The 72089-nt window shown below is 45.7% G+C and overlaps 1 long non-coding RNA gene across 1 annotated transcript; it reads right to left on the bottom strand.

Moving 5' to 3' along the window:
- Positions 1 to 17144: 17144 nt before the first annotated feature.
- On the bottom strand, positions 17145 to 48262 carry LOC102152007. Its single transcript, XR_005386085.1, has 6 exons — positions 47820 to 48262; positions 29106 to 29249; positions 28176 to 28681; positions 26746 to 27028; positions 26219 to 26319; positions 17145 to 17468 (listed from the first exon to the last, which is right to left on the bottom strand). It is a non-coding gene; the product is annotated as an uncharacterized LOC102152007 (long non-coding RNA).
- Between the last annotated feature and the right edge of the window lie 23827 nt (positions 48263 to 72089).

Raw genomic sequence — 72089 nt, 5'->3', positions numbered from 1 at the left:
AATTGCCCTGTTTAACATCTCCACATCCATGTCCTTTGCGATTAGCTTACAACTCAGAGCACTTTGCAAAAAGCCGTGCTTTGTTTCCAGAGGTGTGTTTTTATAAAGCAGGTCAGCATTGTTATGACTGTGAACTAGGTAAGGATTAATTATAATGATTTGGTGAAAATGCACATAATTCCATGGTATAAATTGTGGCAAAATAAAAGAACATGCTCTGCGTTCAGACCTGATCCACAAACCCACTCAGAGCTCACCTTGTAGTCCTCTCTTTCTCCTGACTATAGACCTGGACCAGGTCTTGTGACTTGCTTCGGCCAATGTGACATAAGCCAACGTTTGAGAAGGCACTTCTGCTTCCTCTCTTTGACCCCAATCACTGCCATAAGAACGAGCACAGGCTAGCCCGTTGGAAGATCCCAGCTGAAGTCGTTCTATGCTAGCTGGCCCATGACCTAGACTGCCGTCTGACCACAAATTCAGGATGGACCCCAGTCGGGAACGGACAGTTCATTCTAGATCAGAAGTACTTCCTAGCTGATGCAGACATGTGACAAATAATAAGTGGCTGTTGTTTCAAGCCACCAAATTATGGCAGTGCTTTGTTATACAGCAGTAGCTAACTGATACACTCCATTCCCTCATTTGTGAAATGAACATTAAAATACCTTCTGCTTATGGGTATTGTGAGAAGTGAATGTACACGAAGAGCCTTGTAATTATCTGGGACACTCAAGGTATGCAAGTGGTAACTGAATTTAAGGATGATAATGCAGAAAGACTGGGATCTTTTTGTGTCATGTAGAAGTGAGATTCTGATTAAAGCAGAACATATTTTTTAATGTAAGAATTCTTGTTTTCTCCTTGGTCATACTCTATTTGAATTTTAGATATTATGATAATTCTTTTAAGAGTTTGAATTCAGGCAAAAATATTTTTTGCCTCTTTCTTTTTTTGTGTGGGGGGAGGGTAGAGGGAGCAGCTTTAAAATCATCTCTGTTTCATATCTTTCCACTATAATTCCTTGGTCTTAAAAAATAGATTTGCATCATCAAATGTCAACACCCGACTATCTGCCTTTGAGAAAGTAAAGGCATATAAGTGACATTGTCATGATTTCTGCGAGAGACATTGAGCTTTTATCAAAATTTATATCCTATTTAAATGATGCCTCTGAAATCATTAATTTTACTGTTTAGCAAAGAACCTTTGCAATTAGCTATTTAGAATTCAGATCTTTTAAAGCCTTCATGAAATGTGGCCACTGAGCTTCCTGTACAGCATTTTTATAGTTTTAGGTCAGCATGACTGGACTTTAGATTGTTTATGACCCTGAACTAGGAAAAGATTAAATTAAAATTATTTGGTGAAACCAGACATGATCCCTTGGTATAAATTAAGTGTGGCAGAGCGGAAAAAATGTACACTGGTCTCCAAACCAGCTCAGGCGGTTCTTCTCTTTGAACTCCCATTTCCTCATCCATAAGGTGACTCACTCCCCTGATGGTTATTAAAAGGGTAAGAAATAATGTATGTAAGATGCTCAGTAATGCCTGGGACGTGGCAGGCATTCAGTAGGTGGTAACATTTTGTTAATACAAACCAGAATTTTGTGGACATGCTTTTGCTTGTAACTGAAGAGATCGTTTAAGATGCCAAAGCCAAAGTCAAAGCATGAAGACAGTAACAATAGAAGGGAGGGTGGTGTTTGGTGGAGGATTTAACTGAAAGGGAAGGGAGAGTGAGCACAGGTAGTTGAGGGATCTACGGGCACCTAGGTGGCTCAGTCGGTTAAGTGTCTGACTCTTGATTTCGGCTCAGGTCAAGAGCTCAGGGTTGTGAGGTGGAGCTCCACGTTCAACGTGGAGTCTGCTTGAAGTTCTCTCTATCCTTCTCTCTTTCCCTCCTCCCCCTACTTACTCCATCTCAAAAATAAATAAAATAAAATAAAATAAAATAAAATGAAATGAAATGAAATGAAATGAAATGAAATGAAATGAAATGAAATGAAATGAAATAAAATAAAATAAATAAAATAAAATAAAATAAAATAAAATAAAATAATTTAAAAAATGATAGTAGAGGGATCCCACAGCCATTGATCTGAGTTTACCTGCATCACAGCCTTAGGAAATTTGAAAAAGACCTCAGAGCAATGCTTTTAAAAAAAAAGAATCTCTGATGTTTCATGGACCTAGACTTTTGTAAGCCAAAATGAAGTATGAGGAAAGATGAAGTAAAAAGACCTACAAAATACCAGCTCACTGTCTCATTATTAGAGTCCACAGAGAGACATTGACTGTATCAAGTTACTATATACATTTCAACATGCTGACTCTCCATCTCTGTACTTAGCCTGCTGGGAATGGCAGCCATCCATGGACCACATGTCGGGGCTCACTGTCCTAAAGACATCTGACTGAACCTCCTTCACAATCAGTGCTTCCTTGTATTGTATTCTTCATGGCTTTTTGCACCACCATTATTTCTAGGGAAAGATGGCTTGTGGTTTCATGAGTTGGTTTCTTCTATTTTGGGAAAGCTTCAGTTTATCTTTCCAAGACCTCCATGGGTGCCTGGAAAGGACAGGAGCCAGTGGCTGGGTTGAAAAAATACAATCCTTCCTTCCTGCTGGGATGCTCCAAAGCAGAACTTAGGCAAATCCAAGTGGGTGGATCACGATGGTTTTACCAGCTACCAGGAGACTGGAACATTGGTTTGCAAACTAGAGCATGCAGTTAGGGAGTGAAAGGGCCCAAGTAGTGGACTGTAAATGCGAGAGGTTGTCACCAGAAAACAAAATTAGAGCTTTTTGTGCTAGTCAAGGTATGGGTAGCTGGTGTTCTTGCCTCCAGCCCCATCCTCCTGTGGTCCATTCTCCATGTTGTAGTTATAGTGATTTCCCAATGTTCAAGCCCGATCATATCAATCCTCAGCTTCACACTTCTCGATATCGCTGTTCATTTACATATGAGCGTTCTGTTGACCATTCCTTGTATGTGTCATGTTCCATATACTTTCTGCTTGTTAGGGAGTAGGGATGCCTGATGGAGTGAAGATCTGCCCTTCTATCACTCTTCCATTTCTCCTCCTAGCCACAGACTTTATTATATTTGGTCTTTAAGAATATTTGTTCTTTTAGACTTAGGTCAAAAGTTACCCACTTGAGGAGTCTTTTCTGGCCCCCAGCACTAACATATCTCCTCTTGTGTGTTCTTATAGGATCATGTGTTTAAACTATTTTGTCACATAGCTTCTTTCCCCTTTAGACTGGGAAACCCTAGATGGCAGAGTCTTTGTTGTATCTCTGGGAAAAGTAAGTTCTCTAGAGTAAGCAGCGTGATAGCTAGCCAAAAATATCTGCACCCAGAGTTCCAAAAACCTGTGACTATATCCTATTACATCTAAACAGGGACTAGGGTAGACAATGGAATTGAGGTTCCTAACATGCTGACATTAAAATAGGGAGGTTATTTTAGACTCTCCAGTGGGACCCTATAAGTTGAAAAAATGGAGGCAGAACCAAGACACGGCGCTATGAAAAAGGCAACCGCCATTTTTGGCATTGAGGATGGAAAGCTGGCCATGAGCATAGGAAGGCAGATTCCCTGTAAAATCTGGAAGTGGCCATCAGTGGGTTCACCCCTGGGCTCCTAGAAAGGAACAGTCTGTGACACCTCCACGAGATCCCTTGTGAATGGCTGACCTCTAGAACTAGCAGATTAAAGATGTGTGCTGTTGTGTGCTCATTGGGTAATCTGCAATGGGAAACTAATACAGCCACTTATGAACATGTGGTACTTCTTGAATATTTGTTTGGACAAATGAATGCTGAGTTCACCCAGAGACGAGATTACTTTGATATGAAGCAAGTGAAACTCTCATCCAGAATCCCTTTCATGAGCAATATTGAGCTTAGGACCGCGTTGAGTTTGCATGGGAGACATTCCCATCAAGTGGAGATTTACAGGGTCGGGGCAAACCAATCTTCCTTTGACAGTGTTCTCCCACAGATCTTCAACTTTTCAGTACTGAAACTCTGTCTTCCTCAACATGGTCATGACTTTTTTAGATACAGACAAAACACTGTAGCTTCTGGATGCTACAGGTACAAAAAGATGATTGTATTTGTGATTTTTTGCAAATAACCATGAAACTTAGTGGTCAAGAACGACTAAACAGACCTTTTTGTTTGTTTTTGCCTTATGATTTTTGTAGAGTCTGAAATTCTGGAGCAGCTTAACTGAGTGATCCTAATTTGGGGTCTCTTGGGAGGTTTTTTAAAAAAGATTTTAATTATTTATTCATGAGAGAGAGAGAGAGAGTGGCAGAGACACAGGCAGAGGGAGCAATCAGGTTCCCCACAAGGAGCCCGATGCGGGACTCGATCCTGGTTCCCAGAATCATGACCTGAGTCAAAGGCAGATGCTCAACCGCTGAGCCACCCAGGCGTCCCTCTCAGTTTATAAACCACTTACACACAGACGAGTATGGAAGACATTGTGAAGTGCTTAGACCCAGTGTCACACTCCTCAGATAAGTGGGCAAAAATGACGTGACCTTTACTTAACGGTCCAAAGCCAACAATGGTAAAAGCTATGGAAAAGGGGTTCTTATAAAAGTTGCCACCCACACGTAGTGAAGTCATTTCACGTTGTTTAGATGAGCACTAGCTATTAAGAGATGCCAGTGTTTGGTAATCTTACTCCATGTTCAATTCCATTTATGCACATACCTTACTGGATGTATTTTCACAATAAATATAACCATATATAACTTCTGAATGTACCTTTTCCGACCTGAGTTCATGGTGTGGAGCCAATGCCAGTGATGGGACTATTTCGATGGTCAGTACACAACAGTTGTTCTTGTTTTAGTAACTTTGTGGCTATAGAAATTCTATTAGTTCAGTGCTACTCAGACACAGACCCGCCTTATGTGTCCTGAGTCATGTTTGTACTGATCCGAGTACATACAATTCGATACCATAAAGTGGCAACGTTACGCTTACAACTGCAGGTCAAGAGCCAGCAGGAGAGTCATAATAGATATTTGCTTCTGATGGAGAAAAAAAAGACATTTTTGAGGATTTTAAAAGAGATTGGACAAATAGACAGTAAAATGGTTTATATTTAAATATACATACAAATATACAGACGTACCTATCTGTATGAAATGTTTCCTAGTATTACTCTGTACATTTGGAAAGTGTTTCTTCCCCCAAAATAAAATTAAACTGACAGAGAAACTCATTTATCCTTCCATATTCATTTTAGCAATAGAAGAATAGGAGCATTTGAGAGATCTTATGAGCTATTTGTGTCGAAACAAATGGTCTATCATGTCTGTTTCAAGATTCTTCCATTGAAGAAATTTGCAAAGTGCACACTTGCACACACAGCTCATACACACGCACTTGGTGTATTCTGGCCTTTTTTTTTTCTTTGAAGAAATATAGTTGTGTAGTACTTTTTGGTTATCTCTAATAGCTTCCTTAACATGCAACGCACACATGTATTCACAGTGTCGGATTTGATTTTAATTTGCTCTTGAAATGGTCCAGGATTTAATGCTGCTTTTTTTTTTTGTTTTTGTTATTTTTTTTAATGCTGCTTATTTCTACAAAATGTCTTTGTGGGTACATGCACTTCTACATTACACGAGGCATGAAGCCATTATTTATTGGAAAACTCGTACGGGTCAGGCGCATGACAAGTCATCGTCAGCTGCTGTCTACAGGAACTAGACTGAATATACATTAGTGTCTCTGCTTTATGGGTAGGGAAACTAAGGCTCTGAGAGTCAGATGGTTTACATAATTTTCTTAGTTCCTGAGCCTCAGGTTGGTGAAGAATTCCAGAGTCCAGATAGAGGTAGACGAGTACCTGGATGTCTGTCAGATTGTCTTTTTGTCCATTATTTCTGTGCACCTTATCTCACTCTGTCTCTATCATCTATCTATCTATCTATCTATCTATCTATCTATCTATCTCCCTATATATTCTTTTTTTTAAAGATTTTATTGATTTATTCATGAGAGAAAGAGAGAGAGAGAGAGAGGCAGAGACACAGGCAGAGGGAGAAGCAGGCTCCATGCAGGGAGCCCGACGCAGGACTCGATCCTGGGTCTCCAGAATCACGCCCTGAGCCAAAGGCAGGTGCCAAACTGCTGAGCCACTCAGGGATCCCTCTCCCTATCTATTCTATCTATCTACCAATCTATCTATCCACCCATCCATCATCTATCTCCCTATCTATCTATCCATCTATTTATCATCCATCTATCTCTATATATATATCTATCATCTATCTCCCTGCCTATCTATCTATCTATCTATCTATCTATCCATCGTCTACTTTACAATTTTTAAAAGGTTTTATTTATTTGAGAGAGAGGGAGCTGGAGACCGAGCACGAGCAGGGGTAGGGGCAGAGGGAGAGGCACAAGCAGACTGCCCACTGAACAAGGAGCCTGACACAGGGCTCAGTCCCAGGACCCCAGTATCATGACCTGAGCCAAAAGCAGATGCTTCACTGACTGAGCCACCCAGGTGCCCCTACAATTTTTATATATACGCATGTTATAGACATGCCTCTTACATGAAATTGGCGTTGTAAAAACATACTTTTGTGGTTCTCTTCACCCTAACTTCCTACTCATATTGGTTTTACATGGTTATAAATGGCCACATTTAATAGTTATCTCAAGACACCTGTGATTGTGTGTGTGAGAGTGTGTGTGTCTAGCACGATGTCCAGGGCACCCACAGCCTAGTCTAAGGCAGGTCCTGCTCCAGCGGGGGTTGGTACTCACATGAGTCAACAGTAGGAAACGCATAACAGGGGCCTGGGGGTGTGGAGGGCTGACACCCCCCCCCCCAAGCAGGTTCAGGACGTGGGCAGCACCTGAGGGACCCAATTCTGGCCCCACCGCGGGGTTCGCTTCTTCTCCGGGTGGTCTTCACCACTGCCGTTCTGCAGCTCTGCAAATGCTCTCAATACCCTGGTCCGCGTCTCTTGCATGGTTAGGTCTTGCCTCCAGATGCAGGATTCGCAGCCCCGTATCCTCTTCCTTTACCCTAACCCTGGGAGCGGGAGACTGCTGGCCGCAGCCCTGCCCCGTGGAGAACTGGTGTCAGTGGTGCTCTTGGACTTGTCTGGACGATCCTCTGTGTATTTCCTACAAAATTCCACCTGGGTCTCAGGAGTTGGGGTGTGAGCTGTTCTGGGGGCCTCTTGAATTTAGGCCGATTTGCTCTACAGGATTTCCATGGGGGGGGGGGAGCGCCCTCGTGGTGTCCGCAACTGTTTCTCCTTCCCCTTTTGTGTTTCCTTCTGTGATTTTGGTCAGGTTCTCTAGGTTTGCTTATCGAGAAGCACAGGGGCAAGGGAGCTGTACTTAGGCTGTTATTTCCCCCCAAAATGTTTGGATTTGGGTTTATTTAGCCCAATCTGGGAGACTCTGTGTGTTTACATGAGAGTTTAACCTTTTCTCTGTTCCAGCCACGGGTGACAATACATGTGTGATTGGCTCCAGTCGTCTCCTTGCTGGTGAGGGGTTTTAAGGCTTTCTGGCCATTTCCTTTGTTTTACGTTCTTTTGTGCTATGATTGTGTCTCATTTGTTCACATCTTTTCCAAAGATTAGAAGGGCACATTCTGCTTTTGGAAATACTCTCTTGTGCCTCCCTCTTGGCTTTTCAAGAACCTGATTGCTACAGCCTGAATATTTCCCCGATTTCGTATGGAAGCCTAACCCCAACGGGTTGGTGTTTGGGGACGTTTCTTTGGGAGGTGCCCCGGTCATGAGAGTGAAACCCCATGAGTGGGATCAGTGCCCTTCTATGAGAGACCCCAGACAGACGTGAGGACACAGGCAGGAGATGCTGTCTATGAACCGGGAAGCGGGTTCTCCCTAGACACCACGTCTGCTGGCTCCTTGGTCTTGGGCTTCCAGCCCAGAGAAATATGAGAAATAACAGTCTGCTGCTTGGAACCTGCAAAATCTATGGTGTTTTATTACAATTGCCCAAACACACTAAGACAATTACTGACCCCATACTATGAATCTACATGAGGGACGCCTGAGTGGCTCAGTGCTTGAGCACCTGCCTTTGGCTCAGGGTGTGATCCTGGAGTCCTAGGATCGAGTCCCACGTCGGGCTCCCTGCATGGAGCCTGTTTCTCCCTCTCCCTGTGTCTCTGCCATTCTCTCTCTCTGTCTTTCATGAATAAATGAAATATTAAAAACAAATGCCGAGAACAACAGCTGGTCTATAATAAGTGTCTCAAAAATATGAGTTACTTTCATTATTATTGATACTTACATTGTTCAGCATCATGAATGAAGTCATTATCTTTAAACTCCCACCATGTCCAATGAGGACGACTTATATTTTATTGACTCATATTTTCATATCCTTTCCTAACAGAATCTCGGATTTTAAAGCCAAATTATTTTTGTTAGACATGTTACAACTAATACACCCTTTTCAACAGCTTTTGACATTTAGTTTCTTTGGATAGCCATATTTGCCACTTTGTTTTTGTAGGAAACACTATGCATCTCTGGTGTTAGTTTGTAAGAAACACTATGCATGTCTGGTGATTTTGTTTCCAAACCTGCTTAGAATTAAATTAAAATGAGACCCATAATTTCTCCATTCTCGAGTTCTCATTTCTGTTTCATCTCTTTGTGAATTAAAGTGGATTTTAATTTTGAGAATATTTGGATTATAAACAAATGGAATCCTTTAATATTTGCTCTTACATGAGACAGACCTCTTGGGCAGATATAAACCTCTTTGGGTAACAATTTTTCTACTTTCAGAAGAAAAAGACATCTCTAATTCAGGCTTCCATAGATGTCTGAGCACCCCATGATTTTGACTTCTTGTGGGGAGCTTGTTTTTATTTCAGATTTTTATTGCATTTAGTGTCCCTGACTGAATGCTTTTGAAAAACTCTTTCCCTTTAACTTAAAATCTCAGGAAAATAAAAATTCCAGGTAACATTTTTTGTGTGAGTGGCTCCGCCTTAGTCTTTAGGTTGATATTATGTTTTATTTATTTATTTATTTATTTATTTATTTATTTATTTATTGCCATTGATCCATGTCCATTTTCACTCCTCTTTAGGTCTTTTTTTTTCCCTTTCTTTCTTTTTAGGTCTTTGAATGCTGCAAACTGATTTGTGCAAACGGGCTGGGTCTGTGGCTTCTCTTTTGCTCTTCTGTTTGCCACCTTATTTCGGGAGGAGGGTTTTTTTGTTTGTTGTTTGGTTAAGATTTTATTTATTTATTTATTTTAAAAGATTTTATTTAATTAAATGTTAAAGTTGTAACCTGAACAACTATACAATAATCCATTTGTTCTTGTAAGTCACTCTGTGGTACTCTGTTACAGCAGCAGCATCAGGAAACATACGTATACGTGTGTATAGGTATATTGATAGAAAATCCTGTTAATAGATAGTTTTAAAGCACAGACCTGGGGCACCCGGGTGGCTCAGCAGTTGAGCGTCTGCCTTCAGCTGAGGCATGACCCCGGGGTCCTGGGATGGAGGCCCTCATCAGGCTTCCCTGCACGGAGCCTGCCTCTCCCTCTGCCTGTGTCTCTGCCTCTCTCTCTGTGTCTTTCATGAATAAATAAAATATTAAAAAAAATAAGGCACAGGGCTCAGAGCAGAAACACTGCCCTCCGTGGCTTCCAACACTGCCTGCACCCCCACACTGCCCCTACTAAGCATGCGTGTGTCGCTCTCGGTGACAGTGAGACCAATGTGTTGGGCCTGCAGGACCCCAGCAGTACTATTGCACAAGCACCTCGTGGACCTTCCTGGGAGCCATGAATCAGGGGACAGACTGTACCGCACGTGACGATGCTCTGGCCGCCCCAAGTATTCAATTCATTTAGCAAGGATGTGGAACGTGGTCGACTGGGGGCAGCTTCATGAGCTGAGGGCAGGTGCTTCTTGGAGAGGCTTTCAGCTGCCCCATCTCCCTTCTGGAGCACACGTGCGTGCGGGACGTTTCTGCGCAGCGAGCCGTTTCCCGCAGTTAAGAGGTGGCATCCTTGCCGTGCTCTTGTGCTTCATGCCCGTGGGCACCGTTGCACAAGAATGTACCGATAGACCCTGAGGACCATGCCAGGGATTGGAATACATGCGGGATGCCTCGATGACTGAGCCACACGCATCCTCTTATTCTTGCTTCAGAGCAGAAGACGAAGCCAGTGCTCAGGAGTCCCCAGAAACGTTTTGTGCTTCCACGTTCTTGCTGTTTCCGAGAGGGCATCCCATCCTGCCTGACCATGGCCCAGGCAGAGCCAGACACACACCCAGCCCCACCCACAAGGCTCCCAATGACAACAGGACCCTGCGGGAGCTTCCTCTCCCATCCACTACATCTAGTACACTCCCTTCCTCCCCTGCAACCCGTCTTTATTGCAAATGTATGGTAAGGACCTGGAGCTGAATGCTCAGTGTGCTCAGAGCGGGCAGGCGGGCTGCAAACGGCTCCCCTCAGCTGTGTCTCTCTGTCCTAATTCTCTCCTTGCACTAAGAAGCTGCTCTCCTGCAAGCTGATGTATGGCTCTTCTTTTTCTGTGATCGGCAAACCTGGTTAGTGTTTCCTTGAGTGCTTTGAAGAGCAGTGTGGAAGCATCTCATGGAGGAAGTTGAACGCATATATATAAATATATTTTTTTTCACTGTATGTGGTCCTAAGACATTGCATGCAGGAGCAACAGTGCCGCCTGCACCTTCTCACGGGTCCCTGCTCCTACGCCCCGGGGCCCACACCCCATACCTGTCTCCCACCACTTCCTTCTCCTTTGGGAGTCACCTCACCATCTTTCACTCAGATGCTCCTCAAAGCAGCAGACGTGTTGGCTTCCAAACCTTGGGATTTTCTTTTTTAGAGAGATTTTAACATCTAATATCTTAAATTTTGATTTTTTACTGTGACTGTCCACTACATAGACAATTTTTTATAGAAAAGTATAAATGTAATTAATTGTACGCTTGCTTTCCATGTATGGGGAGAAGGTGACCTCAACCGTTAGATCCCCAGTCCAGCTCCATAGAAGACCACCCAGCTCTGTCTAGAACCCCACCTTCACCCTTGTGGATGTCTCTCCAGTGCTCACATAATCCCAGGCTCTGTGGCCATGCAGACCCACACCTCGTAACAATACAACCATGAGCCCCGCGTCACGATGTCCTGCTGGTGGACAGTGTGAATCTTTCACGCTGGAGGCCCTTCTCGTCATCTAAGATAATCTCCTGTATTGTGTCTCCCCTTTCAAAATATTGTGCAGGACACAAAGGTGCCAAGTACGGCGCGCTGCTCGTTGTCGATGGCAAAACATAAATATCCGCTGAGAAAAGAAATAAGAAAAGTGAGGAGACTCCAGAATCACCTGTCAGAACTTTGCAGTTGGGAATGGAGACAAATTACTGCACCTGAGGGCCCGGTTAAAAAAAATAGCATGAATCCATGAAGGCTTTTTTCAAATCTGATTTTGAGTGAATCACTCAAAAATCACTGCTTCATGCGTCCTGTGGAATAAAGAGGGAGAGACTGCAAGTATCATTTACTAATGCAAATCTTCACGCTACCGGTGCTGTGCCTGCATGTACGCAGTCTCTCTGCGGACCACCCTTGCATGCAAGAACAGCAAATGCATGTTGCGTGCGTACCTTAGTACGCGTGAAATAGTACCATATCTTCGTGGGGGAAATACTTTTAAAATTCTGGCGAGAGAGACAGAGTCAGTCTGTGTGTTGTATGACATTTAAGTAAGATCCAGGGTGAAAACACCAATGATGGTGGGATGGGACCCTCATGGAAAGCTATGAGCAGCCTTCAGAATCCTATTCTCCTCTTGGACAGAAAAGCCCATCTTCACGTTGTTGACTTATGTCACAATTTCACCAAAATACTTCATTTTCCACTCGTACCTAAGTATTGACCTTGTAGGGGATCTAAGTACATCTTATGAAATATTACCAGCAACAGGTGCATCTTTCCAGAAGGAATTTCTTAGCGAGCTCTAGGAATAACGAGGACAAGGAATGAACAACTCTTACGTACATTGTGTTAACCATTTCATTAAACCTTTTGAATTATCACCACTACCATCATCACGAATGGGATTATTCACATTTCTTCAATAATAAAAACAATAGGCTCAGAGAGAATCACTTATTTGTACACAATTTCTCAAGTGGTTTAATTAAACTCAGCTGTATACCCAAATCTGTATGCCTGAAAATCACATGAATTCTTTTTTTTTTTCCACCACACTATATGGATATTCTGTTTCACGTGTGGTAGGTGATACAAGCCAAAGGAAGAAAGCAAGTAGGTGCTTCCCCGATCCTATGTGCTTGCTCTGTTCTGAGCTTGTTCCCAAGGTAGATTCGCTGTACTGACACACCCAACGTAAATCCTGTTTGGACTCAGCAATACAAATGCCAGTGACTATTCTGAAGGTGGGGTGCAGCTTGGCTGCTCACATGGTGTTGTGCATTTTGAAGACACAAAATCTAGTATGTGCAGAAAACAGAGACGCCAAGGGTTTGTTCTGTGTTGCTAGGAGTGCAGCACATTCAAGACTCCACTCCCTTTGAGCCAGGATGCTACGGCTGGCAGACGGACCGAGTTATGCCATCTTGCGGAAGGCGTTTGGCCATGCTCTTACGATGGTAGTCACACACCGAAGGAGAGTGTGGTCTTTCTCAGTCCCATTGAGAGTCGCTCGGCATGTGTGTTTCAAACTGCTGAGACTTGAAACAAACAGTTCAAAATACCCCAAAGGAGACCACTTGTTGCAGGAAGGGGTGGGGTGCGGTGTGTGCCATGACAGTTTCCACGTGCAGCTCAGCCTTCCCTGCTATTGGCTAACAAAGATTTCCCAGCTTGAGTGATGACACTTCGTCTATAGCACAGGTTTGGAGACACCAAGCAGAAACTAGAAGAGAACTATAGTGGGACAGTGGGTGTCACAAGCACATGTTCGCACATCCGGACTTCTAAGTCGTTGGGTTATGGATGTGTCCAAAAAATATCCGGGGTGCTACAGCCAGATTGAAATGAAATGTCGTAAAAGAAGATGATGACGGATGACTGGAACTTGGGAAGAAGGAGAGACCTACAGAGAGCCTTCTTGTCTTCATTTTGGAATGAGATGGTTGGAGAACGATGGCCAAAAGGTCCAAGAGGTGCAGAGAATGAAGAAATGCAAACATGGGTTTTATGAGAGATTATCAAGTGCGACAGGGATCTGGAGAAAAGGGAACTCAGCACCACATGTGTGGGTGGCAGCCTGCTGAAATGGCTCCCAAAATTCCAACCTCCTGACACTCACACCCCTGTGTCTGTCTGCATCTCCATCTCTTCTGTACAGGATGCCTGTTGACTCCTTGATGATGAATAGAGATGAAGTGATCTGAGATTACGATACACTCTCCATCGGCTCCGGCTGCCATAGCAAAACAGCGTAGACTGAGTGGCTCAAAAACCACACATCTATTTCTCACGGTCCTGGAGGCTAGAAGTCTGGGATCACGGGGCCACTGCATCGGGTTCTGTGACGATCCTCTCTACCTGACTTGCACATGTCGGCTTTCTCCCTGGGTCCTCAAGCTGTGATGTCTCTTCCTCCTTATCCCACCACAGGGACTCACACTCATCAACTCCTCTAATCCCACCACGGGGTCTCACCCTGACCTCCTCAGACAGCAGCATGCGACCAAAGCACCTTCCATCCATCCTGAGGAGCTGAATCCTCTCAGCAACCACATCCATGAGCTTGGGACAGGTCTTTTCCAGTGCATTCTGGAGATGTGGCCCATAGCTCTGTCCGACAGTTAGGTTTTTAGATTGTGAGAGATCTTCCTGTCTAGAGAACCCAGCTAAGCCCAGAGCCTTGATCTGCAGAAATTGCAATAAATGTTGCTGTTTCATGTCACTAAATTTGAGATAATTTGATGATCGCATAGACAGCCATCATCAATACAATATGGTAGCCTGTTTCAAATATGGAAAGGGCTTTAAAAGCTGGAAAGGTTTAGATTTCTTCTGTTGATTCTGTAAGTGCCAACGAACCAAACTGAAAGTGGAGGGGGGGATGGTTTGCTGTAGTTAATTTAAAATGAAGACTTTCTAACCATTTGAGATTTCTAAAAATGGAACCAGCTTCTATAAAAAGCAGTTAAGTCGAATCATTTTCAATTGGAGACCAAATGGCCGTATCTCCAAAATGCCACGGGGCTAGTAAGCTGTTGTATCAAGGATGGACAGGATCCCTGGTTCTCGAACCTGGCTACCTATCAGAATTCCATGGGGGCATTTTAAAAAATGCCAAGTTCTGAGCCTCAGCACCCAGGATTCTGATCTAACCAGTTGGCAGTGATTCTACAAGTTTCATATTCTTTGACAAATTCCTCACTTCTCTTTGATGCAGGAAGTCCAAGGACTAATGTTGGGAATTCACTTGCCTAGAAGACATCTGGATACCCAATCTTTGGATTTTAGCTTTTCAATTTAAAATAACTAATATAGTTAATGCTCTCTGTTTCCAGATTCTTTCGAGGCTCCGTGTACATCTTCTCTGCCGTTTAGAACAAAGGAGGCAAGGGTAGATGTTGGAATGATCATCTCTTCCCTGAGAGGAATGTGGTGATACACGGGGCATATGTGGGGGCAGGTTATTCTCATCACCTCAGCAAATACAACAACTGAGCGCTTTCTGTTATCAGTAAACCTTCATGGACGTGACTTTTCTGACAACCTGAACATTTTACCAAAGATTGGCCAGGGACATGAGACAAGAGCCTGTGTCCGTTCACCTCGTGAATATATACCAATGGTGTTGGTACTGAAACAGTGCCATGAACAAAAGGGAAGGTCTCCGTCTTCAAGGCAGCCGGGGCCCAGAGGAGGCACACACCCGTTCTGATGTGAATGGAGTCCCAAGAGCCGTGAAGCGGGGCAAGAGGCAGCTAACTCAGATCTGACAGGAGAAGAGGGAGAGGAGATGTGGAATCCAGCCTCAGGCCGTGTGAGAGCATTACGACTGTGTTCTAAGGGCGCCTTCAGCTGTGCCAGAGGATGTCAAGCAGGGGAGTAACGAGCTTGTTTCAGACGATCGCTGTTAGCTTTGGTACAAAGCTGACCGGGGAGTGGGATGTTGCATTTAATTGTATTGCAAGAACTACTTGCAAATACAATAGACCCTTAACCGACATGGCTTTCAACTGTGTAGGCCCCTTAGACTCCAGTATTTTTCATAAATACAGTGCAGCCCTGTTGGTGTATTTTCTTTTCCTTATGATTTTTTTTCCTTATGATGTTATTAATCACATTTTATTTTCTCTGGTTTACTTACAAAATATGAATATGTATATATTGAAATCTTTCAAGTATGTGCTAGGGGACTGTTTATGCTATTGGTAAGCCTTCCGGTCAACGGTGGGCTGTTATTAGTTATGTTTTGGGGAAGTGAAAAGGTATATGCAGGTTTTCGACAGTCTGCGTTGGGGGATGGTTGGTGTCCACTTCCCCTCCCCATGTTGTGCAAGGGTCAACCGTAATTTTAAAAGTCGGTAATATTTAAAGAAGTCTGGCATCCAAAAAGCTCTTCGTCGCCCCACATCGTTGCCTCTCCCATTCAAGCAACTGCCCTAGAGGCCATCAACTCTTTCACCTTTTCTTCTGGAGTTTAGACGAAACTATCTGTTCACTTGTCTGTCTAGAGGTTGCTCTTCTCTATCAGCATGAAAATTATTTTTACACAATCAGCAAAAGAAGCAAAAGCACCAACCTCCGTCAACCTACTTCCTTCACCTCACGACCTGAGGATGTTTGGTATTGGTGGAAGCAGGGAGAGTAGTTGATGGAACAGTTTCTGAAAACTCTAGAACCTACTCATCTTGCGTGCCTGAACCTTTATACCCACTGAACAGTCTCCCCATTGCCCCTCCCTCCAGTCCCTGCCAACCACCCTTGTTTTCTGCCCGTTTCCACGCAAGTCTCATTTTCCCGTTTGCTGTGGACCACACCCTCTTTCTTAAAGCAAGAGAAGAGCTCTTTCCAAAGAGAGTATGCTCCATGCATGTGGAGTCAGCAGTCTTTAAAAATCTGAAGTTGCTCAGTGTTCCGCTGGGAAAAGTGTGGGTTATTGTTCTATTGACGTTGTTCAGACCTTGAGGTGCTCCCATACTTTCATGGCGCCCACACAGAAGAGGAAGCAAAATTGCGTCATACATAAAATACTACAGGAAAATCCTGTCTTTGGTTTCTCTCATTCCACACATTCCCGTTGCAAGAATCCCTCCATGCCTGTGCACCTGTCCTGGTCCCCAGCCTCACCACAGGCTCTGAGCAGCTACCCAGAACCCTAGTAAGTGCAAGCAGACCTCTTGGGGATGACAGTCTGCATGACAATGAAACCCAACAATCCCACAGGTTTTAAAGAAGGGATTACTGGAACTGCCTTTAAGACCTGAAGGGTTTGACAGCATTGTCAAAACTCCCACTCACCACCCTTGCAAGATCGGTGTTTCAAAGTTCCCCGTGTGACATGCCCCCCCCCCCCACCACTTGGCCTGGCGCTGCTGAGATGTCTCACCTTGAGCCTCAGATGGTAGATGAAAGGCGTCTGTGCACGCCTTTCTCACCATAATTCACAGCTGCGATTCTCCCCCGGAGATGCAAATCCTTCTCCTCAGAGGATGCACGGCAAGTCACAGGGCCACTGTGCTGCTTTGCCCCTGGCGTGATTCCAACCCCTGGGAACATCTCAATGTCACCTGCACATGCTTTGTTTAGTCACTGTTCTCACTCCCCCTCGCATGTTCTATTTTCTCCTGTTTCTCTCTCGGGGTGACCTCTTTTCCTGGAGGCCTCTCCCTCCTTCTCTTTCACATCTGAATGATCCATAGGGACAGTCAGCGATGCCCGGCCTTTTCACCCTCCACGTTTACCCATCGAATGTACATGAACCCTCTGATACCATCCGTCTCGCATGGATGAGCCGAAAGCGTGAACAGGTGAAGATGACATGCGCGGGAGATGGAGGATGGCTCCCATGGAAAACTTACCTGTGTTCAGATCTCTGCATCCCTGCTCCCAGGGGTCACTCACTCCTCCCCAAATACTGATGATGTTGAGAGAAAGACGGACTTCACTTGCACAAAGGTTATCTTTAACGATACCCAGGCCGAACCTTTATTTGTAAGAATAACTTGATTGTTGGTGAGGAAGAGAGAAGGGTGCTTGGATTTGCCGGGTTCTGGTTCAGGACAAAGCAGTGCCTTCCGCAGCACTCTCCTTGGGGTTAGGCCTTCCCAAGAAGGCGTGAATTACATGCAGGGTCTGCCAGAAGACAATTGTGTGATGAACCAAGAGGATGCACATTGCCCAGTAATCCATTCTCAGAGTGGAGCACCGCAAGGGCCGAGGGCCTGTGGACAGACCGGGGGACAGTAGATTTGGTAGCTCAGTCACTGTTCGGATTTAGGCCCAAGACCTAAATCCTGAGCGTCAGCTGGTATTCATGATTTACCACTCCCTTTTCCCTACCGTATCCCTACATACTCTCCCCCATCCTTCATCCTCTCAGAGGCCAACGGTTGCCCACTTAATAATTAGCTAACCCCAAGGACTTCTGGGAGTTCTCATAATTCTGAATGCCCCCTTATGGAGCATTTGGGAACCATGGGTGGGGGGCTGCCGTATTTTTAGCAGCTGCAACAAATGGCAGCCCTTACGCATTGGAGGTTGCGTCCGTTCTGCATGACATGCTGGAACCCATAGGCAGCCCCACAGCAAGGAATGACCCCCAAATCCTTCATGGTTTTCAGAAGCTCTCCTAGCTACCCTGGTACGTAAAAAAAACACCTTTTTATAATCATACACCCCTACGATGGAACTCTATTTCCTCTGTAAATTCAAGTACTTTTTCCCCTCACAATGTTAAAACAATGATTTTCTTGATGCATGTATCATTAAATTATGCAGCTGACCCTTGAAACGACACAAGTTTGCACCGCGCCAGTCCATTACATGTGCATTGTTTTTGATAAATACAGTACAATGCCATCAATGCCTTTTCTCTTCCTTAGGATTTTCCCGATCACATCGTTTTTTTTACCCCTCTCTGGCTCAGTCTATTTTAAGAATACACAGTACACCATACATAGAGCACCCCAAATATGTGTGACTCTGCTGTTGATGTTACCGGCAGGACTTCTGTAGGTCTTACTTCAACAGTAAGCTATTAGTACTTAGGTTTTGGGGGAGTCAGAAGTCACACATGGATTTTGATTGTGCAAACAAAAGTCGGGGTTTATCCCCCTATCCCCCATGTTGTGCAAAGGTCAACTGTAACTCAGTTTTGTCTAGGATTTTGCCAAAGCTTGAGCACCATCATGGAAAACCATCTCACTAGTATGACGTCCACTCACCATGTTGGAATTCTCTTAACATACAGGGGGGTTTCCACATAGGACTACGTGTTCTGTGATAGTTTACCACGGCTGGTTTCATTCCATATCCTGAGAAGGACATTCGATACTGTGCTTCTAGACAGGGCCAGCCCAAGCTCGTGTGAGGCAAGACCAGCCTGTCTTGATTTCTCCCCTTGGGCAGCCTATGATTTGTCTCAGCACATTAGCCTACATTTATTTGCCATTATTTCCATGTTTTTTCCCCTCTTACCACCACCTGGCGGTCCTTATCTTAATGCTAGTTGTTACGAGTGCCTTCTGCATTGTACTCCTCCCACCACACGTTCTCCCTTAGTAATATCTTCTGATCTCCTCCTAATCTCAGGCCTGTGCATCCTAAGGAGGCACCATGTATGTCCTCAAGGACATGTATGTCCTCATGTATGCTTGTGTTTTCACGCCTACTTCTCAATACGGTGGGATACATACTCTTCTACGGGGACAATTTTCCTTGCCTTTCTCCATGATAGCCCGGCGAAGGCATCATATTGCTTTATTTTCAAAATCTGGTTGTGGTAGCTTATGGTATACAGACTTATGTCAAGATAAAGAAGGAATTCCATTTGTTGTAAAGAAGGCACCTTGGTGCAGGTATTGTTGAGGAAGTCTGGGGTATAGGTAGGAAAGTAGTGTGAGAGGGACCCCCCAGCACAGCCCACCTTGTCTGCTAAGAAACATTTCACGATGGCGCTTGTAGTCATGCCAGCGCCCTGGATGGATGGATGGCTGACAAAAGAGATGAGCTCATGGGCAGGGCAAAGAGCAGTCGGCCAGCATTTGGTGGGGCTTGGCCACAAGTTACGAGACCACGTACAGACCTTATAGGCTCCGTTCTCTTCGCGTCCAAAACGCCAAACACGTGTCCAGCAACTGGGTGGATGTGCAGTCAGCCAACACGGATGTGCCCTTCTCTTATGTCTCCGCCTCTGGGAAGATTAGCTCTGCTCACACTGCTTTGCAATGCTTTGCCTCAAGCTATGGCTCTGCGACCCAACCATTCTCTCTCTGAGGCTGGGGGATATTTCTTGTTCATCTTTGTGTCCTTGGATTTGAGTGTTGAAAACTATAAGGTGCTTCAAACATGCTGGAAGACTCAATGCACTCCTTCAATCATACGTTTATTCAAGGTGAGGTTGACATCCGTCGTTTTAACGCCACTGACTTGACTAATTTTGAGTAGCCCGGAGAACCACTGTTGTGCCTAACGACAATAACGGACATAAACCTGCTTGAGAGCCTCTGTCGTTATTTTTTATTATTTTTTTCTTTTTTTCTTTTTTTTTTTTCCGCTGTCGTTATGATAACCCTCCCTTATCTCAGCAATTTTAGAAGAAAGAGAGAGGGGGTAGCTTTATTTCCACTATCTGCTATCCAGGCATGAAAATCAGAGCATAAGTGTGATACAGCTTTATGCATATCAAGGGTCATTTCCTGGAGGCACACATCATAACCGCAGAATAAAATTTACATTCCTGCAGGCTTTAATTTCGTATTTATGAAATTTTTATAGGTTTTCTAATAGAGAGTGTGCCTAGAGTTTGGCCAAGGTGTGAAAAATATTATATAGTAAATGGCCATATCCACCAGTATTCTCGAGACGTGAGAATAAAAAATAAAAATAGTTGAAACATTTGCAGATGAGCGACTAAAATATCCTGGGCATTAAGCACATGCCGTGGCATGCTATTAAGTACTTTGATAAATATTATCCTATTTGATGCTTATAAAACTTGCTAAAGTAGAACTTGCCAGTTTCCTTTTCTACCTGAGGGGCCTGGGGATCCAGATAGATGCTCACGCCGCCCGCAAACGATGGATTTGTTGGAGCCACATTCCCCTAACTCTAAAAACATTGCTCTACTAGACGCTGTTCCTCATTTAGGCCGTGGCTTTCTTTTGTCTTCATGATTTTAAAAATTTTTTCCGACTTCCTTTCCCTAAATGGAGCGCGTCCCATCGTTTTGGCTCTTCCGTTCGTGAACATATTTTCCCGTAGTCAAATTTAGCCACTTTCCCTTGACTCTGCTCATTAACAAATGCTTCCCAGCATCTTGGGATAGAGACGCAGACGTTTTCACGTGTGTGTGGGGGGGCACTTGGGCCTTTCAGCCACGTGCTCCCCCGTGAGCAGGAGGGCAGGTGCAGCACGGCCGCTGCAGGTGCGGGCAGGCGCCACTGATGTCCGGGCAGGCAGGCTGGCCTCGACGGACGAGGCTGTGACTCGGTTCTGTCCCCGGAGAGGACGCGCCGTCTGTGGTCGTCTGCTGCAGCCGGTGGCTCTGGTCCTTACGCAGCCGCCTCCTCTGCCCGCAGCCTGTTCCCGTGTGAGGCGGGATATTTCTCTCGCACACACGCGTGGCCAGGCCCCCACGCGCGGCCTGAGCACTGGGCTGCCAAGACCCCGGCCCGCCGGGCCCCCCGCAGCTGTGCCCCTCCTCCCCGCCACCCCAGGAGGGAGCGCAGGGGGCCCGCGTGCGGTGACCCTGCCTGGCCTGCCCGTGCACGGGGCACCCTGGCTGCACCAGCCCGTTGGGGACCAGCCCGTGACCAGGGCGGCAAGAGGGGCCAGCAGCCAAACCAGGCGCTTCCTTGAGCGTCCCGTAAGTGGAAGCAGCGCTTTCCGTGCCCACATAAGCTGAGCTGGTTGGTAAAAGACGGAAAAATGTGCGGACCTGCGATGGGCACCCTTCCCCACAGCTCCCGGTCGGCGTCCCTTCCTCCCCTTTGTCACCGCCCGGCCAGTCCCGAGTGGCGTCCTCGGCCTGCCACCGTCTCCGTGTCCCTGGGACGCTGTGCAAACAGAACCCCTAGGTCGTATTGCCAGTCCAGGCTTCTCGAGAAATCCGCCGCCGCGCGTCCCCCGACGGACACGAGGTGCAGGGGCATTTCCGCCTCACAGGTTAGGGGCCTCACTGTTGGCTTGTCCCTCTGGCCGAGCTGGCTCCAGCCTCCCCCGCTCCTTCTGCCTGCTGACCGCGCACCTGCGGCTCCAGCGTGCACCTGCTGCCTGCAGGCGGCCCTCGCCCCCCCCCACCCCCCGCCCGACTCACATCTGTCCCCAGGTGTTGCCTCGCTTACTCCCGCCATGCCCCCGCTTTGAGGCTGGGGTGAGGCTGCGAGGGCTTCAGGAAGGGAGACACACAGGAAGGAAAGTCAGCCCGGGGTCCGTTGCACGTCGGCCGTGCTCAGTGCCGAGAGGAGCAAGCACAGGCCGGCACCGGGGCCGGGGAAGCGGGCCGCGCCTTGCGAGCTGGTGGCTGCATTTAGCACACGGCGGGCAGGTGCACCGACCTCTCGGCTGCTTGCACCGCAGGACCCGTGCGCCCGCCTCGCCGGCTTTGCTGCACCACCCTCCCATCGGGGCTGCTGCGAGGGTCCATGCCCCTCCCCCCGCCGCCTCCCAGTGCTCCCCCCGAGGCACCAGTGCACCGTGGAAGTCTTTGACTCACGTGTCACCTCTGGCTGACCCCCGACCTTAGGATGAAATACAGAACTCATGCCGCGGTCTCTGGCTGTGCACACCTGGGCTCCTTGGCTCTCGTGCCCCCTGACCCTGTTTCATCCCGTTACCTGTGCTTGTCTCTTCCTGCCCTTAGGACCCTCAAGCAGACCGTCCCCCAGGCTGGATGCCCTTCTCTTCGTCTCCAGAAACTTCCATCTATCCTCCAACAACCAACTGTCCTTCACCCTTCACTTGGAAAGCTCTTCCCGGGTTTCTCCTTCGCCCACTCGATCCTTCTCAAATTCTCAGATTCTTGTATTTCATTCACAGACCTTATGATAATTTGTGATGTGTGAATACTTCTGCAATCGCTTGGTCCCCCCTTCCACCTCCTCCCTGGACGGTGAGGACCAGAAGATCGCTTTGGTTTACACCCTGCCTGCTTGGCTCCTAACACAGCAGTGCATGGGAAACACATATGAAATGTGGGTTCAATCAAACTATTGTTGGTTGAATCAAATGTTGATTCTCCACCAGGGCTCACTGTTGCCCCCAGAGAACACTCGGCAACATCAGGAGATGTTCATTATCACAACCGAGGGAGACGCTCCTGCTCTTTGTGGGTAGAGGAATGTCGTAAAGGTCCTACAGGACTTGATGGGGCTCCCCGTGAAGTGAGCTGTCTTTTCCAAGAACTCAAGGAAACACAGACACTTCATCCATGTCCGCTGGTTCCTACAGGATCCCATGATCCTTCCAGCTCCGAGGGAGCTTTGGTCGGAGCTACAAACTCAAAGCAAAGTGAGAAGCATCCCATTGCCTGAATTCTTCACTAACTACTGATGGCCATGTGCGTACATGTCTGCTGTCACGCCTCCTGTCTGCACGTGTCCAGCTCGCAGTTAGCTTGGTCCTCTTTCCTCCTTTTTTTTTTTTTTTTCAAGATTTTATGGATTTAAGAGAGAGTGAGCGAGCAAGAGAGCAGAAGCAGAGGGAGAGAGAGAAGCAGGCTCCCTAGCAGGAGCGTCACGTGGGGCCAGATCCCAGGACCCTGAGATCACGACCTGAGTGGAAGGCGGGCGCTTCACCCACTGAGCCCCTCCGCCCCCGCCAGGCGCCCCATACTCTCTCTGCTTCTATGCCATTAATCTGGAGCCTTTCCAATCACGCCATCTCAAACAATCTTCTAAATTTCCATGCTACATCGACCGCCTCTAACACCAAAATTCATCAACGGAAAAAATACTGATCTTAATATTGAGATAACAAAAGCATTCCTCCCCCGCCCGGATTAAATTACCGTATGTTGGCCCGCGAGCATCATTCTCACGAATATAATTAAAATATCACTAAAGAAGAGGCATCAATATTATGTACCTTGAAGCCGTTGCTGCACAGAGTGACACCAACGGTTGTGCGAACTGATCTGGCGAACTGATCGATGCAGACTGTTAATCTGTGTGTCTCAGACACTCCGGCCTATTTCTCTTATCTTCTACCATTATAAATTTCTCAGCGGTGTAAAATAGGATTGTCCCGTTTCCTCCACCAGTGAAGAAATGCATCAAGCTCGGAGATATGTAAATCTCTTATCACAGTTTCAGGAATTATCATGTTCATAAGAGAGAAAGGGGGATAAGCCTAAATTCCCATAAGGCAGTGTTTCCGAAGGGGCCACGCTTTCCCTCCCGCAGTCCCTGACCCGCCTTTCTTTTCTGGTTCACGGGGCTTACTCGCAAAGCACGTGTTCCTTAGAAGCGATGAGGTTGGTGGGTGTGGTGTATTTTACCGCCTGAAACCTGAAAACTCCATTTCATCTTTGCTTTGCCTTAGTCCGGATTTCCCACTTCTCTTCTGTACAGATTCCCACTGAAGGAAGATATAAATGTCCCACTGACCCGTTCCCTCTTACAACTACGTCCCTTAATTGAGTGCTTGTTGGTGCACCAAAGTTTCGGTTAAAAGGTAGATTCTGACCCAGATCAAGAACATCGCATGGGTTTCATTTGATTGACGGTTGACAGGCCAAGGTCTCATCCCTGTCTTGATGCTGCTCCATGGCTCCCAGGTCAGCTTGGAGCTCTTTCCTCTTGTCTCACCATTTCCCACGGGCTGTACCCTCCTGACGTCGTCCCTCGTCTGTGAGCTGCTGTCACTGAGTCCGGCGTGGAGACTAAGGGCATAGACTCTGGAGCACCCAGACTGCCCACATTGCACCCCTATGTGGTCTTCACTCATTTACTCAAGCGCTCCATGATTCAGTTTCTCCATCTGTGAAATGGAATAAGTCTTTCCACCATTGACCAGCATTTCGATGTTCCTTTTACATAAGAGGATGGTGAAGCCCAATAGGGTTCAGAGGGTGTGATCTCAGCCTGGACCTCGTGGTGGTTGGAGGAGGCTGGGGGCCCCCCACTCACACTCCGTGAGCTTCAGTTTCCAATGTCTTAAGCAGGTTCCATAGTTTGTCTTCTTCATAGGATCCCTGTGGGGACTTGAGTGAGAATACGGAAGCCAAGGTGCTCTTTAGGCTGAAACACATCAAGCGCAGGCTCTTTTCCATGATTATCCAGGACACTATTATTATTGATGGCAATGCACACAAACACATGAACAGACTGTCTGCTTCAAGAACCCATTTTTGGTCTTCTGCTCATCATGAGATTCTGTGGAAAACCCAATACTGTATCCGTCAATCCCCATGTTACCTCCACTCACCTCACATCTTTCCATCACTCCTACATTTCTCCTTCTCCTGTCATGTCCTCTTGTAGAAGACCACCACATTTTTGCAAATCTCTCACTTTAGAACCGAATTCTCCACCGGGAAGCACCTATGGCCACCTCCTAACACGGTTTAATTAATCGTGGCCACACGAAAAAGGATTTCTGCATGCCTGAGATTAAGTCTGAAGAGACGCATATTAACCTACCATGGGTGGTTATTCAGACCACAGTCTCCTCCTTTTTAGAAAAGACTTTGAGTGGAGACATTGAGGGTGTTGGTGTCCACAAAACAAGTTAGACCTGACAGAGAAAATCGCCTGTCACGAAGCACCAGAGCCCGTGATGGGCGGCCACGGCTCTTTCTCCCATTGGCAAAGGCGATGTAAATACATGATCCTTTCAGCCTGTTAGCATTGGCCTCTTCTCGCCCCTTCCCAGCCTACTTTTCCTAAATGTGCTCCTTCTCCCATCCAGTGGTAATTTGCCCTGTGTCGCGGAAACATATTTCCTCCTCGTCGTTGCATTGTTTCCCTACAGAAATGTCAGTCTTCTGAGAGACCCAGGTCAGCCACCTAATAGCGATGTGACCATTTACACCCTCGGCCTGGGTGGTGTCCCGCCCCGAAGACACATGCGGAGGGCTCTTGGCGGAGAAAGGCCCACGAGGAAGGAGATGCTATCGTGTGGGCTCTTAATACCCTGTTCTTTGGAAGTCACTGCAGAGCGGGATTACATTAAATCAGGCTGCATGTACTTATTCTCCCGCGACCTCATCAAACAAGGCTTGCGTCCCTAGGATCAAACACCCGATCTTCACAGGCTGTGTCAGCAGGTTGACTTCCCCATCCATCAGGCTCAAGGCTGGAAGGCATGAGCCCTGTCGGAGGTGCTGGCAAGGAGCGTGCTTTCCCCTGGCCGTTCTTCCTGCCGGCAGAGAAGGAGAGGAAGACTAAGACGCAGAGATGCTATTTGGATGCAACCGGTGGCCTCGGGGGCAAGGCGCCAGCGAATTGTGATTGTAGGCGCGGATGGGTCGCTCCCAAGAATAGGACCCTCTTTCTTACTCAGAAGCTCGAGTAATTGACCACCGGAGCTGCTTGAGTTGTGAGTATCGATCAGTGACAGTCCGGGGCTCTCATGCCATCACTCGTCCGGGGAGGCCTAATTAACAGAGGCTTGCTTGCTGAATTAGATAAAATTTAGTGTCCACCGAAATTAATGTGATGTTGTCTGAGCATCCTTCACCGTAATAGTGGAAAATCAAGTTTAAGTGGTGGGAAGGGGGGTCCTAGTGAAGGCTGAGGCCTTTCACCGTAGCCAAGAAGTAGCTTTTCCAGAGTTTGCAGGGACCAGCCAGAAGAAATACTGTCAATTTGTCCCGACACCTGACAGCCAGTGTTTCAATATGATCACTAACGGTTATGCCGAGTAACTAACATGGAGAATTGTCTGCCGCGCTGGCCATTTTCGTTTACTTTTGCTCTACTGAGAATTGGGGTGTTTCTTCCATTAAAGATAAGAAGGAATGCAGACTTACCATGATTTGGTCGCATTTCGAAATCATGTGACTTTGAAGGTCAGCATGTAATACTTTGAAAGGCAGAAGTGGGGAGGACTATTTCAGATGGACCCTGAAATCTGTAAGAAGAAAATTCAATCAACTCACTGTTTCAGAGGCCAGAGCTTTTTTTTTTGTGTATGCGATTTTGTAAAATGTGGTTCTTCCTATCATACCCCAATTAATCGGTGGTGCGACTTTTTAAGTAGCCCTATCAGGATTCCACAGATGTCCGTCAAGATAACCCTAGTCTTTTGTATAGCACTCTCTAAATGGGTAAACATTTTGTCTTTCTTTTTTTTTTTTTTTGAGAAATTATAAGAAAAAAGAGTTAGGATTAAAACCATATCAATAGATGCTCTATGAACAATTAGGGGATCATAGCTTTAGAGCCGAATACTTTACAGTCTTGAACTTTAAGGAGTAGGGATGCATTTTTAAAAAATCAATACACATTTCTACTCTCTTCCCTAGGTACTTAAAAAGAGAGAGAGAGAGAGTCTTACCCTGTTTATCGCAAGACTGGTTTGATAGCCAAATATGCTATTGATCTTGGAGTTGTAGTATTGCATTTGAATACGTAGAAAGGAAGGCCTCATGAAAATCTTCAAACCATGCTTCAAAGCTAGACGTCGTTATGTCTGAAGATCCTGTGTTTATTTTGCATGTTTAGCCATGTTCGTTTTGAATTCTTCTGAAAAGAGTCTGGTTTAATTCAGCCACTGAAATAATCGCCTCACAAGCCCACACTTCCACTACCTCCTTCAGGCCACTTCAGAATCAAATGCCCTAGGAAAGAGTCGTCCCTGTGAAGCTCACGGCTGTTTTCGTAGGAGCAAGGGTAAAGTGTATCAGCTAATCACATGCAACATCTCTAGGTCACCTGTTTTAAATCTTAATTTATCCACATAAAGGATCCCTGGAAGATGGATCCATAATTATACTGAGATGATTCATCCTTTTAAATGCTTACATGCACTCTATTGAGAACGTATACCGTAATTCACGGAACCATTATTCCACCCATAGACATTTAAATTATATCCAAATTTCATTGCTATAAACTATCATTTCCTAAGTAGTCTTGTCATAGCCTGTGAGCCAGAAGCAAACTACAGTTGACCCTCGAACAACATGGGGGGTTCAGGGTGCCAGTCCCCCATACCGTCAAAAATCCACCTATGACTTTTGACTCGAAAAGTCGAAAATGTAACTACTAATAGCCCATTGTTGACAGGAAGCCTTACCGGTAATATATAATCAGTCGATCAACACAGAGTTTGTATGTTGTATTACTGTACACTATATTCTTACAATAAAATAAGCCAGAGAAAAGAAAATGTGATTAAGAAAATCGTAAGGAAGAGAAAATCATTTATAGTACTGTAAACATTTGTTTATTGTATATTTATTGATATAGTCAACATATATTGTAATATTCAATATATATTATATACAAATGCCATGTACAAATATACCTGTACATTACATACTGTACACAAATAATTATTGAGTATATTCATTGAAAAATGTCATAAGGGGGTATTATATATATTATAATATATAAGGGGGACCCATGTAATTCAAACCCATGTTGTTCATGAGTCAACTGTATATTTATTACTATTGCTTAAAATATGATTTAATACCTGTGAGGCATCATTTCCCCCTTTAATTACCTGAATTTCTTTCCCTGAACTTCACTGACTTTTTTTTTTTTTTTTTTTTTTTTTGCAGTTTTCTCTGCTTGTAAACCTTAGAATAAGCTTGTCTGGTGCAAGCATAAATCTGATTAATTACATCTTTTTCTCAAATATGAACATGGACGTGTAGGAATGAAAACAACGAACTCTTTTATGCTTTAATACGATCATCTAGGAAGATTCTGTATTTTAACATATTGACTATAATCTCTGCAAGAATGAGATTATGGTACCTGACGAGTTGCCAGGGAATGAGATATATCATAGCAGTGTACTATCAATGTCCTTGACACTGATCCCATTCAACGCCGGCGTCAAACCATGTCGACATTTTTGGACTGGATGCTTCTCATCTCAGCCATAGTCTCCATATTTTCCTTTTGTTCCCACAGTGGAAGATGGCGTTGGTATGTATATTACTCAGGCATCCAATGCCGTGTAACAAATGCACACAAAATGTAGCATCTCGCAGTAACGCACATTCACGCTCTCACAGCTTCCATGGCTCAGAAATCCGTCAGGGGCTGAGCTGAGCATTTGTGGCTCAGGGTACCTCATGTTGTCAGCTGGGGCTGCGGTGCTTTGAAGGCTTGAGTGGGGCTGGAGGACGTGCATGTTGGATGGCTCACTCGCATGGCTGTTAGCTGCACGTCTTCAGTCCTTATGATGTGTCAGAAGAAGCCTCAGCTCTAAACCATGCATCCTGCTCCACTGGGCTCACAAGACAGCCACTGGCTTTCTGCAGAATGAGTGAACCAAGACAAGTGAACCAAAGAGAAAACCGTAGTTAATTTTACGACCTAACTTTGGGATGCATACACCAGCCCTGCACACACAGTAGAGTCCTACTGGCTGTACAAACCCGTCCTGGTACTGTAGATCAGGATTATGTGAGGGTGTGAATAGCACAGGGCAGGGGTCATCTCAGCCCGCTTGAGCATAGCTACAGCAGTGAGAGCGGATACTTTCAGTTCTCTGTCTGGAGCCAGAGACACATCATTTTTATTCAAATTTTCCATTGCATATGGTCCAGTGATTTCCTTTGATAATTTGGCACCATCACCAATGTGTAGTGTAGTGTGTGGGCTACCATGACCACGCTTAGGAGCATGGCCACTAATATTACCTTTAGGGGGAAAAAAAATAAAATGAGAGACAGTTACCTTTAGGGGAAGTCTCTTAAAGTTGTAGAGTTCTTTGTTTTGGCATAATTCTTCTTAGAGTTTAATAATGGTTTCCTTCTCCATAGTTAACTCTTGATTTAGGTTGGACATCATTTCCCCAATCCAATAGAGTGCAAATGGTTTCTGTCAGAGGCACCAGAGATTATACCGTCTGTGATGTACCCAACAGGGCCACATGGTGAACACTTCCAACAATCTGGATAAATGCTTCCTTTTTACTGGCCACATCTCACCCATTGTCAGATCTGTAGCTTGTTCCTGAAAGCTCAGATGAGGTGACTGTCAAGAATGATATATGGCTTCCTGCCCTTCCTTAGAGTCTCTTCCCCTACCCCCATCTCTCCATCTCTCCGTCTTGTTCTGTTTTAGATTACACAGACACACACACACACACACAAGTCTACAATCCAGAAACAGTCATATGCTCCACTGATTCATAAACTATAAAATATAACTTGTTTTACACTGAATTCTTTACTCCATTCTGTGGCCATCAGGTAAGGACGTTGAGATAATTTGTGGAAACTCACCGAATAGAAAAATGAAAGGCACACAATACAATGTTTTACCGTATTGACCAGGAAACTTTCCATCTTTCCTCTTCTTTATTCTTTCTGGTCCACAGTTTGACTGCCCTTAAGTAATCATGAAGTCCATAATATCACTCATAAGGTAGGAACTTGCTGATAAACACTTGCTCATAAACACACATGCACACAAACACACACCCATTTTGAACCTAATTAAAACAAAACTATTTTCAATTTCTACCCCTCAGGCATCTCTAATGTTATAAAAAGTGTCACATTTGGTACCATAATGGTCTTCCATTCAGGGCCTTCTTATGGTCCAGAAGGCAGGCACTCTCGCAAGGAATATGACCTTGGTTTGGGATTGCTAATGGTGTTGAATCACGGTACTTCACTTCTTTTCAGGGAGGTTATGGTAGCAATTAACTTCACAATTCACATGGTCAAGATGACTCACAGTTGAAAGCACCTGAGTTGTCTGAAGATCAATTTTCTTTTAGGATTGTGCTGGAAAGGTTGAAAGCAGGACTGAAACATAATGGTGTGAATAGCAAAGGTCTAATTTCCAGGAAGGAGACTCACCCTTGGGGAGTTTCTCACCTCATTTCCCCCAGGGGACTGAGATTCATTGTGTCTCACTTTTTGACATATTATAGGCTCTCTTATACCTCTCAATAATTGGATTGTTTATTCAAGACATCATATTAAAAAGATGTGGGGAGAGCATTCTTCTGGAGTCTCTTGCATTTTTGCATGTATTACAAGCAGAGGTACTGACAGCTTTCCATCTGGAATGTCTTTCAGGGATGTTTGTGTAGCTAATAGCCTTGGAAGACAGAGATTGTGTCCTCCTCTCAGGTAAGGAGCCAGTTTACTTACTCGCTATTACTTCATTAATAATGTCTTCCATGAGAGGGTAGATCAGAGAGGCTGACCACCCATTCTAAGTATTCAGGTTAGGTTCCCTAACTGCACGTTCCTCTCCTACAACACAACCTACTGTGCGTGCACCTGCCCTGAGGGACCCCAGCCGCCATGCTGTGAGGAAACCCTATGCAGAGAGAGGCTCAGGAAAGAAGAGACCAAGGCTCACCTACAACATGAGTGGGCCACAGATAGGACGGCAGCCCTGACCAACAGAGGGGCTGCAAGCCTATCAGATACCTTGAGCCAGAGGAACCCAGCCAAGCCGCATCTGGCCTGTCCACCCACAGAAGCTGTGAGATAATCAGTGTTTGATGTTTTCAGTGGCTGTGTTCAGGGATGATTTGTCACACAGCAATAACTAAATAATATAAGCCAGGAAGAGTGCCTAGAATGTGAGAGGGGCTCATTAATGAACGTGTAAGAGAAGATACATGCCTCTAGATTCATGGACGTGGTCCTCCTGACTACCAGTCGGGCTCTCTGATTCCCAGAGATGGCATTATGGTTCTCGGATGTCCTGGACAGTGGAGCTGTGGCTCTTCTCAAGAGCAAAAGAAGGGACAAGCCACACAAATCCTATCTACACGACCCTACAGCCAATCCTAGAAATGTAGCTGAGATGGAAGAAATGGGATTTGCTGGAAATCCTCTTGAACAGGATTGAATATTTGGGAGTTACCGTTTTGTGAGCCTACTGCGGATGGCCAATTCCACTGACTCAGGAATAAATAAACAAGTTCTCAGGAATAAATAAATAATCCTTACTCTGGAAGGAGATGATGATTAGCTTTCAGGTTTCATATTTCTCAGTAGGGTATGCAAAACTGGGTAAGCTGAGACCTTCTTCTAAATACATGTTTCAGAGAAAGTCCAGGTAGCCTGCCTGCAGTCCCCACTTGTCTGACCCCTCTGCACTTTGCATAATCTGATTATGATTCTAGGGGCGGGTACTCCTCTTCCCACAGAAGGGAATTCAGAGTAGCTACTATGGTGATCCACCCTGTTCTTCTTATTTGTTTTAATATTTCATTTATTTGACAGAGAACATAAGCAGAGGGAGCAGCAGAGAGGGAGAAGCAGGCTCTCCATTCTGAAGGTCAGACATCTGATGCACAGTGCTGGCAAGGCTGTGTATTTTCTGGAGACATGAGGAAGGATCTATGTCCTTGTCTTTCCAGCTTTTAGAAGCATCCTATATTCCGTGCTTTTAACCTCGCCCTGTCTGCAATCTTGCTTGTGTCCCTTTCTTTTCACACATGTAGATCCTGATGAACCTTGTGCTTGTTAATCACCCTCTTAGTCGGCTTCCTGCAGGACTCAACCCCAGACACCACACTCTGTCAGATTGTGCTAGGAGCACAGTGTCTTGCACCCAACTTGTGAAAAATCTAAAGTTAGGTTCTGGAGGAATTCAAAGATATTTATAGTAAAATAAAAAAGAGAGAAAATAAGAGAAGAACAAGAGGGAAAGAAAGGAAAGGAAAGGAAAGGAAAGGAAAGGAAAGGAAAGGAAAGGAAAGGAAAGGAAAGGAAAGGAAAGGAAAGGAAAGGAAAGGAAGAAAAAGAGCGAGCTACCCTTCAAAGCAGGGTACCCTTCAAAAGATCCTAGAAAAGTCTGTCTTTTCTAGATTTTTCTAGATAAGCAAGTCAGTGTGGCTGAAAGTCTTCTTCAGGGCTGACTAGCTTTTCTAAGGCCATGAGGTTCAGTCCACATTCACACATTCAGGCTTTAGCTGGCACTTTGCCATTTGTCAGTGGAAAGGGGGATCCCATTGGGGTACACTCTCAATTTAAGTAAGTTATTCTTTTTCATTCTTTCTTTGAGCAATGAGTGACTTTCTCACAGAGTAGTTTGCCATTTAGCTGAAACTAGCTTCACTTAGACCAAGTCAAAATGCCAATAATTTTCTTCAGTCACTTTCTTGTTAAATGGAGAGAACCATTGAAATTTTTTATCCACATACCATAAAGAAAGGAAAAAACAAATTACTTACTGAGAGCTCGCCCTATCATCTATCTATCCACCTATAATACATCCATCCATCTTATCTATGTACATATTTATCTATCCATCCATTACACCATCCGTTCATCCTGTCTATCTATCCCTGTATCCATTCCACCATCCATCCTTCATCAATCTATGCATCAACTATTTATTATCTATCATCAATCTACCTACCTACCAAATTATTAATCACTTATTTATCATCTACCTACCATTTGTGTATCATCTATCTACTCATCTTTGTTAAATATACAAAAAGCCTATCAGACCTCCTGATTCTTTCCCTCCCCTCACATCCCATATACAATCTGTTATTCAGTCCTGCTGGCCCCATCTATGTTCTGTCTGGGTACCACTGTCACTCTAGCCAGAAGGCCTTGAGCTCTCATTCCTACACCAGTGCATTAGTCTGTCTCTTGCTGCTTCCTCTCACACTTCCCTCACTCTATGTTCACAACTGCAGATGGAATGATTTTTGGCAAAAATACATCTCGCCTTAACACCCTCGAAGCCTTCCCATTAAGCCCAGGCTAACATGCAGACTTGTTCCCAAGACCCCAAGGCTCCCAGTGACCCTGCCCCCTGCTCACCTCTTGAGCTTCATATCTTCCTGCTCCCCTCTTTGCTCGCTAGCCTCCAACTGACAGTCCTTTCTTCTGTCCTATTATCGACAAGCCCATTTCCCCAGACTCTGCATCTGCCGGGCCCCTGTCATCATCCAGAGAGTCTGAGTGTCATCTCTGCTGGGGAACCTTGGGGAACCTTCCCCCACCACTTGTCGACACTATCACCCCTACCGGCCAACTCAGAATCACTCTGAATCTCTGGGGCATTGTGACCATCCCATCTCTTTGTTTTGCATTCTCCAATACACAAAACAGCATGGTGGCATAAATTATTTCTGCTCACCTATCTGTTTATTGTATGAATAGGCTGCATGAATGTGACATTACCTGTCCTTATCACTGCCCTGTACCTTCACTTAGAATGTGTATCAACACACAGTTGGTGCTCACCAAATATTCACTGAATGAAGGTTTAATGCTTTTGTTATGAACTAAGATAATATTTTTTAAAAACCCTGAGGTTATATGCAAACTAGGTTTTACTTTCTGTGATAAGCACAGGCTTTAAGAACAAAAGTGTAGTAGCCAAAGTGTTAGTAAAACATTGGTCTGCTTCAAGATTCATAAATGTAACTTTTCACAAGCTTTTGGTGGTAACTATAAAGATAATCCTTGAGTCTAATGATTTTTAAAGTGTAAACAATTTAAGCATAAGTGTACATCGCATTCAAGTACCAAAGGCAAGGTGTGTCAAGTATCAAAGACATTTAAAAGAAAGTCATCGATGGCCACACCGTTCCATCCTCAACAAACAAGAAATTATGTTTTCATTTTTAGTCTGAGGTTATTATCCTATAAACACTAGGAAATTGTGTAAAAGAGTTTCAGGGAAAAGTAATTACCTACAGTTACATAAAGGATTGTGTAGTGGAAGAAAAATAATTTTCCTTCTACCGTTCCGAGTTTTCTTCTGAGACCCGTATAATTAAAATGCAGGTTAACAAGGGAAAAACTCACACAAGTTTATTAACACGTCTACCTCCTGTATACATGGGGGATACCCCGGGAAAAATGGAAAACCCAAAGAAGTGGCTTTAGAGTTTGGAATCTGAATAGGCGAAGGGAAGGCGGATGTAGGCGGGGAGAGTAAATGAGTTCAGGAAAGACGACTGGGCCCTTGGAAGAACAGGTGGAGGCATGACAGTTTGTGGCAAAATTTGCCAGGGCCTGGGGTCGAATCTCCTTTCCTGTGACAGGAGACCGTCTTTGTGGTTGATGACAGTCCTGGAGAGGGCATTGACGACAGTTGAATTCCTTTGGGGTGAAGTGTCTTTAGGTAGATGAAGTAAGTTCATGGAAAACCCCTCCGTCCATCTGCTGGTTTTCAAGTGGCCACAACTCAAAATAATCTGTATAGTAAAGTGGCGCATTTTGGGGTGATGTGTTCTGCTACTCTTCGGTCCTGTCCATTGGATTGGCTTCACCAGTAATGTCACAGAATTAAAACAAAAGTAATAGTATTCCATAGCACAAAAAAGCAAAACACAACAGGGTAATAAGAGACCAAGCAATGGGGAGATTCTAACAATGACACAAACTTTCTATTTCCTCCCTGGACGTCTACCTCAATAAAGAGGTCTGAATGTGATGTATTTTGCTGGGGGATCTGTTATCGGTGCTCACAGCTACAAATGCAGACACACAGACCTTTCAGCTTATATTCAGCAAGCAGCCCGAGGTCCAAAGGATACAGGTTTGCGGCCAGAGCAAGCAGTTTTATGTTCTCTTGTCATGATTTACGTTGTGTTTTATTTTAGGTAATTCACGGTTCTGATTCCATGTTGGTTGATTCTCCAGTGGATTTTTCTCCACCAAATCGCTTCTGAGGCCTGTCTACCGAGGTGACGTCACACAAAGCAGGTAACCCGCGTGAAATTTGACCAGTGCCCTGCCGACGGGCTGATGCTATAATCTGGTGTAAATCAACCTTGGAGGGGGATGGGTTAGGGAGAGAACGTTCAAGACGTAAATGGGGCATCTGCTGGAAATGTTCATCATGGTACAGAGGAGAAAGTTGAGAAAAACCATGGGTTTTGAGAGGAATATAACGAGTATCTTTCTACCTAACAAGATCTAGGAGATGGTGGGGATATTTGACAAGATCCTGAGGAACAAGTCCCACAGATTAGAGGGATGTATTGAACGTGGGCTGGAGATAAGGGCCAGTCAATGTGGCACAGTTGGGCCAGTGAGCAATGCTCGGCTTTTAGAATACATTAGATGCTTTAATCCGGTGTCCAGAAGAGAGCAGTGCACATTCCTGCCCCATATGGAAGTTGGTAGAGACTCAAAGAAGCAAAGAATGTTTGGAATACCTAAAATCTGCACTGTGTGACTTTTGTCAACAGAGAAGGATGGGTGATGTTGCAAAGAATCTATACATGGTCATTGGAATTATTCACTCAGTGTCTTACTCTTGTCGTTTTCTTTATTTTTTCCTTTCTCTCTCTCTTTAAGACACTGCTGGGAATTCCACGTAGAGAAGCTGTGACCTATGTAAGATAGTAGATGTCACTCGCCTTGAAGGGGGACTCATGATCTTAATAAAAAGACCTGTGTGTCTCTCTGCTTCGAGATTTTAGACTCTAAGAGCCAGGCATTGAGTATCTCGGTCTCCCTGTTGGTATGGGGTCGAGCCTGGGGTCGAGCCTTTGGTTGGACACATACTCGATGATTGATAAACGGGTATTGAAGAAGTGAATGAAAAGTGGAATGGCATTGCGTTGACACCTTAAGTGGTGTGGGGTCTTAGAAAGGACGAGAACAGTGAGCTGAGTGTTTGTGAACATGGTTCCATCTTGGCTCAGGCTTTAAATGGTGGATGAGCTTTAGGGGAAAAGACCCTGAACGTCGCCCGATGGACGTGAGCAAGACGTGTTGTGCTTACATCACGCAGAATCTGCGTCGAAAGAGAGATGCGTGTAGTGGATAGGACACCAGAGCCCAACTAGTGCCTTGGCATCAAACCCACATCCGTTTATAAGAGATGCTGGCCAATTTGTCCTATGTACGAATGGTCTTCCTTATAAAGTTTTTAGGGTTTTTTTCTTTGGTTGAGGGGAGTGCCGGGGAAGCTGTGATGGAAGCATATTACAATTCAGGCGTCTGCCATGTTGCTCCTTCTTGCCTCAAGGCAAGACAGCGATGGGAAAACAAACGTTTATAACATTAAGGAGTGGAAGGCAAAATTTTTTTTTAAGGCAAATTTTTTGACAGGGGAGTTACCTAGTGATCATTGGTTGACAGACTCCTTCCCATGCAACCAATGATCACTAGGTAACTCCCCTGTCTGTGTGTGAGCTCAGAACACCCTCCCGGGACACAACACAGTAAAGGTTCCGGAAGGGTCCATTTCTCTGACAACGGGAAGCATCAACGAGGGAAATAAAACTTGCAGAGGAATGCTCAGATACGGAAATGACGGATCTCTTGCAAACGCGCCCCAGGTAATTGGTACTTGGCGAATGAGTTTTGTAGGTGAGGCATTTGCCGAGTGGAGGAATTTTGAAAGAAAGGCAAAATAAAACTGCAGGTGATGCAGTGTCACGGTTTAGTAAGTTTAGGGGGTGTAGCAGGGAGCCCCCGGCTTGTGGCTGGTGTATGTGGAAGACAGTGAGGCCACCACCTTCACTTTTGCGTCCGATTCTTTGCCATAACTGGCCCCACGTCTCCCGCCCATCCTGGCGCCTGTCTCAGGGCCTGGGCGATCGCTCCCTCACGGACCCATTCTCAGATTATTCCAGAGATTGTGGGAAAAGAGAAGCATGTCTACACAGATGGCACATTCGTTTTCACGCCGTGGTCTGTGGGCACGAGGCGCCGACCTGACCGAGACCGTGCTCCAGGAAGTCAGGGTCACTGGGGTGGCAGGGAGCTCTGTGCCTACCTGCCTGCAGGTGAGGGTCGATCACGGCTCCTTAGCAAATGACCTGGTGAAGCCAGGGTCAGGCTCCAGGGGGCTCCCACCCTCCGAGCTGCCTGACGCAGACCGAGTGGGCCCCCCAACGAGCAGAGGCCCGCAGCCCCTTTGAGCAGGGACTGCTCGTGGCACTTGTGTCCCTCGTCTTACAGTCGGTGTCCCCACAGGGCCAGTCCCTTGGTCTCCTGCTGTGCCCCAGGCATGGCATCCGATTCCAGGAGGACGAGGCGGCCGGCCCTGAGCTCGGGCATCGGGTCTGCTGCTATGATCCAGCACTCGCACCCCTGGGGATGTGCGGCATTGGACGCGGATGACGTGGGCACCCCCGGTCCCCGTGCAAGCCATGAAGAGGAGCCACCGCAGCGTGGAACGAGGCCGAGACCACCCGTTGCCGGGTGACGGTTCCAGGGATGCAGCCGAGAAGCCTGTGCTCGCGGCCCCACGGTGCTTGCATCCTTCATGGAAAAGCGCAGCTGCATCCGGCATCCCGTGCGTGAGGAGCCCACTCATGGCTTCACCGCTGAGCCCGTGGCCCATGATGGCCAGAGGAGTAAGAGGCCTGTGCTCCGTGCGGCGCTCGCAGGATCCCTCTCGCCCCCAGTTTCCCGAGCGATGGAGTGGGGCTGCCTTTCGACGAGGGGCCTCGGGGCTCACTTTTCAGAGGCAATGCTCACGTGCTTGATCGCGGGAGAGGCGTCCTGGAGGAACCCCCAACTCTGACTCGGTGCATGCACCCAGATCTCACGCTCTGCAAATGCCTTGCCCAGTCCCACGGCACACGGAACGCTCGGGGCCTTTCTCCGTGTTTCTCTCCCACAGACACATTCGTGCCGAGTGGCTGCTGACCGTAGGCTGCCTGGAGGACGTGCCTCGGAAAGGCCGGGCCCGGGGTGGCCGTCGTTAGCGCATCTTCTCCCGTTGTCAGCAGTCCCAGGCAGGTTTGCGAGTGGCCCAAGCTCAGAGACAGCGTGGGCGCCTGTGGGAGCCGGGAAGCCTGCGGGGAGCACTGGGAAGAAGTCAGCCCCTTGCAGAACGGCTTCCGGATGGTCAGTACGGCTCGGTTGGGCAGTGGCAGGCCCTGAGCCCGGCGGGGACTCAACAGCAGCCACTTCGCGAGCCGCGGTCTCACCTGGAGACGACCCACCTGCTCGGAAGGCAGCCATCCGCACCTCGGAAGACGAGGCCTCAACCGCCCAGATGCCAGCAATGCCCTGACCTCCGGCGATTTTGCAAACCAGAGCTAACCTCAGCCGGGACGCACTGTCCCCGACCTGAGATCCCCTTCCGAGGTCTCCGTTCCCCTGCGCCTTTCTGAAGGAGGCCAAGCCCTACTGAGATGACAACTACTGACCTCACGGCCCCGGAGCAAGCCTGTGACCCGTAGGGTCTGTTCCTACAGCAGAACCAAGCCTTGAGCCTCCAATGGGGATTCGGAGACGCAGAAGCCTTTCCTTGCCATCATGTCCCAAAATGGGAGAGAAATCGCATTTGGGGGAAATGCTGTAGGTGGAGTCGACCCACGGAGAGCACGCGGGACACCAAGTCCTCGGGGCTTTACAGATGACACGATGGGCCTCCAGGATGGGTGGGCCCACAGCCTGTTGGAGGGATGCGCATCCCTCGAGAAGAAGAGCCGTCTGTGTTACCCGGACATGAGGCAGTGCCAGGCCCGCGAAGGCTTGATGAATGAGTGCCGGCTTCCTCCCCAGGGGTCACCCGTGGAACGGAACAAGAGGAAGCGCGGACGACGCTGGAAGCTGCCTGGCTGCCCGGCTCGGTGGGGGAACCTGCCCCCCTCGGCCCCTCTGGGCACCATCCACGTGCCCTCCGCGGCCACTTGGAGCTCCCCGCTTGCCGCACGCCGCGTTCTCAGCAACGGGCGCTGGCCTGTGTCACCGGGTCCTCCGGGCCGACGCCAAGGGCGCGGAGGCACTGTCCCCGGAGCCCTGTGCCTTGCTTTCTTGGGCGCACTGAAGCCTTGCTTTCATTCCCTCTGCAGGGCACATGCTCAGAATAGCTGAAATTCCCAACATTCACCAGGAGGGCCCATAATAAATTATTGACTAACACATAAAGGCCGTTCCAGAGCATGGGAAATGGGCTCGGAAAGCGGCCTGCAACCCCCGCCCGCAGCCACCGCATCATAAATGAGTCCTGTTGTTGGCCACCCGGCTGTCCCCGTCCCCATCTTTCCTTTCTCAATGCCCGCTCCTAAAAATAGCGCACAGTCAGCGGCGGTCACAAAGCACGGCCTTATGGCTGCCAGGGGTATTTGAACCCTGGTGGGGTGTGTGCCGCGCCCCGGTTCCAGTGGCTTCCCAGTTGGGTATTCAGAGGGCCGATTCATTGTGTGGCGGGCACCACCGCGTCCCCATCAGCCCCCGACAATGAACGCTGTCCGCATAACAAATGCGGCTTTCTCGGGCTGCAGCTAATGCGACGTATTCAACAGGGAAGGGAGGCGGCCCCGGGCTTTCCAGCCATACCCCTGGTTTTATTTAACCCTGCATGTGTCAGCCCCATCGGAAAGCCTCTGGAATTTTCTTCTGCTGCTGCTTCTTCTTTCCGCCCCTGCGGGGTCTGAGAGCGAGGCGCTCGGAAACCCCCGCTGCTGACGGGCTGCTCAGGCTTGGAGAGCTGCCTTCGGCCCTGCACATGCACAGGATGCTCAGCTCCCTGCTCCTGACGTTCACGGAAGCAGTTGCATCGAAAGAGGCTCAATCTCACCTCGTGTCAGTCTCCGTGTCTCGTGCAGCCTGCGGGAGCTGCTCGGGTGCACCGAGGGAGCATTAAGGCTGTAAATCAAGCCTGGCGGCGGTGGCAACACACCAAGAATGGTGGGCCTGGAGACCTGGCACAGTCACAGCTCCCCCTGCCATCCCCAGGTGCCCCAGGAGGAAGCATGCAGACGGTCCCGTGGGCCCTGGTGCTGATGGAGGCCCGCCCCCTTGGCAAGCCCTCCCTTTGAGACGCTGCGGACGCTGCCTGTTGCACCCGAGAAAGGGACCCAAAAGCCCGAAGCCCCTCTCTGTTCTTCCCAGGCCGCATGCCTCCTCGTATTGGCGCCTGAACACACACCAAGAGGTCCGGAATAGCCTTTTCCAAATGCATCTCTATTGCGAGAAATATCACGCGCGGTGCAGGGCCCGGGTGGCCAAGTATCTCTGCAAGCGACCAGAGCAGCTCCAGAGCCCGCTGATGCTCGCGGCAGCTCTCATAGTCCACAAATTTTCCGAAATTAGAGAGGAAGGCCGGGCTTGTTTACGGGCAGCTAGTGGACGCGGAGACTGTCACCTCTTTTCACGTCGGTGTTGTCGTTTCCAGGTAAGGAGCGACCATGGGGAGCTTCGGAGAAGACAAAGCAGGATCGACTACGGAGCCTGGCACTTCGCCGTATCCGTTGGCTGGCTCTGTTGGCCTTTCTGGGTCTTTATCGTGTCGCCTCTAGAAAAGGACTTGGGGTGACCTCCGTAAAGAAGCAGCACAGCATAGACACGGGAAGGTCTTGGAAGCAAGTGCACTAACCAGCGACATCAAACTTTCCCCTTAACTCTGCATCAGGGGCCAAAAACAACACAAAGGAGTGGGAGGGAGAAGCTATTCATGTTTTTCATGGTCAGAGAAACGACGCAGCAGAGCTGAGTTCCTCCTCATGCCTGGGATGTCCTCTGAACATCAGCTTTATGCTAAGTGCGCTGGGAACTTGATCTGGGTTCTTGATTCTTAACGTCTCAACCGTGCAGGTGGTTCTATGCTACGGTCTCTCTATGCCCGATGTCACGCCGTCAAGGAAAGAAGAGCTTTCCGCCTTGACTAGACGTCATCGAGGTCAAGTACTCTGTTATTAGAGTCTCTAGATTTGCAGGGCTGACTCCTTAGGGGTTTTCCCCCCTGTGTTTTCCCTTGTTTGGGCTTTTTGACCATAGAAACCACTGACAGAGCAAAATTGCTGCGTGTAGCAAGCAGCCTATGAGGGGAGCCGGGGTGGCTCCTGTCCGTTAGGCATCCAAGTCTTGATTTTTGGCTCAGGTCACGATCTCGGGGTCATGGGATCGAGCCCGGTGCTCACTGGGGAGTCTGCTTGACATCGTCTGCCTCTGCCTCTCGCCCACATCATGTGCACACACTTTCTCTTTCAAATACATAAATAAATCTTAAAAAAAAAAAAACACGATCATAGAAGCAACGTAAATATTGCCTTTGGACTCAGACCCAAACCGGGTCATATATGGTGATGCATTCCCTCCCCAATGGCTTTCGCTTTCAACTAGCGGACGACAATCTAGGAACATGCTCCCTGCAAATCCCACCTGAGCTAAAGTGACCCCCGGAGATTTGAGTCGTGTGTGTGCACATGTGAAGAATAAGGCTGCCGTGGCCCCGTGAGAGTTCAGAGCCAAGAAAACAGCTTAGGGCAGGCTGGTTACAGCGTCTGCTCCAGTCACAGGAGGATATTTCCACGGCCGGGAGTCCTCTGGGAGTGAAGCTTCTCGAAGCCGTGCACACGGTCAGGAAACGCCGTCGGACGTTGCACTGTGCTCGTGTTCGGTGCCTCACCTGGTGCTTCCCAACAGCCCTGCGAGCGCCCTTCAGTTGTAAACAGAGAAACCACGCGCGGAGAAGTTAAACGGCTGGACAGAGCGTCGTCCTCAGTATCGAAGACACAGAGGGACACCAGGTCCAGAGCATGGATGCGACTCCCTAGCTCTTTCCCCCGGATGTGGGAAACGGATCAACCCGTCACCAGTGACCCAGCAACATTTGCAAGGTGCCACACGTCTTCGGTGTTCCTTGGAGCCTTCCCCCTCTGGGGCATAAGGAAGTACCGCTTTCCCGGCCACTCAGAGAACCCACACCCACTGAGCCCACCGAGCCGCGGAAAGGGGAAGATGGCCCGGAGTCTGTCTCTGTAATCTGCTAATGATGACTCCAAACGTAAGCGCTGGAAATATCCACACGTGTTGGCAGATTCATTGTGTACTATTTATACCAGGGGGAAAATGGGCAGAACCATGCGCCATCCTTTCACCCCAAAAGGAGCAGTTAGATGCAGAATGGGCTTGTTTTGTTTTAGAAGAGCATCTGCAGGTGTTCAGCTGTAGTTTCAAATAATGATTCATGACAGGGGCAGGTGCATGTGATGTAGAATTAGCTGGACACATTGCAAGTTAGGAAATTGTGTGTAGGGGGCACCCGGGTGGCTTGGGTTGAGCGTCTGCCTTCAGCTCAGGGCATGATTCCTTCAGCTCAGGAATCAAGTTCTGCATCGGGCTCCCTGCACGGAGCCTGCTTCTCCCTCTGCCTGTGTCTCTGCCTCTCTCTCTCTGTGTCTCTCATGAATAAATAAATAAAATCTTTCAAAAAATTGTGCATAGAGCATCCATTTCGAAGCTTTAAAGTCCTACGGACGACTTGCTCAAAATGCCCCTCACCACCTTCGTGGTTTCCCACTAACAGGGTCTCCAGGGGGAAACAACAATTTACACTTGTAACCAGTTTCTAGCTAATGCTGATGCTACCGGCGCAGGGACCCCACTGAATTAATCAAATATGCATGAGGCGCGTTGTGAGAGCCAACCCTCCTGGTAGGGCGGTCATTGTCCCCGGGGTGCTGGAACTTTTAGGAAGTAGCAGCATCCAGTGGCAACGTGAGGCGGCACAGCCACTGTCAGAAACACATTGGCATTTCTTCAAATAAATTGCAAAATGCAGTTAGCACATGATGCTCCAGTTCCCCGCCGAGGCACCGACCTAGGAGGAGTGCGCACAGGCCTTCAAGCAGAGGTATGCACACGTGTGTTCACAGCCGCACTACTCGCAGGCAGCAAGGGGTGCACACGGCCCACGTCTCCATCAGCAGGTTAACAGATGCACAAAACGTGGCCCAGCTCCACCGTGGAAGAGGTCTCGGCCACTGAGGCCACGTGGTGATGTTGTCACACCTGCGACGATGTCGGGGCGACTGCAAAGATCCAGACACGCAAGAGCACATTGTATATGCTTCTGTGCATATGAAACGTCCAGAATAGGGGAATGCATCGGGTCGGAAAGCAGATGAGTTGGTTGCCTGGAGCTGAGGTCAGGGGCCACGGCGGAGCGACTGCTTCATGGGTACAGACTTGCTTTGGGAGCCGCGGAAGGTGCAGAAATTAGGTATCGGTCATAGTTGCGCTGCATTGAGAACGTGCTAGAAGCTTCTAGATTGTACGTTTGTAAATGGCCAATTCTATGTTATATAAATGTCACCCCCTATTTTTTAAAATGTCCATACAGCACACTAGCGATTCTGATTTCAGCGTTCTAGGACCTGGCTGTTTTTATTTTATTTTATTTTATTTTATTTTATTTATTTTATTTTATTTTATTTTATTTTATTTTATTTATTTATTTTATTTTATTTTATTTTATTTTATTTATTTATTTCATTTCATTTCATTTCATTCCATCGTATTTCCTCATATTTCATTGTATTTCATTTTATTTTTATTTTTTATTTTATTTTACTTATTTTATTTCATTGTATTTCATTTCATTTTATTATTTATTTTATTTCATTTTATTTTATTTTATTATTTATTTTATTTTATTTCATTGTATTTCATTTTTTTTTCATTTATTTATGATACTCACACAGAGAGAGAGAGAGAGGCAGATACATAGGCAGAGGGAGAAGCAGGCTCCATGCACCGGGAGCCTGATGTGGGATTCGATCCCTGGTCTCCAGGATCGCGCCCTGGGCCAAAGGCAGGCGCTAAACCGCTGTGCCACCCAGGGATCCCTCATTTTATTTTTTATTTTATTTATTTTATTTTTATTTTATTTCATTGTATTTCATTTTATTTTATTTTATTATTTATTTTATTTTATTTTATTTCATTTCATTGTATTTCATTTCATCTTATTTTTAATTTTATTTAATTTTATTTATTTAATTTATTTAATTTTATTTTATTTATTTTATTTCATTGTATTTCATTTCATTATTTTATTTTATTTCATTGTATTTCATTTCATTTTATTATTTTATTTTATTTCATTGTATTTCATTTCATTTTATTTTATTATTTATTTTATTTTATTTCATTTCATTTCATTTCATGTATTTCATTTTATTTCATTTTATTTTTTATTTTATTTATTTTATTTTTATTTCATTTCATTGTATTTCATTTTATTTCATTTAATTTTTAATTTAATTTAATTTATCTTATCTTATTTTATTTTATTTATTTTATTTATTTTATTTTATTTCTAAAAGGCCCCTGAGTGGCTCTGCATCTGCCTTGGGCTCAGGTCATGACCTCAGGGTCCTGGGATCGAGCCCCGCATTGGGCTCAGTGTGCAGCAAGGAGTCTGCTTCTCCCTCTCCCTCTGTGCTCTCTCTCTCTCTCTCAAATTTCATTTATTTATCTTAAGAAGAAAAAAGAGAGAGAGAGAGAGAGACAGGAGGGGAAGAGAGAGAATCTCAAGCAGACTCCCGATCCGGAACTCGGTACCATGACTCTGCAACCATGACCAGAGCTGACACCAAGGGTCAGATGCTTGAGCCCCTGAGCCACCCAGGCGCTCCCGAGGTATTTTAAATTGCTTTTCAGATGATTCTAATGGGCAGCCCGGCTTCACTGACCTGGTGGGGATTCAAACAATAGCAACAATGACGGGCAATAACTGGGTCTTTGGACGTGGTTCAAGTGAAGGAGCATGAGAATGGGAAGACTGAAGCTACAACTTTAGCAGGTGGTCCCCATGCCTGTGCTGCTCGGCGTCCAGGGACCAGCAGCATCAGCCTCACCTGGAGGCTTGTCACAAAGGTGGACTGTCCAGCCCCATCCCCACGCCGCCAGAAATACAATCTGCCTTTTAATAAAATCATGCAGGCCTTGTGATATCGTATTTCATGGAACGCCGGTGTGTGGACGGTTATTACTACTTCCCCCGACACAAAGGGTCTGTACGGCCCAGATGTTGCCTGGAAGCACGTTAACCGAATTCGTATCCTCCTGTATCTATGAACCTTTGAGGAGCTCGTGCATCTGACACCCTTGCAGGAGCATTGCAGGGACGACGTGCAATCGTATTGCAAACCGTTCAGAGAATGCAGCTCCTTCTAGAGGAACGCTTTACGATCCTGAGGGGGACTAGGCTTCCGCAAGGAGAACTCTGACAGCTGCTGCTCCAGGACGGTTTTCAATCTTCTGCACCGGCTCCATCCAAAGTGAAGCTTGAATCTGCTAAAAGTCCAGGAGCGACCCTGCATGTCCGTACCCAGAGACACTGGGTGAGAAGTGTTAGATAGACACGAATCACGGGCTACACTTCAATGTGAGTCACAAAACAAGGGAAAGAGGGGCAGGATCCCTTCACGACTCGGCTCTTTGTCATCCTCACTCTTGGAAGATTTGGAGGTTTCAGGCCTGCAGTGAAGATAAGCTAGAGAGACCATGTAGCATGCCCGTACCCAACACGTTCCTGAGAAATTCTCAAGCACCCCAGACTTTTCTTCCAAGCCTTTGTAGGCGAGCTGGGCTCAGCTAATGCCCAAGGGAAAGTCTAATACATCTCTTTGAAATCCATCTTGAGATGACTCAATTTCTATAAATAACAAAAGTACCCAAACAGGAAAGAAAGTTCATGAACTTGTGCAGGGAACGTCAACAGCCTTCTTTATCCCATCAATGAACTTTTTTTTTTTTTTTTTGTCCCTCTGTATTTCCCTGAAAGTCTGACAAGCCATACTCAAATTTGTTTTTCTGGAAATAGCAATGTAATTTTTAACCCGGCGTGAAATATTCAAGAAGTGGGATGGATGCGAACCTCAGAGGTCACCCATGAAATTGGTCCCAATATTGAAGTGATGAAAAATGATTCCGCCCATTCTGTGTGTCAATCTGTTAATATCACATCGTAGATGGGATGCTGATGGTCTCTAACCCCTCAGACCGAAGGTGCCCTCAGCTATCACATCTCGGCAAGATTCACGAATTGATTAAAATAACCATTTTTAGAGAAATGAAGACAGGTTCTTTTTTTTTTTTTTTCTTGCCTATTTAATGGAGTCAAAAGAAGAATTCCCAGCCAAGCCCACATTTCTCAACTCAGTTAAACTGATTTCCATAGACGACGTGAGGGGTAGAGAACACAAGTGATTCACAAACGGTACACATGAAGGGGCCAGCAAAAGGGAAATGATGCTCATTGCTGTTTGCCTGCAAGCCCCTGAGAAGAGTGTTTTTTAAGAAACCCCTTGGGGCGCCTGGTGGCTCAGTCGGTTAAGGGTCCACCTTCAGCTCAGGTCATGATCTTGGGGTCCCAGGATCGAGCCCCATGTCAGGCTCCCTGCTCAGCAGCGTCTCTGCTTCTCCCTCTCCCTCTGCCTTTCCCCCTGCTTATTCTCTCGCCAATAAATAAATAAAATCCTTTAAAAAAAAGTTTCTTTGTGAGAAATTGAACATCTGCTTCTTTCTTTCCCGGACAGAAAACAAATGGCAAGGTATCTTTAGCTCAATGTGCAGTTGTTTCTATGTGACAGGGATTGTGCAGGATTTCCTTGTGGGGGCATTTCCAGGGATCCACAGACCACAACCTGGGGACCAAGTGCAGCCCAAGACCTGGTTTCATAACGTGCCTCTGGATCGCAGCCGTGCCCGTATATTCACAGATCGTCTGTGGCTGCTTTCACTTGGCAAGGAAATAGCAGTCAGGTGGTGGTAAGAGGGACCAGCAAACCTAACACATCTACTGTCTGGCATTTTGCAGAAAAGTCGGGGGCACCTGGATGGCTCAGTCAGTTAAGCGTCTGCCTTTGGCTCATGCCATGACCCCAGGGTCCTGGGGTCCAGCCCTGTGTAGGGCTCCCTGTGCAGCGGGGGTGAGGGGTCTCCTTATCCCTCCCCCTTCTCTCATGCTCGTGTGCTCTTGCTTACTCTTGCTCTCTCCCCCTCTCAAATAAATAAAATCCTTAAAAAAAATAAAAAAAGAGAGAGAGAAGAGAAGTCTGCCAACCCCTGCCCTAAGAACGCCTCTGTTCACGAGGCCGTCTCTGTGTGCATCTCGTGATGGGACAATTTAAACGCCGTATATACCGTTTCTATCTACGTGTGATGGATACGGTAGGGTGCCCAGATATTTGGCTAGAGGACATGAAATGAGCATTGGATCAGTAAGACTGAGTGAAGCAGGTAGCCCTCTCTGGGGTGGGTGGGCTCCATCCAATCAGGTGACGTCAGGAGTAGATCAAAGAGGTGGAAGAAAGGTTGAGTTCTCGGACTGATGGTTTGAGCTGGGCATTGGGCCCCTGCCCTTGAACTGGCGCTTGTAGCCTCGGCTCCCTGGGTTCTCAATCCTTCACACTCACACTGAATTACCCACCACGGGCTCTCCTGGGCCTCCAGCTTGCAGATGGCAGACTGTGGGACTCCTCAGCCTCCATAATTGTGTCAGCCAATTCCTTATAATCAATCAATCCACTCCTCCTTCTCTTTTTCTCCCTCCCTCCTTCCCTTCTCCCCTCCCTCTATGCCTACCCCATATATTTCCCGTTGGTTTAGTTTCTCTAGAGAACCCTGACTGATGCCAACAAACATTATCTATCAAGTTTTCTTAACTCTTCTACGAAACTTCTTTGAACACCAAGTATGCGTAAGGTTAGGTGAAGATTAGGAAGACGAAGAAAACAGTTCTTACCCTGAAGACGGCCTCTCTACAGGCCAATGACAATCAATTGACGTAGAGCATCAGACGTGGCTTGAGCAACATCTTCACAAAGTCCTACTTTATTTATTCGCAAGAGGAATCAAACCCCAGCAGTCCAGGGGGTGCTCAAGGTCTCAGAAGAAAGACGGTTATGTCAAGAAGTCTTCACAAGTGCCACGTGTGACACGGGGGCCATCGCAGGGTACAAAGAATGGGCAGTGCCCAACGCAGGTGGGGTTGAAGGAGCTCAAAGTGATGGTTTTCTGGAGTAGAGCAAGACCTGTGGGTGGCACGTTTCCAAGGCAACCCCTGCTCCTGTGTTCCCTGTGATGACACAATGCCTGAGGGCTCTGAGCCTGGCACCCAGCTGAGACAGGCGTGCGAAATAAAGCCAATAGGCCTCCGCTTGAATGCGGGCAGGTTCTGTGTCTACGCGAGTCTGCATGTAGCTCACAGGAAGACTTTTCCACGGTGAAGCCACAAACCACTTGGAACGACTTCACTTTTGAATGTGTTAGTGGAGTGGGTTGGATCGGAAGAGGAGAAAGCCTGACTCTCGTGTCAGAGAAATCTCCCATCTCTTGACGATTTTTCTGCTGGGACTTGATAGGGTGTCATCTGCTTTTCCTTATCATTTAGCATCTAATGAGAGATACTTGCTTCCAGACGGGTCTTCTGTTCAAATTCACCAGGCAGCCTGGCGTGGCATATCCACTGGTCAGGTTCTGAACGATTTACAAGTCGACGTTCTCTCCTTAATGCGGGTGGGCTCGGGGCGAGTGAAGGGTGGCCCGCGATGTCATTTGGGAGGAAACAGCCCCGACTTAAAAGCTGGCAATCCATCCATCCATCTGCTCTCTTTCTTCTCCCTTGCCTGTCATCAGCCAAAGACGTCCCTGACGGGTTAAGTTAATCTGTGATAGAGAATGTGCCACCGTGGGCAGCGTGTTAGCCTTTGGTAGATGCCAGAGACAAACGCGCGCCTCCACGGGGAAGCCCTGAAAACAAACCTGCGCCTGCCTCCATCCTTACCCTGGGTCTGTGGTCTTGAAAACCTGTGTCAGCGCTCTGGCTCTCCAAACAAGGGGTCCGCAGACCTCTTCTGTAACGTGATCGGCTTTTGGGGCTGTGGAGTCACATGGACTCAGTTGTGCCATCGTAGAGCAAAACCCACCACGAAACATAATGACAACACATACCCGAGTGTGTATGGCCAGTTTCGGCCAGCACGCCGTAGTTTGCCCGTCTTTGGACTCGATCACTCTCCCACATCTTGGTAATATCCTGTGGGGGAAGGTAAGGGTAGAGGGAAAGTCACAATTTGCTTGAGCTGCTTCATCTCCCTTCATATGAGGGAGCTCCCTTTGTCAAGGAAGAGACCCAGGACGGAGGAAAGATACACCCTGCACGTGAATCCCATATAGTGGGAAAGGATGTATCTACGTCACTCAGGCACACGTCCTTTAAACTTGTCGCGCTCAAGGGAGACCGAATGGGTCTGGAAACCACCTGTAGAATGGAACATGCCTCCAACATACCTTCCTTTTAGATCGCTTGGGCTCTATCAATGAAAAGCACCCCCAGCCAATTCTGGGAGACAGTTTCCTCGTCCTGGTACCCTCTGGCCATCACAATTGCCATTTATTTAACTGTGACGGAGAACCCAGCTGCCAGGCTCACCCGCAGTCCTGTCCGCCAGGCTTGGCCCAGCGAGCCGGTGATGGGTCTCTAACGCAGCACTGCAAGCACCAAGACGATGCTGCCATGATCGCAAACCCTGGCAACTCCCTCAATACAGTGAAACTCAGACGCTGAAAAAGACTCAAAATGCAAGCGCTCAGATGAAAGCCCCCCTGGCAGCATCAACAGGCAGTGAGCGAGAGAGGAGAAAAATCACCCTGGTGTTTGTTTCTGAATCGTGGAATTGGAGTGGAGGCCCCTGACAGCCTGCCTGGCTTCCGTCGTCGGAGACTCGGTGATGGAGTCACCAGTGGGGTTTCCTCCCGCCTGCCCCTCTGCTTTAATGAAGGGCAAGACAGGCATCGCCCAGCCGCCGTGCAGGGTGACCCTACCACGTAACAGTGTCCTCCCGTCTCCGCCCAAGGTGAGCAGGGCATCCAGGATGCAGCCGCACCTTAATGAGAAAAACTGACCTGCTTATTTACCCTGTCTCCTCTGTTTCTAATCCAAATAATCTCTGCAAAATCTTTGTCCTTTTGCCTGTAGAAATCAAGCTGAAGCCCCTCCAGGTTGGCTCGTCTTTGACAAACTAGAGGGGTTCAGGTTGGAGGAGGAGCCCAGGCTTGCTGGGTGCTCACGAAATGGGAACACTCGTTGACACGCTCTTCACGACCCCTTCATCGGAGTATGGGCCTAGGAACGTGACAGCTCAAGCTCGACGCTGGGCTAAGTGGCTCTCTTTCTCCACGTACGAAAATGTGGTGCTGTCCTGTAGTATATCACATTTCATGCAGTGCAGCCTGCCCTGATTTCAACAGGGTGGCCACTTTTCTGGGGCAAAAACAGATAATACACACAAAAAAAAACCCACCAAAAGTCATTGCTTCCTTGTGACAAGCTAGATTTCTATCCATAGAATGAGTACGGTGAGGTTCTGCTATGAACGTTCTGTTCAAAATGATCGCATTAAGCCAACATGCGTATATGTTGGTTAATAAATAAACAAATAAATAAATACCTACTCGAGGTCAACAACACAGAATCCAAAAAAAAAAAAAAAAAACCAACAACAACAACAAAAAAAACCCCAAACAAACAAAAAGCAAAATCTCAAAGTAATTCCAGCAATGTCAATACTTTTGATGAATTCTCCATCAATGACTGGACCTTGCAATTTTTATCTCAAAGAGAATTCTAAAAGGCAAAAATAGCCAACCTCGATGTACCCAGCACCATTCAAAGGAAATCACCTACAATTACTTTCTCAGTCCTTCCTCCAACACGGAGGCAGAAATCCTCATCGCTACCATTTTTACCTAATATACTCAGGCGGACACAACAAGCAAGTGGTTGAAGCCACTGGAACCAGGCAGCGTGGCTTTGGGGAAATGTTCTTAAATCCTGGATCACAGCGGGTAGAAACACAGGTTCTCCCCCCCTGGCACTCCTGACATTTGCAGTAGGTGATGTTTTGTCGTGGGTGATGCCCTGTGCTTTGCAGGTCATGGAGCAACATCCCTGGCCTCTGCACGTTAGATCCCAATAGCATCCCCGCTCTCCACGGACGTCTCCAGTCGTCATGACCAACGAGGTCTTCACACATTGCCAAGGGCCTCAGGAGGGACAAGGGGAAACGGGAATGCAGAATTGCTACTGTTTGTACTGTTTAGGATATGGTTCTTCAACACGTGAGGGCTGCAAACGCAGATGTGGCCCTGGGCCAGGCAGGCAGTTAGTGCAGATGCACAGGTTCACGGCAGCAGCAGACGGTCAGCTGGTGGTGGTATTAATGCAACCGCCATGCAGTTTAGGACAATGCAGAGAATGCACAAAACGATTTATGAGGATTATCTTTTGCCAGTGGATTTCCATTTGGCCCATGAGTGATTCTATGGAATGAAGCATGGTCTGTCCACCCTGGCCCTTTGAGATTTGGAGCTGAGGGACTCTTTGTGTGTGTGTGTGTGTGTGTGTGTGTGTGTGTGTGTGTGTGGCTGGGCTGTAATCTGCGTTCTAGGATATTTAGCAGCATCCTTGGCCTCAACCTTATAAATTCCAGTACCTCCGCCCCCTAACGCCAACCCCATGGGGGTCCAAGCACTGCCATACGTCCCCAGGGAGGGCAACATCACCCCAGGTGGAGAAACACTGGTCTTGAGCCCCATGAATTTGCCAACATTTAGTTATTCTTGACCTGTACACATGGAAATTTCAAGTGACCCCATCCAACAGCCTCTCAGGGGTTCACCCTCCAGCGAGTGGATAGGTGAGTTTTCCAGATCGAGGACAGGAGCGGTAGGTAGATAGTGTAAATGGGAAGTGGAGTCCGGTGAGGCCCATTCACGCCGGGACAACTTCAATGTGTCCACAGTCTTCCAGGCAGTGATGGAGAGAGACGTGAAGCAAAGTTGCTTAAAAACTTAAACCAGAAGAGTGTACATCGCCTTTCTCATTGCTCAAGAAGTCTGCCTCATTTTTTAAAAAATTTTATTTATTTATTCACAAGAGACACACAGAGACAGAGGCGGAGACATAGGCAGAGGGAGAAGCAGCCCGATGCGGGACTCAATCCCGGGATCCCGGGATCACGTCCTGAGCCCAAGGCAGACGCTCAACCACCGCTGCCCCAGTCCACCCCATTAAGCTTCCCAGACCTTTGGGTGATTTCTAACGCACTCCCGAGCGGTGCCGTGGAGGCTGGCTCTGAGCGCATCTGTGCTGTGTGGCTAAACAGGAAATGACAGTGACCCTATATTCCAAGGTGGATCGAGGGCAGCTGCTATTAAGGCTGAAGTGGCTTCATCCTGTCCTCATTAGGAGCAAGGTGAGCCCATTAAAATGGGCTATTATCTCCGTCCGGCTGTGTATTCCACATTGACCACCAACTAATGAGGAAAATAAAATAGAAAGTTGCTCCCCTCCCGTGACGTCTTCATTCAGGACGTTAATGAACTAGTTCCATAATAAAACAAGAATTTAGACACATGGCAGGACTAATGCCCATCAGCCCTTTGTCTGGCAGCTGCATGGTAAGTCGCAATAGCATTTGGTTTTGGGTTTGTTCACAATGGACCCAACACATGTCGTTGTGACCAGATGTAGCAACACTCACTAACATTCCTACAACCAACCTTACCGTGCTGGGCCATTGGAGTATATTATTTTCTAGTTCGAAATGTGACATTGGTGTGGAAAATGCAAAGTTAAGAAAATCTCACAAAATCTTGACAAATTTTTTTTATTGAAATTTTAAATGGCGTATGTCATCTTACTCAGTTTTTGAAGATATGTTTATTTTTATTTGAGAGACAGAGGGAGTGTGAGCCGGGGTTGAGGGACCAGCGGAGGAGGGATAGACGGGGAGGGAGACAGACAATCTCAAGCACGCTCCCCACTGACCACGGAGCCACACACGGGGCTCGATCTCACAACCCTGAGATCATGACGTGAGCCGAAATCAATAGTCAGATCCCATCCAACAGAGTCGCCCCAGGGCGTATAAATATCATTTTAATGAACATATCATGCATGTGCCTCCATCCAGTTCAAGGCTCTTCTTCATGGCTGTTTTTGACAATAGCTTTATTCCTGTTTATTCTCATTAAACATGTTATTTTGAGATCATTATAAACCTAGAGTTTTGAGAAACAGTGGCGATGTCACACGTACCACGTATCCAGTTTCCTACAAGAGTAGTATTTTGCAGTGTAAAAAGCAGAGACTAGTACAACATCCCAACCGGGCTATGGACGTTGATCCAGGCAAGATGTATTTCCATCACCACCAAGAAATCCCACTCTAGCCGCATCCACTTCCTGCCTGCCCCCCGCCCCTTGGCTTAACCTTTCGCAACCACTAACTTGTTCTCCATTTCTTCAGTACTTTAATTTCCAGAAAGTCATCTAAGTAGAATCGTAACCTGTGGGGTTGGCGCCTTTCATTCAGCATCATTCTCTGGAGATGCATCAGGTGGTTGCGTGCATCCATAGGTCCGTGCCTTTTGAATTCTGAGCGGTATTCCATGGTTTAGACATCACCCACTAAAGGAAATCGGGGTCGTTTCCAGTTTCTATTTTTTTAAACATTTTTCAAGTTTTTATTTTTTTGTTTATTTTTTAAAGTTTTTATTTATTTGTTCGTGAGAGACACACACAGAGAGAGAGAGAGAGAGGCAGAGACCCAGGCAGAGGGAGAAACAGGCTCCCTGCGGGGCGCCCGACATGGGACTCGATCCTGGGTCTCCAGGATCACGCCCTGAGCCACCCAGGCTGCCCAACATTTTTCAAGTTTTTAAAGTGATCTCAATATCCAAACTGGGTCTCAAACTCACAACCCTGAGATCAAGGGTCATGTGCTCTGCTGACTGAGCCTGCCAGTTGTCCTAGTTTTTAACGATTACAAATAAAGCTGCTAAAAACATTTACATGCAGTTTTTTTTTTTTTTAATAAATCTTTACATTTCCCTGGGATAAATGCCCAGGAGTGCGGTTTCTGGGTTGTACATCAGTTGTATGTTCAAGTATTTGAGAAACTGCCAAACTGTTTTTCCAGAGTGGCTGTAAAGTTGTAAATCCCCCCACCAGCCATGCATGAATGATTCCATTTCTCTGCATCCTCACCAGCATTTGACATTGTCGGTGTCTTTTATTTTAGTCATTTCGACAGCTGGGTAGTGATATTTCCTTGTGGCTTTTGGCCTTCTTATCAAACTAGTTTCATTAATATCCTTTTACCTACTTACTTTTTTTTTTTTTTTTTAAATAAGCTCTACGTCCAGTGTGGGGGTTTGAACTCATAACCATATGACCAAGAGTTTCATGCTCCACCAACGGGGCCAGACAGGCACCTCTCATTGTGGTTTAATTTGCATTTATGCAGGATCCCTGGGTGGCTCAGCGGTTTAGCACCACCTTCAGTCCAGGGTGTGACCCTGGGGACCCGGGATCGAGTCCCACATCGGGCTCCCTGCATGGAGCCTGCTTCTCCCTCTGCCTGTGTCTCTGCCTCTCTCTCTCTCTCTCTCTCTCTGTCTCTCATGAATAAATTAGTAAAATCTTGAAAAAAGAAAAAGAAAAGAATTTGCATTTCTGGAATAGCTCTTAAAGGCGAACATCTTTTCATGTTCTTATTTGCCATAGGTATCTCTTCTGCAGTGAAATGTCTGTGTGTCTCCTGAACCTAATCTCATTGGGCTGTTTGCTTTTCGCTGTTGTGTTTTGAGGGTTTTTTTTTTTAATATCTCCTAGATATAAATGTTTTGTCAGATATATGGTTTACAAATATTTTCTCCCACTCTATAGCTTGTCTTTTTACCCTTGAGCAGGATCTTTCACAAAGCCAAACTTTTATATTTTGACCAAGACTAATTTATCCATGATTTCGTTTATGGTTTGTGCTTTTGGTGTCAGGCCTCAGAATAAGTTTATTTCTTCATTTTTGATTGGTCTGCCTCTTACTTTCTTATTGCACTGACTAGAACTTCCAGCACTAAGTTGAGTAAGATGATGAGAGTGGACATCCTCGCTCTGTTCTCTATCTTAGGGGAAAATATTCAGTTTTGCACCATGAAGTATACTGTTAGCTGCAAGCATATGGCTTTCCTTTATACGGCTGAGAAAGGTTCCCTCTATTTCTACTTTTTTGATATATTTACCATGGATAGACGCCAGTCTGTCTTTTAATTGGTGTATTCAGACCTTTATAAATGATACAATTTTTTATATATTAGGCCTTAATTATGCCCCTTTTTTTCATTTCTCTCTTTTCTGTTCCCTACCTTCCTGTGGGTTACTTAAACGTTATTTAGAATCTCATTTTGGTTTATTTATGGTAATTTTAGTGGGTCTCTTTGTATAACTTTTTGGTGGTTTCTCCAGATGTTATATTATATACTCATAACTATCACAGTCTACTGATGTCACCATTTTGTCAGTTTTAGTAAAATATACAAACTTTGTCTCCCTTCACCTTCTCCCTTTTATATTATAGTCATCTTATGTCTTTTTTCAGCAGACACTAAGAATGACATCAGGCAATATTCTGTTTTTTGCTTCTACCCTCAAATATGATTAATAAAACTCATTTTGAAATATGTGACATATGTGTAAATATATGAAAAAAAGACATATTTACCTATATTTTTACATATTGTATTTTTTACTCCCTTATGTTGTAAGATTTCTTCTTTTACCAGTTCCCTTCAATTTAGAGAATTTCTTTTAGCAATTATTTAGTGTAGGTCTGCTATTGACAAATTCCCTTACATTTCATTCATCTGAGAACGTCTTCATTTCCTTTTTATTCCTAAAGGATGTTTTGCACTGAATATGGGATTCTGCATTGACAGGTTTTTTTTGTTTTTGTTTTTTTTTTCTTTCATCATCTGAAAAATTTTATGCCACTTCCAAGGGCCTCCATGGTTTCTGGTGAGAAACCTGCTGTCCTTTGATATTTTTTCACCCCACGGGTAAGTTACTTTTTTGTTGTTGTTTTTTTGGATGTTTTTAAATTTTTTATTGTGTGTGTGGCTGCTTTCAAGATTTTTCTTCATGTTTAGCTTACTTCCAGAAGTTTAATGAAGATATGTCTTGGCATGGATTTAATAGGGTTCATCCTCTTTGGTATTCATTCAGCTTCGTGAATCAGCAGGTTTATGCCTCTTTTCAAACTGGAGAAATTTTTAGCCATGATTTCTTTTAGGATTTTTTTCAGCCCCTTGTCTCTTATCCTACTGAGAATTGCCACTTGTAATATCTCTAATTGGGAAATGCAGCTCACATAGTATGGACAAAGAGGGAGTCTAGTTGTCTGTTCTTGGCTATATGTCCTAAAAGTATCCATTGAGGGTTTTTACTGTCATATAAATCTATAATATATTTGCATTTTTTTCCAAATGGAAATAATTAAAATGTTCATGTTTAGAATCCTGTTTTTCTTTTTGTTTGTACAAGTCTAATTTTATATTGCTGAGTGAAATATTTTTTTATTATTCTAGATAGGTTTTATATATTTCTTATTAAGGTTATTATATCTAGTTTTTTTATTTTAATTTCTACTGGGATAGGCCCTTTTTTAGACAACATTTTAAAACTAGTTTCTCGTACTTAGGAAAACTGTGGTTTTATTACATTTATTTTGTATTCAGACATTTTATTAATATTTCTAATTACTACTGTTTGTTTTTCAGTGGGATTCAATACTTTTTCTGAATGTTCTGTATATTTCCCGGTTCTTACCTCAGATTCCCCAAATTTAGCTACAAAACAGATTAATGCATATTCTGAAAGATGCCCCTGAACATCATTACCCATTGTCGATAATTTTAGCAAATACTATATTTTGCTTTCACACCTGTTGATTGAAAATTTACCTTTTCATATTAAACGCTTTGAGAAATCTTCCATTCAGCTTTTTAAAATATAAAGAGAGCTTAGGAAGTAGTACAAAGATGAACTCCCCAGTAGTACAAGGGGCAACTAACAGCAGTAACGCAAATGACCACCACACCATTTTCACCTGTCAAATGAACAAATCAAACCATGGTGGTATCTGGTTATCTTTGTTTCTGACATTCCATCAGATGAAGAGCAAAAAGCTGACTTGCACTGAAACTTGAAATCTTGATAATTGCTTATAATTCTGGTTGCCCAGACTAGGATGAGGAACCATCTGCCTTGCATTCTGCTCTATGAGCAGTTAGCCTCATCAATCTGTCTGCTCCATTGCCTTAGCAGGGATCTCTCTGTTGTTAACAATTCTATTTTCTCATGCCTGCCTGGATTGATTGCTTTCCAGAGGTCAAACAAACATATGGGTTATTTTACTGATTAAAATGCCCACTGGGTGTTAAGATGAAAGTTTTGCGGCACTCTAGGTGCATGGAACAGGTGGGTGTAGATCATTTTCTAGCTGTCAATACCGTGAAAAGGTGTTTTAAGTATTATAGAGCGATAAAGACAGCTGATAATTTCCTATTTGGGTGTTGGTTGGAAATGATAGACCTCTGTGGAGGAAACACCATGGCGCCGATGCAGAGCCCCCATTTTTTTCTAAGCACCATTGGCAATGAACAAGATACACCCTTTCTGCTTTCCTGGAAGACAGTACATCAAGAGGTATAAAAATATCCATGACCCTTGGCCCATAATTAATTACCCAGAAAAATATTCAGAGATGTCAACCATAATTTAGGTCAAGAAAATTCATAACCAAATTACCTAAAATAGCAAGGAAAAGCTCCATCATGCTCAGTAATAGGGAAATAATTACAAAATGTGTAAATATGACAAAACATATAAATTATGATATATGCAGAGGTTATATAATTATATCGATCAGGGATCAGCAAACTCTGTAAGAAGTCAAATAGTGAATATTTCAGGCTTTGAGGATCATAAAGTCTCCATCACAATTACCTAACTGCCCTTGTGGGGCAAAAAAAAAAAAAAAAAAAAACCCAGTACATAACGAATGGACATGGCTATGTTCCAATAAGACTTTATTTATGGACACAGAAAGGGGAGTTTCATATCATTTTCATGTGTTGTGAACAGTTATTCTTATTTTGATTTTTTTTTCAGCCATTCGATTTCAGTGTGGGCTTAACATGTGGGCTATGTGAAAACAGATGGTGGTCAGTATTTGGCCCATGAATTCTACTTTACTGACTCCCAATATAACTAATAAAATCATATTTTCAAATACTATTTTACATGGAAAAGTGCTCACAACATAATATTAAATGAAAAAAATGTAAAAAAAGAAAAAAGAAAAAATGTAGAGTCTAAAACCATTTTAGTGTATGCTGGCATTTTGTAAAAATAAAGGAATATAAAAAGGACTTGAAAGAAATACTCGTATTAAAATATTTTTCTCTGTAGGGTGGCCTTTGAATGATTTTTATTCCCTTTGTATGCTTTTCTTTGTTTGCTGAGTGTTGTGCAATGAGTGAGCATTATTTTTATAATAAGAAACGTTACTTTGAAAAATGGTTTTCTAAAAAAATCATTCTCAAGCTGGTTCTTTCTTCTGCTGTTTTAAGGATGCATTTTCCATACTTTGATATTTATTTCCTTTCTCTGTCATTTGTTTCCTTCTTTCAAGGATGTTTGTCTTCTATTTTGAGAACATCCTTCATTCTTTCCCTTTCCCCCTCTCCCTCCCCGTGATCTTTCTCACTTATGACATTTTTCAAAGTTCTATTTTGAGCCAAAAGGGAGAAGATATTAAACATATTCATTATATTGGAAATGAAGGTAGAAAAGTATAGTGTGTTTCCAAGCCCCATTGACTTTATTTTAATGTTTTGTGAATCAAGAGATTCCTCAATGGTGTGACCATGACATTTTCAGTGGAAAATTTAACCATACCAAAAATGATCAAAAATAGATTTTTTTCCCATAATATATACTGAGCCCTACTTAGACCATTGAGCCAAGGTTCTCTTAACCTAGAGGCAGGAAGAACAGTTTTATTCAGATTTCTAAACTTTATGGCCATTTCTCATTTGGCTCCTAAGGAGCACACCAGGATTACCTCTCTCTCCTAAGTATTTATATATTTATATATAATTTTCTTTTTAATTTAGCTTTATTTTGTCCTTTATATACTAAGTATTCTTTTTAATGTGATCATCACTGTCCTTTTGCAGACATCCTTCCATCACCATGACCAGGAAAAGGTGGCAGTGTGGTCACCATACATGTGCTTCTCTTTATACCAAAACCATCTGCATCTTTGGGAGGTGATTAGGTCTTGAGGATGGAGCTCTCATGAGTAGGATTAGTGTCCTTATCAAGGAGACCTTACAGAGCCCCCTTACCCCTCTGCCACATGAGAATACAGCAAGAAGCCTCAGCCCATGAATTAGGGTTCTCACCAGAACTCAACCATGGTAACTTATACCATGTTACTTATACCTGTTTGCACTATTTTGCACTATTAGCCCAGAATACCTAAGACCCCAGGAAAGCCAGTGTTGTACTTCAGTCCGAGGCCTGAGGCCTGAGAACCCCGAGCATTGGTATTCAAGGCCAGGAGCACACGGATGCCTCAGCTCAACAGAGAGTGAATTTGGTCTTCTCTGCCCTTTTCTTCTACCCAGGTCCTCAATGCATTGGGTGATGCCCACCCACAGGGGTGTGGGGCTCATGTTGCACTCAGTCTATGAATTCAAATACTAATCTCTTCTGGAAAGACCCTCACAGATCCACCCAGATGTAACGTCTCACCAGCTCCCTGGGCATCCCTTAGCTCAGTCATGTTGCCACATAAGATGAACTGTCACACTATCCTGGACAGGAAGGACCCAAGTCCTGGAAAGAAAAACAAATTTGCCTTTGTTCCCCCAGCTGCTTAGCACTAGAGCCAGAACCTTGGTCTACTATTCTCTGGCTATTCTAACCTGTGCAAAATAAGAATGAGATAACCCACGACTTTGCAATGTGAATCAAATGCTGCCTCAGTCCCGTTTCTCCCTTAAAATAAATTTAAGTCCAATCTGTTGATCTTAAATTGTTACCGCATGACAAGTGTGAACTGTCCTTATCCTCTTTATTTAATGCTGAAATGTCTGATTAAAAAGGAATGTTCCCATGGCATAAGGACCTCTATGTTAAAAATAAGGGAGAACAAATATAAGAAGAAAAGCAGATAAGAATATTGTTTTGCCACGAACCTTGCCTACCTTCAGGGAGAAGCTTACTGGACTTTTAAAATGAGCACTGATTTCCAACATGGAGCTTTGCTGAAAGGGTCTTTCCTGACCTTGGCAATTTTGCCTTGATAGAGGTTGAAATTGATACAGGAATTGACACGAACCGTGGTCGTGAATGCAGAGCTTCCACCAGCCCGCAGTTGGGATGAATTCCGTATCCGCCAGAGTAGCTTCTCAGGACTCCCGTCCTGGGGATTGTCTTCAGGGTCTCTCATTTCACAGGAGGGATGCATTCCTCTGGAGTCTTAGCAAACCGATCGTGTCTGAATCTACCGTGGTCAAGGGCTGAGGCTTGCTCTTGAAGTCATCATCAAACCCACGGGGGTCAGCTTTCTTCCCTTCAGTCTCAGTGCTTCTGAGTATTCAGGGCTGGCTGACAGCTGGGCGTGGAGTCATTCCCTCCCACTGGGTGACGAGAAGGACAGCTGCACAGGCGTGCGTGTTCTCTCCCCTTATATAATACGTTGCTTGATGTGGAACCCGTCTTGACTGTGCTCCCAAAAACACTTGCAGAGCTGTCACATTACCTTGCAGTGGGATCCGCCAACCTCCAGTAATTCACCTAAGAAACCTAGATGAATCCCAGATCAATAAAGAAAATGCAGCAACACAAAAGGGACAAGGAGAGGAAACCTTTTGTCAACCTCGCATTGCGCTTTTGGCCACTTCCTTCTGAACGCATGCCCAGGCTGCTTTGTGGACATTAAGGGCATGCGGATTGTTCAACAAGAAGTGCCCTGCGTTGCCATGGCAAAACGGGAAGCGTCCACAATGTCACAGAGCTTGTTGGCAGCACTGTTGTAAACAAAGCGGTTAAGGCCAGCGTTTTTGCCAACAGAAGACGCGTGTGTGTTACGGAGTCAGACCTCTTACAGCTGAGGATGGTGTGCTGAAGCATATGAAAGACACTGACAAAAAAAAAAAAAAGAAAGAAACAAAGAACGAAAGAAAGAAAGAGAAAAGAAAAGAAAGAAAAGATAAAAAGCCAAAGAGAAAAATCACCTGTGGATTTAGGAGTCAACATATTCCGTGTCACTGGTTCTCAACTGGGAGGCAGTCTCACCCTCCGTGGATATTTGGCCATGTCGGGAGTCAATTTTTGGTCGTCACAGCTGGGGAGACGGTGATAGTGGTACCAGCATCTGGTACCTGGAGGGTAACCGTATCATGCATGGGAACACTCCCTACAAAAATAAAATAATATTAAAAAAAAAAAAAAAAACCAAACAACTCTCCATCCCCAAATGCCAATAGTGCCGAGGTTGGAAAACCTGCTCTCTGCAAACAGGAGCTTTTCATGAGACCCTCCATGAGAAGTCTGATCCATGAAATTCTGTTCCCCATGAATCCATGCCACAATGGCCAAAACAAGACTTCTGGATGAAAAAAAAAAAAGTCAAGAAAACAAATTAAAGGAAAAAAAAAGAAAATGTCGCAGTGATGTCAACTCCCAGGTCCCGTACCTGAAGCTCCTGAAAGACGTCCATAGGCTGGAAGACACGCAAACTACAGTCAACTGAATGACCCAGCTCACGAGGACACAGGCAAATCTCTGGGCTCCAATCAATCGGTAACTACGTGAATCTCCGAAGCTCCCTGCAGAGTCTGGGAAGGAAGGAGTAGGCGTCGGGCTTCTGTCCACGTGGGGAAGCTCCCGGACAAGACGCTGCGGGTCAGCTCCACTCTGGTTAGCGGCTGCGAACCTGCAGGCCTCTGCAGGCCTGCCCCTGTGTGACGCTTCCGTGGGAGCCCAGCCGCTCTGTCTGGGATCAGGACCCTGCAGCGTGACTCGTCTGCAGCTATTCCGTGACGCCCTTGCCATGCTTCCCGTGCTCACGTCGGTGGGGCAGCTTCCCTTCGACCTCGCAGACCCACGGTCATCGTCTCGGTGCCTCCTCCACCATCCTGGGACTCAGGGCCTGTTGGTTCCTGAGGGCTCGGCTTGCATAAAGGTAGATGGACTCGACTCCAGAACTTCGCGCGCAAGCCTCCATCTCTCCGTGACAACGGAGTAGACACGTGCTTGAAAATCACCACGGCGGGTTTTGTGTCCCTCCCTTATGGCACGTCATTTCATATCACCCGGGTGGGATGAAGGATGCTGTGCTCAATCTCTGCTTTGGCCACTAGCCAAGCAAAGCACGAGCTTCCTTTGGGTGTTTACGCTCCTCTTACTACCGTTCAACCGAGGTAGCTTGACACTGTGATTTTTCTTTTTTTTTTTTTTTAAGACAGGTATTTCTCTGAGAAGTCAGTGTATGGCCTCGGCCATCTTTAAGGCGACACAACTATTTACCAAACCAGTTCATGTGACAATGTGCCTCTCAGTTAATCCCTCTCGGGCACGGGGGAAATAGCTCTTGATTATCCACAACACGACTGCCCCGGAACATAACAGCGGTGTCCGTCCTGGGAATTGACCGCGTCGTATCGGAGGGACACAAGTCTCCGGGGGGGAGCATCGGTTGTCATCGGAGAGCAATTATGTTCTCAGAAAGCTGGCCGTACGGCCTTCCTGGCTCACAAACAGGCCCTGCCTGGCATCATTTCAGAAGTTGCTGCTTACGGCTACCTAAAAATCTATAATTTGGGGACTAATAGGCATATTTGAATCAACTGCCATCGGTTGCCTGACGAGCGACACGGGTGCCTGCCGCCCATATTCTAATGTATGCGTGTGACTTTGAGGAGCTACCAACTCCTGCATAGCCTTGTTCAGATTTTGGAATTTGTGAGTCAAAGCAGAAGCCATAACCCCTTGCATCTCTTGCAAGGACGCTTATCATTTCTCCTTGAGTTTCGTTCCAGTAGAAGTGGTTCATCTCTGCAGTTGACCAGCGTTGGCTTCCTCAGTCTATCTCCTCTCTGACTGGTCCCTTCCTCCAGGCTGGCCTCTCTGCACATCCCCAGCTCCCATTCCTCACCAGAAGTCTCTTCTTGTCCACTCAGGCCTGATCCTAAGATTGTCATTTCAGCAGCTTTCTCCTTAATCTGTGAACTCCTGTAACTCTTACTTTTCCATTTCCTCTGCTCTGTCGTTCCTTGAACCTTGGCTTTAAAAGACCAACTTGCTTCTCCAACACTAACTGCTGAGTTTCTTGAGGGATTGGTGTCATGCCACTTTATCGACCTCTAACTTTCACGTACCCCAGTGCCGTCAGCAATGCGGGCAGGTCTGTGGCCTCTCTGTGCTCCTCCAAGGAGTACAGCCAAATCCTCATCCCCTTGTCCAGGGCACTTCACTCCTTGTCTCCCAGCCTTTATCCCAGTAGAGTGTACCTCCTACCTCAGACAGAATGGGGAGTCTATTGGGATGAGCTGCTGAGTGCTCGTCCACTATACCTACCACTATACCCATCCTAGACTCTCCTGGGATGCGCAGCTGACTGCCCTGCCACCATATCTGTGCTTAGGGCATCTATGAGGATGAGCTCACCTAGTGCTCTGCTGCTATACTTGTCCTTCTAGACTCTATTGGAATGAGCTACTTAGTGCTTTACCCCTATACGTGTCTTTGTAGACTCTACGGCAATGAGCCGCTGAGTGCTTTGCCATTATACCTGGTTCTTAGAGCCTATTGGGATGAACCTCTTTTTTTTGGGGGGGGGATGAACCTCTTAATGCGTTGCCACTATGCCTTTCCTTACAGACTCTATTAGGATGAGCCAGTTAGTACTTTGCCACTATACCTGTCCTTCTAGACTCTATTGGGATGAGCTTCTCAGTGCTCGTCCACTATTCCTACCACTATTACCCGTCCTAGACTCTCCTGGGATGCGCAGCTGACTGCCCTGCCAGCATATCTGTGCTTAGGGCATCTATGAGGATGAGCTCACCTAGTGCTCTGCTGCTATACTTGTCCTTCTAGACTCTGTTGGGATGAGCCAGTTAGTACTTTGTCACCACACCTGTCCTTCTAGACTATTGAGCTGAGCCACTTAGTGGTCTACCACCAAACCTATTGTCATAGACTCTGTCGGGATGAGCTGCTGAGTGCTTTGCTACCATGCATTGTCCTTATTCCATGACCTATTTCCACCTGCAGTTCTTCCCTCTGATCCCATGCATGGATTATCTGTCCTTTGGTGAAATAACTTGAGTAGAGACAGAAGAAAACCTGCATGCCAGGTCTGAAGAAGGGGAGGGTAGGAAACAGGAAGGCAAAGCATTGATTATTGATCAATTTATATTGATCCTGGGAACATTAGGAATATTGTTGGGAGAGGAAGACTGAACCACCTAGAGAGGCTGTGGGGCGGGGAGCGGGTGTAAGATGCACGGTTGGTACTCAGCCATGATTCTTATTTTCCACACCTCTATGGAGGCTGCAAAAGCACCAGTCACTCTCCTGCTTAAGTGCTCAGCTGAATTCCTCGTGCTGTAAAAATATCCTGCATAATTTATAGGTTTTCACACTTAAAATATCATTCATACAAACATGGAGATTTCTGAGGTAAGACGCAAAAAGAAATACTCACCTAGGCACGGCTGATAATGAGTTTTATATTTCTGACATCTCTCAAAGTGTGATGAAAGGTTGTATTTATATCTCGCAAAATGATCGCAAGGCCCTCAAAGAAATTCTCCTTCACTAATTTGGGCCACATGCTATTTTATTTCTTTTCCTTCCCCCCCCCCTTTTTTTAAAGAAACCATTCAATGTTTTCATTGCTAAGGTATTGATGAGCAGGCTGTTTACTAAATAAACTCATAGAATGTGGGGCTGGAGGAGGTAATTATGAAAACATGACTGGGGACCAAAATACTCCTCTCTCGCTAGCTGCTGTGATTTCTTTATTGGAAACCAGAGAGTTTGCACAGGGATTTGCCAAGTGAGTTACGTAAGGGACTCCACATACAGAAATGATGAAGGAAGCCAGAAGTGGCTTCTGATTTTTCCCTTTTCTCTCGGTGTGTGAAGGACACGATATTCTTTCCTGATGGTTTTCGGCAGCCATGGCACCGTGACGGTTTTGTCACTAAACCAAGATATTCCCAGGGCGTTGTTCACTCTTGCAAGTGTTCAGACACTAACTCCCCTTTAGGTCTCTCAGCTGAAGCAGTTACTGAGTTAATTACCAAACCACAATCGATTTAAGCAAGAGCCCCTGTGACGCCTACAGTGCATCTTATTGTTGGGTTGGAAGCCTCCAATGATTTCCTTGACGTTTTTAATTTAATTGTTTCTTTGAGGGAAACACAAAACCTCACCATAATCAGCGAAGGAACCAGTTGTCAAAGATTCCAGCAGATAAATCCATCTGCCCAAAGGCAGCCAGGCAGCCACACTCACGGGGCACTTAGCCTGTGCAAAATAGCGTGTCTGCGTGTTGGGCGGCAGTGAGTGGGGACCTCAGATGTTGGCTGTCTTTGGGAGCAGCGCACACACACACACACACACACACACACACACACACACACCTTTCGGCCAAAGGACTGTTTCCAAAGGGTACGACTCTTGTACGACACAAACCTTGTGGTAAGATAGAAGATGCCTACGTGCTAAGAGGCATAGCAGGGAGTGGCCCAAGTCCCCTTTGAGATTTGGTCACTGAGACAGTCTTCAATCTGATGAAAGCATTCTCTACAAATGGCTCCTTTACGCCCTTAACATCTGAGAAGCACAGATCGAGGCTTTCTTTCCTTTTTCTTTTTTTTTTTTTAAGATTTTATTTATTTATTTGAGAGAGAGACAGAGAGAGCACAAGCACGGGGAGAGGCAGAAGGAGAGGGAGAGGGACAAGCAGATTCCCCGCTGAGTTCAGACCCTGACTGGGGGCTCAATCCCGGCACCCCGAGATCATGACCTGAGCTGAAGTCAGATACATCACTGACTGAGCCCCCCCAGGTGCCCCCAGGCGGACCCTTTTTGCACACGAGAGGCTCTGCATTTCCCACACCACACCCGAACCAATTTCCTGCATGAGGCCTTGAGCTTGTCAAGCCCCTGGAGTCAGGAATCCAAGCTGCACACATCCTACGAGGACCCTGGCCATTGCCTCTGCATAGGGTCACTGTGTTGAACATCCCATTTAACTTATTTTATCCTGGATTCAGATTGCTATCGCCTGCTGGCACGGTGAATCAACAGTCATTTCATAATCGAATCTCATGCCTTGGGGCAAAAATCATCTCTGGAAGGGAAGACATAAAAATTAATGCACTGCGTCCCTGTGGGCCACGACCAGGTTTTAAGGGGAGGGTACCGATTGTAAGATGATCCTAGCAGCTCAACTTCTCCATTTCCTCCCAGGACGCAGGACACAGGAAACTGATTTTTCAGACAAATGACATGTGTGGCTGCAGAAATATCGTATAAAAAGGACCACTTCCCATACGATGAGCAAAGGCATCATGGAAACAAAATATTTAACATCCATCCAGCGTAAAACTCTTTTGTGAAACTCGTCGAGATCCATTGGCTGTTTCAGGAACCTCCACTGTCAAATATTTATTGTGTCCACCACTAGGTTCTTTCCTTCTGGAGAATTGCTCCCACCAGCCCACTTTGCACGTGCCCTGCAAGGCAACTTCACGTGCTGTGCTCTCCTAGCAGAGCATCCCTGTTCCCACCCCGACCCCCATCTCTCTGCCCCCTGGTCCTTCCCTCAGATCAGCTCTGCCCCACCAGTCCTTCTTCCCAGGCCAACCTCCCTTTCTAATGCAGAGAGAAAGTAGTCACTTTCAGGAATAACCCCCCCCCCTTGCTTTCTCACATCTCCTGGACGACGATCTGTACCTGCATGCTTTCTTCCCTCCCGTCTCTGGAGAGCACAGGACCAGAGATGAGAATCTCCCCGTCTGCTCTGCAGTCTCCATCACGTCTCAGGATGCTCTCCATCCTTCACCTGCTTCTCTCCCTTATCACCAACCTTTCCAAGAATAGAGCATCTCTAAACGAATGAGTTCTCTATGCTTTTCAACATACTTGCCAAATATCATCAATCAGTATCGTTCCAATTTTAGCACCTCCACTGCTGGGCAAACGTTCACAGGATTGTCTTTGCTCACATTCACGATTTCACCTCCCACTTATTCCTTAAAGCCACGGGCACCTGTTTTCAGAATTCACTGCTCTTCAGTTCCGGATACACTCAAGGTCAGTCATCAGTGACCTTTACACACGCCTTAATAACAGCTATGGGGTCACATTTCTTTTCTTTTTCTTTCTTTCTTTCTTTTTTTTTTTTTTTTTTTTGAGGTCACATCTCTATCTGATCTCGTTGCATGTATTATCACGGAGTAGACACTTAAACAAAAATTTGTCTCCTCTTTTTTAAAGGAGTTAATAGTTCCAGACTAAACCTTGGTAGTTCAAACTACGTGTTCCTCTAAGACTTTAGCATTTTTTTGCAGCTCTGGCTTGCAGAAGCAAACTGGGGCCTCTGACAGAGGTTGAACAATGACTCTATTCAGCGGTGTTTACCACAATCTCACCTTGCACTGTGCTTAAGGAGTGGATGCATGTGATAGGACTGATTTTGGTCAGAGAAATTATTTTGTCAGCTATGATATAGTCGCATAATAAGGCTCTGTGTCAGACCTTTATGGCTGAACACAAAAGAAGCTTGCAGGAAACCCAAGACTTATTGAGATCCAGGGCCTGAGGGTTTTCATGGAGACCTTCGAAAATGAATGTGATAAAGTGAGAGTGATTCGCACATTCACGGAGTGCCGACTGGGTCATGACCCTTGAACTAGGGACACCATAAATCATGGAGCTCATGTAACCCGAAGCCTGTTATTGATGAGGCCCCCAACGTGTCAAATAGATAAATACTAATATCTACAGGTAACCTTTCACAAACAGAAGAGAGCGTTATTTTTCCCTACAAGGTTTTTTCCATCTTTCTCAGTATGGTGAACTGAAGGTCACATAATAACTTAAAATGATTTTCATAGACCATCTTCACACACATTTTTCTCTTATGTTCTCTGCCACACGTTCTGCAGACTTCAAGACGTGAGTCTAAAAATAAAGACTCACAAAGATTCAATCACTACTATTCTTTTATTTAAAGCTCTGGACAATTACTGAGAAAAAAAAAAACCCCAGGGGATGAAAAATAGAGATTAGAAAAATCGAATAAGAAAGTCATTATGTACAATACATCATTTGGTATGTGGCGCTTCGTGATTTTGAATTTTAATAATGAGTCAGAGAATAGTTAGGATTTTTACCGAGTATTATGATCCCGTAAAATTTTCCCATCAGGGCATTTTCATAAGTACCTCAAAGATTAAATTGATATTTAAATATACCTTTCTAAAGCAGATATTATTTCCTATATTTTCAAAAACGATTACGGTTGTCTAATTAACATTCGCTGATGATCAATATGGTCATCATTAATTGGAGAATTTTCTAAAATAATGCATGTAGATAATTGGGCAACAACCGAGTTATGTCTATTCATACCTAAAGAGTATTTAAATATTGACAAGGGCCTCATGCATATGTATGTACCTGAAAAGGTCAAGATGAGTCATAGTGTGGTACTGTACTTCTTGAGAATAAGGTTGAAAAAATGTGTGTGATGCCCTTCTCCTGGCTCATGGGTCTAGCAGATCAACTCAAGCGAGATACTTCCTACGTACTGAACCCTGGGGAAAACACACTACCCTACGTTGGGCATCACTAATTCATTTATTTATTCATGCGCGCATTACAGAAAAGTATATGTCGACGACGGTACTGTGCTAAAGAACGATCCATGAAATACACAGTCCCCTGTCTCAAGCTGCATATCGTCTCAAAGAGGAAAGAGGGAAATAAGCATGAAGCAACATCAGATAAATTATTTAAAAGAGGCAGAAACAGAGAGCTCCCCGGGTTCCCTAATGCAGCAATGGATTGTGATTGGGGAAGGCCGGGGGAGGTCAGTTTGGGGGATGCCTTGAGACAACGCCTTTTGGGTTGGATTGAGTTGGGCACTGCCTGGTCCAACAGGAAGTAGTGCAGCTGAGTGGCCACTAGCTTCTGAAGTCACAGTTCTGGGGGTTTGTCATGAGTGAGTGTCTCTGCGGAAACGTGCAGAGAAGTCAAAGTTGGCTCAGCAGAGAGGGTATGAGTGACCTACCCGCCCGTCTTCTTTGAAGCGTTCCAGTGCAGGATGGAATCTGTTATCTACGGGTGGTGCACTTCATTTATGGTAGAGTTTAATCCATAACCTTGTTTCTTGGAGATACTTGAGAGCTCTTTAGATCCAATGTGGTGAATGTCCAAGTAGACTCTTAAACAACATGTAATAAGCCACCTGATGATCAAGGCTCGGGAAGGTTGTGCCTGGTAGAGGGGCCAGCAATGCCAAAGCATGGGATCCTGAGGGTGCAACGTAATATCTGTTTGGCTACATACGAGTCATCAAATTAAGGGCCACTGAGCTAAGAACGTTCCCATGTTTTTAAATTATTGAAAAATATTAAAAGGGGGGTAATATTTTGTACACATGAAAATTACATAAAATTCAAATTTCACTGCCCGTAAATGACATTTTATTAGAACACAGCCCTGCCCAGCACTTAGGCACTATTTCTTATGTCTATAGCTACATTCACGCTATAGTGGCAGAGTTGTAGTGATAGCGACTATAAGGCCTGCAAAGTCTAAAATGTTTTACAGACAACGTTTGCTGACCCCTGGGCTACATCTGAGAAAGGTGGTGGGAAGGGGGCAGGGCGGGACATGCTGAGGTAGAAAGGCAGGATCTGGAGGACAGAGAGTCTTGCGTGGCATACGAAGAATGTGTATTTCATTCTGTGCCAATTGGAAGTCATTGGAAAATTCTCAGCAGGGAAATGAGTGCATTTGAGAGAAAGTGTGCATGTTGGGAGGCTCACTTGGGTGGCCATGCACATCAAGAACTGAAGAGCAAAAGCAGATGGAATCAGTGAGCTATTGCAGTAATCCCGGTGAGAGAAAAGGAGAGTTGGAACGTGGGCCGTGACAGCATGGAAGGAAGCAACAAGTGAGAGAAGAAAAAAAAAAAAGAATCTAGAATAGTCCCAGAATAATTTCATGTATTGGCAGATGGCATCCTCATCTTCCAATTACCTGGACCGTCTTGAATAATGTCTGATTGTTGCAGCTTCAAGTGTTTGTCTTTGAATCCCTTCTAAGACTGTGGTGGATGCAGTCAGCGAACCATTCACGTTGCTTTCGCACCCACTTCTACATGCCGAACGTGCTCGCTGCTAACACCCCCGACGCCCTGCTTGGGATGGTTTTCTTGCTATGGCAACACATGTGGACCAAGTACAGGATAAGCTGAAAGTGCTAAGGAGTTGTTGGCCTTACAAGAACCCCTCAAACAATGACAGATGGGCGGTAGGTGGATCAATACTCTAGCTCCCTCACCCATCAGGTGGGATTATTCTCAAGTGTGGCTCTCAAAATCCCCAAATAGTGCTTGGCCTTTTTGCCCACGGGGATAATTCACCATTTACTGGTTTTCTTTCCTGCTCTGTCTCGCTTCCCACTCTTCCTCTGGTCCTCTAGAGCACAGTAAAACTATCCTCACTCAAATTCCTGTCTCGGAAACTGTTTCTCATGGAACCCAACCTAAGACATATTGTAAATGTGTCTCCTGATTCGTGATGCAAATAACATTGGAAATGATTTTAATATGGTCAGCTTGACCTGCCTGCTAAAGTCTTTTCATGCCTGTGAATAATTTTACCTACTTCAGCAAGATAGCATGATGAAGTTAATGACGAATTAAGATTCTCTTCTTTCCTTACACTCCCCACCACTTATTCCCAGCCTCCAAATCCAACTTCCTCTCTGACCTGGCCTTGGGAGGAAATAGTCACGTTCGAAATTGACCCTCACTTCCAAAACAATAGCCTTAAAGGTGACGGGTCAGTGGAGTGTGTGCATTGGTCTCACACGCAGGGTCAGTGAAGATACGTGGGGGTAGGGGTCAGGGTGGTATCAAACAAACAACTGGGTTCTGTAGGGGTAAGAGGTGCATTGGCTGTGGTTGACGAGCATTTGTGTTCAGATGGTGGCCTAGTCTCCACACTCCCAACACCAAAGTTCGGGCAGGGATCTAGCTCATCTCATTGGCCAGGGCAGTTCACCCATCATGAAGCGTGATCATTGCAAGGATGCCCAAGCCATGGACGTGTGGTTCCTGGGGCCAGATATGACACAATGATGGGACAGACCATTTGCCTCACATTATTTAGCGAGTCTATAATGCTAAATAAGACACCAAGTTTTATTTATTTACTTATTTTTTTTAGCTGCTTCATATCCTTGGCTTAATTTGTTGGACTCACATGAGTGGATACTCTGTTTTCAAATGACCATCCCTAGGACATTCCGGGATGTCCAGAAAGGGCAGAGTAATGCTGAGTAAAAGGCAGGTGGCCCATTCCATTCTAGCACATAGAGTCTGATATGCCAGAAAGACACTTGTCCACTAGGTAGCCCATGAGATAACATGTCCACTAGACAGTTGACAGTATGTACCTGGGACATAAAGACTGCAGTTTCAGATGTGGATGGGAAGTCCTCGTGTTTCCTAGTCTGAAGGACCCAGCAGTAAAGAGGCCCAGTCATTGTGAAAGGATGGAGATATCTGAGTCCCTGGTAATGAAGACCCAGGGGTCACTCTACTGCTTGTAGGACCAGCCCCACCCACCAGAGCTGGTATCCTGCACTGCCCATCAAATGTCAGGGTAACTCTGTTCTTCCTGCCTACACCTTTCTAAGGAAAGCTATTCCTGGTGGGTTGTTTTTATTTTTATTTGTTTAATTATTTTTTAATTTTTTGGTAAAAAGTTGCTTAAGAAGTTTAGTTCAAGTAAGTGTAACCCTGCTTTCCAGGCTTGCGACAGTTGCATCCGCCAGGTACAGAGTT

The sequence above is a fragment of the Canis lupus genome, chromosome X (genome assembly GCF_011100685.1).
Source record: "Canis lupus familiaris isolate Mischka breed German Shepherd chromosome X, alternate assembly UU_Cfam_GSD_1.0, whole genome shotgun sequence".
Lineage (NCBI taxonomy): Eukaryota > Metazoa > Chordata > Mammalia > Carnivora > Canidae > Canis > Canis lupus.
Note: the sequence above shows the minus strand (reverse complement) of the source record. Positions and strands in the feature narration are given on the sequence as shown.